The sequence below is a fragment of the Magallana gigas genome, chromosome 7 (assembly GCF_963853765.1).
Source record: "Magallana gigas chromosome 7, xbMagGiga1.1, whole genome shotgun sequence".
Classification (NCBI taxonomy): domain Eukaryota; kingdom Metazoa; phylum Mollusca; class Bivalvia; order Ostreida; family Ostreidae; genus Magallana; species Magallana gigas.
Genome location: NC_088859.1, coordinates 23,904,043 through 23,976,131, shown reverse-complemented (window position 1 = coordinate 23,976,131; position 72,089 = coordinate 23,904,043). Strand labels below are relative to the sequence as shown.

At 34.2% G+C, this 72,089-nt stretch overlaps 2 protein-coding genes across 13 annotated transcripts; one reads left to right on the top strand and one right to left on the bottom strand.

The window, feature by feature from the left end:
• Positions 1 to 523: 523 nt before the first annotated feature.
• Positions 524 to 18,273, bottom strand: LOC105332349 (carbohydrate sulfotransferase 15). Of its 4 annotated transcripts, none has more exons than XM_034456449.2 (8): positions 18,159 to 18,273; positions 12,898 to 13,213; positions 9,758 to 9,989; positions 9,313 to 9,429; positions 9,025 to 9,181; positions 8,790 to 8,946; positions 1,349 to 1,496; positions 524 to 1,275 (listed from the first exon to the last, which is right to left on the bottom strand). In XM_034456449.2, exons 2-8 carry the CDS (start codon positions 13,126 to 13,128, stop codon positions 1,088 to 1,090), a joined length of 1,230 nt encoding a protein of 409 aa, XP_034312340.1. In that variant the 5' UTR covers positions 13,129 to 13,213; positions 18,159 to 18,273; the 3' UTR covers positions 524 to 1,087. The 4 variants fall into 4 exon arrangements, 3 of the variants coding, with proteins under 3 accessions (XP_034312340.1, XP_034312342.1, XP_034312341.1); XM_034456451.2 differs by having other exon boundaries at positions 1,385 to 1,496; XM_034456450.2 differs by lacking the exon at positions 18,159 to 18,273 and adding an exon at positions 16,504 to 16,864.
• Positions 18,274 to 22,965: 4,692 nt separating this feature from the next.
• On the top strand, positions 22,966 to 44,820 carry LOC105321959 (uncharacterized). Of its 9 annotated transcripts, none has more exons than XM_011420446.4 (11): positions 23,014 to 23,273; positions 24,459 to 24,607; positions 25,766 to 27,311; positions 27,513 to 27,697; positions 29,983 to 30,288; positions 30,438 to 30,521; positions 33,510 to 33,583; positions 36,683 to 36,868; positions 39,976 to 40,092; positions 40,539 to 40,724; positions 43,757 to 44,820. In XM_011420446.4, the coding sequence occupies exons 1-11, from the start codon at positions 23,175 to 23,177 to the stop codon at positions 43,897 to 43,899; spliced, it is 3,075 nt and encodes a 1,024-aa protein (XP_011418748.3). In that variant the 5' UTR covers positions 23,014 to 23,174; the 3' UTR covers positions 43,900 to 44,820. The 9 variants fall into 9 exon arrangements, with proteins under 9 accessions (XP_034312339.2, XP_011418750.3, XP_065921519.1 ...); XM_034456443.2 differs by having other exon boundaries at positions 23,048 to 23,273; positions 27,516 to 27,697; XM_011420450.4 differs by lacking the exon at positions 36,683 to 36,868 and having other exon boundaries at positions 22,990 to 23,273.
• Positions 44,821 to 72,089: the final 27,269 nt, after the last annotated feature.

Here is a 72,089-nt window from a genome sequence, read left to right as displayed (position 1 = left end):
CCGTTTGATACCGAGGATATTTAGGAAATGGTTTTGGTGCAAATTAACGTCTTGAATTCTATGCTAAGAAAATTATGGCGATTTGTTTTCCAACCCTGATTTCTGGTTTGTTTCTGTTTACAACAGAACAAATATTGACTCAGCCTGAGTCTGTTTTCTGGCAACATTGATAATATTTGCCCCATTGGGACCCAGTCAGTATTTGTATAATGTAATCTCATCTAAATGCTGCAATAGAATAATACTGTAATTGAATATATGTCAGATATTTTAAAACGAAAATGCTTAAATTTTGTACCGCAAAGAGGGATCCATCTTTTAAAACCCACTAGCGAAAGTAAGACGTTAACAGGTGTGTGTGGTGTGGGTGTGTGTGTGTGTGTGTGTGTGTGGGGGGGGGGGGGGGGGTTGTTGTTCCGTCGTTGTGAATGGTTAATCCTGTTATTTATAAAGTTTCGAATATTTTCAGTCTATACGGGTGAACAAAAGAAAAACCCCAGAAAGACGACTTTTCCATGTTCCATAGTTTAATACGACAGACATTCAATGAAGTATGAGTCAAACAATGGAAACAAAAAAGATAACGAAAGTGTTACATTAAGGGGGTATGAAAGACCTCCATATTATGACAACATAAAGAATATTGTTATAATGTCGTATTTTTCCCAAGCATATGATTGGTCGATTGCTTTCACGTGACTGTGCTAAAAATTCTGTAATAATCCTTACTATAATAAAAATAGCAAACTTATTAACTTCCCTATAAAACACTTGTTTCTGGCATGTGCGACATGTGCATCGCTACATTGATCAACAAGTTCCGAGTTTGAAACCTTCTCTGGCTTTTACATTTCTTACCTTTACAACATTTTTAAATACATTCTATGGTAAATGTTGGAAATTTTAAAACGGTATTTATATTTTGAATGTGATGTGCTTATCTCAAGGTGTCCCATACCACATTAACACAACAACATCCACGGTAGGTAAAGCTTAACATTGACAATGCCCCCATTATTCGTATACTAGTATGTGTTCTTTCTACACGGCTTGCCGGCAACTTGCGTCTGAATTGATAACCAAAAAGTTATTTGTTTTGCCAAAGAAAGCGATCATCGTTTGTTAAAGCATGTAACTTGCGCAAATACGGATAATAAAAATTATCTAATATACGCTTAGTTTCTGAAAGCATTGTTCCGGATTTTTTCTTTCTTTTCGTTTCGTAAACTCTTTTTCCTTTCGAAATATCTTCCATCATTGTCTCTGTTATGTCATCTGTCGAAAGAAAAAATAAATGTTTATTTATAGCATTTAACAAGAGTCGCAAGTACTTGCACGAATTTCTTACCAACTCCAAGGAAGGTGAAGACTTTTTTTAATGTGCCTTTTATATTTTTGGAGTAGTCCTCTGTTCTGAGAAATAAGAAGTTTTCCATATCGAACACCTTCCGCCACTCCTCAAGAAACACAGAGTATACACCGACATGAAGGCGAACCTAAAGACATAACGAATGTTAATAACACCACCGGCAAGATATGATAAATAAAATATCAGTAATATCATGCTATGTAGATCCCAATAGCACCTACATCATGTACATTCAAATCTGGAGATAAAGTAGAGGATAAAGATCCCCACGTTTAAGTTATTTATTTTTATGCAAAGGGTGAAGTTACAGGTTTCAGACTAAGAGGATTGATGCTTTTTATATTATCATTGGCGACTAAACTTTAAAAAATGGCCCAGGGGCCACATCGCTCACATGAGGCTCAACACTGCCAATAACTCTGTTCAGAGCAGCTAACTTTAATCAAAGTAGCTTTATTATATAAAGTCAAATACAAATATTTAAGCCAGTGTTGTTTCTGTGATTGCTGTGTCAACAATAAGAAATCAGGATACTTTAATACATAATGAGATTCCAAACTGAAGTATTGCAGCTTCAGTTGAAAATACTTAAAGGAAGTGAACATGAAAAAATTATCAAGGGCTAAAATTTGTCTGTTTGATGTGTATAATGATATCTGAAAACCGTTTAGACAGAGCTTTCCTGAGTAAAAAGATATACCACTTAGAATAACTAATTCTTGCAATCCATGAGCGCTGCCATATTGTTAAAATCATTACCTCCCTGCTGGGTTATCTCTAAGCATCTAAGAGAGGGCAGCACTGATGCTGCCGTCAGTGAGACACATTGCATTTATACACACGTTTAGTAACAGAGATAAAATGCCATCATCAAAATGTGAATGGAAACTTGAAAGGATTATGTAAAGAGTTGTCATTTTAAACAGTGTTTATGGAGGAAGATTTTGGATCTCAGAATGATGCATTCCTACCAGCAGTTAATGTGACATGTAACTAGAATGGAATGTCCGTGGATCAGTGTTATCGTGACCTATTTTTTCTTGCACTCGGGAATTTCTTGTTTATGAGTTTGAGCATTATGTGTGCTAGATAAATGAGCACACAAGGTGCATGCACAGCATCCTGACTTTTAAAAAGTGTCTTAGTCCTGCTATTCTTCTGACAGCATACACAAAACCGGCGTTCATGTCATCAAGATCTTATGTATAAAAAAAACAAATCAGAAAAATTTCCAGGGCATTTAAATAAAAAGTAACGGTAGGAAACCCCACAAAGAAAATGGAATTACAATTTTATATCATTTTGAATTGAAATCTAAAAACAGCATTTTATTTTTGTAAACACTGACTGCCCCATGCATCTCCGTACAAACATCTGGAATGTGATGGTCTTATATTTCACAAATTAGTTTATCTATATTCATTTTTCTTCACATCAAGGCATATTTTTCTTCTTAACTTTTATCAACTCTGTACATAAACACTGGCCTAGTTCCAACATTGACCCAGTCACCAGCAGCAATGTGGCTTATCTACGTCAGAGAACAGATGCATGCTGGGGAATAATGGATTACCTCCATAAACCTTTCACTGAGAGTGTTAAATTGATAAAATCTCTTGATAGAAATAAACAAAAAGGTAACAGACCTCATTTTTAAGTTTCAAAAGGCTTTTAAAATTTATTAAGCAACAATTATTTTTTTCATGTTCACTTCCTTTAAAAAGATTTTTACCAATGCATTCCAAGCTATATAGATTCTAAATTATATCAGTAAATTTGCATAGTTAAATATCTTCATATATTGTAATATAATTTTGATTAACAATATGTTATAAGCATTGCATATTATATTTCGTAAAAATGTTGACAAACTTATGCATTTTTAAACTATTCGTGGAAATTCATACCCTCATCCACTTAGAAATAAAATAGGTAAAAGGATGTGCATTGCCTCTCTATATGTACTGAAATCTTTTATAATAGTTTACATTCACATGCATACACGTGTAGATAAAAAAACACTATATACCTCAAATTTATTTTAAAAGAAATGCATTTCTCACAATATTTTTAAATTCATGACCTTGGGTAGCTACAGAGCCAATATGGCACATACAATGAAAATATAATGTATCGAATTTTTTTCTGTATTTTCACAGTCTTGAGAATTAAATTAAATATACATGTATTGTTATTTTGTTCATAATAATCTGTTTTTAAATTGTGAAATACGCTGCCCATTCGTTGGGGGTTTTTATTGGGTGGGGGTGTGTGACAAATATGGCCGTATCGTGAACAATGTATTTTTTTTAGGTCACTTAAGTCACCCGGGTAACCTATTGCGTTTTTAGTCTGCAACCGATTGAACATTTTTTATTTCATCTTGAAAACCACAGGGCGAATTGCCACTTGGCTATACTATATAAAAAATGCGTTCTGTTTTATAAAATAAATTTAATTCCCTGTGCTTTGAGAAAGAAACTGTTTGGATGTTGTGTGAACTATAAATGAAATTGAATTTTATTAGAGATTGACGATTAAAGCCCTACAGGACTTTTTTCTTATCAAAAGTTTACAATGTATGGTCCCTGGAACTAAGGTATATGTAGATAATCGAGAATTCTTCCGACTCTTGCATCCCTCCCAATTCTTTATGAATAAATGTTTTTCAAACATCAAATAATAAAAGGTGGGAGTTACACTCAGAGGAGTGTCGGATTTGGGTTTAGACTCCAATATGAAGCTTGAAATGCAAAATTTGTAATTTTTTAAATAAATGATAGAGTGTTTTTTAGCTGATAGAAGAAGCGAGGATGAAATAAATATTAATAAAAACATCATTCCTTTGGAATTTAGAATCGACAGAAGTCACCCCGCCCCTATTTCACATATCTCCGCCAAGAAAACAAAATATCTCATGAAAAAGAAAGTCTCTTCTTTCTTTGAGGGAAAGGACGAATTATTTAGTCGTTGAGTGTTTGCTATTTATTACTGTTTATACCAAAATCAGTGAAAATCAGGCATTATTTGCGCGAGCAACAGCCGGATTGAAACTTGCCCTTGGAATCAGATAATCACAAACAAGAGGTTCATGTGTGACATGGCTCAGCTGAACAACAGTTCTTGAATCATTCTCTTTCGAAATTTTTAATAAAGATATGATTTCTTTAATGTGAAATTCACTAAAATTCTCATATGTCCTAACATTTTACATTGCATTAAAAAGCCTCCGTTTTTGGACATCATATATAAGATCTTTGCTACATTAATCTTATTATCATAGACTTAAAGATAACAAAATAACAAAACAAAGTAAGGAAGGTCACTGCAACCTTGATATGTAGGCATGAAGATACTTGTACATAGTAAATTAACTATACGTAGCACTGTAGTTTTTTGAAAAGAAGATTTTTAAAGGGACTTGGCCACGATTTTAGATCAAAAATTGTATTTTTACTTTTTATGTATAAAATTGTTAACTGGTGCATTTTAAATGATTGACTTAAATATTGGATGTTAAAGTCAAGTTACAAGCGAGATACAGAGGTAAGAATTGGTCGTTATGTAAAGAAAGCTCGAGTCTTATAGTTGTTTACAAAAAATGTTATGTAAAGAGTTACCATTTCTTAGACAAAATGACATGTGAAAAGCAATTTAAACTAATTCAATATCTTCATAGACACTATTATCAATAACGGAAAGATACATTTGATTGAAACTTACACCAATACAACACAAAAAAGGACAATATTCGAGCTTGTTTACAAAACAAAGAATTATGAACTCTGTATCTTGCTTATAACTTGATATTTGACTTTCAAATTTTGTCATAGCATTATATACTTGTTTATCTCATAAGTGTGGTGTATATTACCCGTGTGATAAACCTTTGCTATATCAAACGGGTGATGCTTTATCAAATACTTCCGGTCCGAACTAATTTTGACACAGCCCCTCGCTTCAACGCTTCATAACATAAATTCGTCCTCTTAATTATTATGTCAATCTATGTCGCTTGAAAATCAGAACTAAGATGTTAAAGATTTCCCACGTTTGAATTTATATTAATTCTACGAAAAAAGATAATTGATTTTTCTAAAATCAACGTTAAACGGATGATATAATAATACTAAATATTTTAAGTATTTATTTAAAAATAAATTGTGCTTGTTTTTAATCATTGTTCTTTATAAGAGTTCTTGTATGAATTGATACTATTTATATTGAAGTTTCGCGTTTATTCGCGAAAAAAATTTGAAGTTTAATGGGCTTTCGTACACAAGGTTCCCATCGCCGCCATCTTGGATTTAATTTAAACTGTCATATCAGGGAAAATTTTTTCTTAAAATTCATCGGTGAAATTATTTTGCGATCATCCTCTTTGTCTTCCGATCGGTGCTTCAACACCTTAGATTACAACCACTTCAACCAAAATGGCGCATTACACCTGTCACTGATAAAAACCATCCCTCAATCGGCATTTTCTGCTTTAGATATGCGATAAATGTCTAAAGGGTGGACGGATGTTGTCACCTATATGTAAATGAGATTTCCCTGCACCGTGTGTTTGTTTCAATATACATGTACTAGTATTCAAAATATATGCATTTATAATCATGGTTATATTAACCTTGTGTAATAAAAGTTATAATTGACTGTTAATAGTATCCCTTTTCTTAATTTTAGCTTCTATGTTGATCGAATTCAAATTTATTTTAACTTGTATGTTGATCGAATTCAAAATCGACGCCTTTTGAATATTCGTATCAGTGCTATATTTGGAAGGGATTACCCAGAGTATGGCGAAAATATATCAACTTCTGCCCTTTGTCGCACATCTAAGGCAGTAGATGCAGATTATGGGATATTATTTTACTAATGACGGGTGTAACGCACGTTTAGGTTGAATTGGTTGTATCTTCGATGTTGAATGACCGATCAGGAGACGGAGAGGATGGCTAAATAATTTCACCGATGAGTTTTAAACACATTCCACCGGCTATAAATCCATGATGGCAGCGATGCGTACCTTGTGTAATATTAGGTATGGGGTATTTATTTTATTAGGAGAAAACTTTATAACTTCCGGTGCCTGTGGCCTACAGGCCTTGATGGTCACCTGAGTACCATAACCCTTGGATGGACCAATCAGAGGGTTTTATTTTTGCATTTTAAGCTTTGCTTTAGAGTCTGCACCCTAATCTGAGGCTCTTCTGACTGTTACTTTCGCCTTTGATTGTTTGATGTTAACTTTGAGAAACATTTATTCATAAAAAGAGGGAGGGGGACCATAGTAGAGAAATCTCGGATAATCGATACCTTAGCTTCAGGGGTCAACAATTGTAAACTTTTAGTAAAAAGAGACCTACAGGTATTTATTAGTCAATCTTTAATATTTTCAATTACATAAAATTTTTATAACGCACACAACAAGCATACAGTTTATTTCTACAAGCATACAATGCACAGGGAATTAAATCGATTTCCTAAAATAGATTACATATTTAATTTAATATCAGCGGAAAATTTACCTTGTGGTTTTCAAACGAAGTTAAAATGTAAAACTGTTAATAGACGACAAACGGTTTTAGGTTACCCGAGAGATTCAAGTGAAAGGACGGTAAATTCCACAATGTAAAAAAAAAGGATATTATTTTACAAAATGCATTTAGTTAACGATTATCTCACACGGCATTGAAAGTACAGAAAAAATATTAAAATATTCAGTACATTTTTACAATGAGATCTAATAGGCCCTACTCAAGGGTCCTAAACCCCTGACCCAAGGGTCAAGAATTTCACAAGTTGGATAGAGGGCTTCAGACATATCATAACTATGCATTTAGTATTTTAGTTTATCTTCCCCTGCTGTGGATGTAGAGAAAATTTTCTAAAATTAAAGACGTTTTTACTATATGGCCATATTACCTCAAGGTCTTGGACCCCTGACCCAGGAGCAATATCAAATTTTTGGTAAAAGGATTCATGAACATCAGATTTATGCAGTAAGTTTATCTTGGACTACTGTGGAAATGGTGATTTAATACATTTTCACTCTATGGCCATAATGGTCCAGTCCTAGGGCCTGAACCCCTGACCCAGGGACTACGAATTTCACAATTAAGGTAGAGGGCTTCATGGACATCAGATTTATCCACTAAATTTATCTCAAATATATTCATGGAAGAAGAGAAGAATGTCTTTAAAGGTTTAATACATTTTCATTAAATGTCTGTATACCCTGCCCTACGGCCTGAATCCCTGACAAGGGCCATCAGTTTCCTAATTTTGGTAGAAGGCTTCATGAACATCATTACCTTACATTTAGTTTTTTCCAACATTAGTGGGAGTAGAGACGAAGATTTTCGAAAAATTGACATCTATTGCTTATTTGGCCACACTCAGGATTCCCCGGGGATGATAAGGTCATAAATTTCAAAATTTATATCACCTCCTCCTGAAGATGCCTCAAACCAAAATATTGGCAATTGGCCATGTAGTTTTCTAGAAGAAGTTAAAAAAATAAAATTATTAACGCACGGCAGACAACGAACGGCAGATAACGAACGAAGACCATTTGCAATAGGTCACCTAAGTGACTGAGGTGATCTAAAAAGTTCTTTCTTAAAATATAACATAGTCCTACAGTAAGTATGCTTGAAAATATGTGGCTTTGGAAGTAGGCGAGTTCGCAGCTAGAAAACCTTTTTTTAAAAGATAATGAAAAAGTATCGCAGAACATTGCTATCTTTGTTAATCTTCACCATGAAATATTTTAATTTCCTATAATTATTTTCATGCATGGTATTATATAGCAAAAACAATTAGTGATGTGATAATTACATTGAATATGCATAATCTGGACCGTGGCTACAGATGATTCCCTTGGTCAGTGTTCAAATACAGTAACAAGACTGATGACGCTCCCAGTTTGACAAAGGAACTTGTCATTAAAATTCACTAACTCCACTCCCGGGGGCATCATATTTTGAGTAAAAACTGTAAACATTGATTCTTTTTTAATTTCATGACTTTGGGGTTTAAATTTTAACGGACAAATATAGCCCATTTAAAATGAATTCTATGTCAATTTTCAAACTCGGTCAATATTCTTTGCTACAGCAAAAAGAGCCAAGAAATGCAGGTTGACCAAACAAATATTTTTTAAATACTTCAAATATTTATACGTTTACATTGCATTTACAAATATATAAAAAAAATGTACATTTTTACGTCATGTTAAAAGGTGCCGATTCTTCTGCACGTTGGTGAAAGTTCTTAATTTTTATAGAATTATTTATACATTTAGAGTAAGAAGAGTCCATTTCGTTACTGAAAGACTGTCTAATAGTACTCGAATGAAGATATATTATAATAGTATCCTTTATCATGACTTATAAGAGTTAACTAGTTCACTTACCGGCATTTTGATTTGAAGTTCTCTACTGAACAGGCAAGCCCGCACCGTGTTGTTTGCACAGCAATTGTTGAACATTTTTATTGATTTTAAAACTTTCTCATGAAAAGCTTTCGCTGTAGGCTCTCCAAGCTTCAGAAAAATGTAATCAGAAAACAACCTGAAAGCCAGTAATTGGTCAGAAATATGAGAGTTATTTAACAATAAAAAAAGACAATAAATATTTATAATAGAATACCTTTCAGAGGGCTGTCGAAATATCAAGATGAACTTGACGTAGGGATTCAAATATTTCATCAAATGAGGGGTCAGAATTTTAGGATTCCCGACGTTCACATTTTGTGGAATCTGTGGCCATCCTGTAAAGTCCCAGAAGTCCATGGGTGTTCCATCAACTGAAATGAAAAAAATAAATGGAGACAGACAGACAAAGAAACAGAGAGAGAGAGAGAGAGAGAGAGACAGAGAGAGAGAGAGAGAGAGAGAGAGAGAGATATTTATTTGACAGAAGCATTGAAAAACCAACCTGTTATACTATTATAGCTACTAGAGTCTTTTTCAAGTTTTTCTGAGAGTCCATCAAAGTAATGTAGATAATCAATGAATGATTCCTTGTGATGAGTATCAGTCCGAAGTTTGTGTCCTGTGGAAAATTGATGCATGTATTAAACGGTATTAAAACGTTTTAATATTGTTATATTTTGCCATATTCTGTTCAGTTGGAGTTTAGGTCTTGTAGAATTATTAGTTTCATCATTAAGGTTAATCAACTTGAAAAAACAGAAAGGACGTACTGCACGGACTAGCGACAGATTTGTTGGTCCATCCGTTTACTCGCTTGATGCAAATATTTCAAGAGAATCAAAGAGAAAGGTTATGTATTGATATTTATCAACGCCTTCTACCTTCGTAGAAAGTATTTTAAGTGTTTGATATTGAAGGGCTGGCGATCTGGGTCAACAGTTACTTACCATACCGCCGCCACGACCACCACGAGGTTTCCTTATGAAGGACTCCATTATTTGGGGAGATCTGAGGATGGCGCACTATGCGATAATATAAATCTGTTGAACCACATTTGTCTACGCCCAACACATGAAAAAAAGGGAGACAGCGGAGCTTTCTTTTTGTTCCATTATTAGTCTGATGGCAAGCGTCGTAGAAACATGGATTCTTAAACTTTTGCTCAAAGTCTGGAGGCATCTTTAACGAAAACAAAAGAAATCATATTGACGCAAGCGTGAAAAGCCTAAAAAATATTGTATGAATCACAATTGGTTATTTACATAAACAACACATTACATAAACAACACACCACGAAGAAAAAAAACGAGTTGGGTGTACTAGTTTTCATGGTAAATTTTAAATATTTTTTCAGCACCACGTTTTGAAGTATCCCCCCACTTTTTTTTTGCTAAGTTAGACCTAACCATTAGGCACATAGCAGAATAGAGGGTTCAGCCCCCCCCCCCCCACACACTTTTTTTCGAAACATAATTGTTCCGTAATGTACGTTTGAAAGATTGAGAAGTTGGAGTCAAAGGCATAGTAGCCCCCCCCCCCCCTCTACGGATTAGGATTTTCATGATTTTGGGAATTATGTTTTTTCTTTTAATATTTTTGAGGATCAGTCTACCCCCGCCCCCCCCCCCCCACTTTCAATTTGCTTCCGTTACTCTAAGCATTTCTAACGGTAATTGTATGATCATTGCCATATAATGAAGTAATGGAGAACACATTGATTTGTACACTATTCTATTACAAAGTTCAACTTATCATTATTCTCTTGGAGATTATGTATTTCAAACCATTGTGATTTTTTTTTGCTGCATTGTATTGAATTAAAACTTAATGCATAAGTTTATATAATTTCAAGGGACCATATGATAAAATGGAAATGGATTATTTTAAAGGTACATTTAAGATCATGCTCATCTGGTAGAATCTGCAAATTTTAAAGGTATAAAAAATAAGCCGGATAATAATTTTTTTCCGAAAATGGAATTATAAATCTTATCTACACTTCAGTTTTTAAAGATAATCATGGTTATTTATTTGCATGAGGTTCTCAAAAGAATAATCCAATAATAATTGAAATATTTACTAATAATATTAATATTGAATAATTTCAATAGATATTATAGAATATTACTTTCAACTAGTTGGACCTAAAAATCAAAAGCTGAATTTTGTTCATAGCAATTTGTACTGCTTTTTCGTTTTCTCACTTTATAAGATTTGAAATCTACGAAATTTGTTAAGTCGTACGTGAAAAATATCATCAGAAAATTATTTTCCTTGCGCCGAACAGTAGGCTATTTCAACCAATGAAATAAATGTAAATTTACACATCATGTATTTTCTACCAATCACTAAGGAGAGGAAGTGCACAACCCGGAGACTGTAAATTAGTTTAACTCTTTATACCGTCTTTCTTAGAAGACGGTTATAAATTAAGGCATTTTGCAAATAAGCTACAAAATGCCTGCACCAGAGTTCTTTCTTACACCTTTGGTATTTCAATACATGTGAGATTATGTCCGTAAGGTATAACCTGAATTTTAACTGATAAATTATTATTGTGAAATTAATCAAAAACCTTCTTTCATTTTCGAAAAACAATCCCGAAATAGCAAAAATGAGATAAGGTGGTGGACACGCTTTGGCGGATCCAAGTCAGGGATATTCTTGTTCGAAATATATACTTGCACTGATTAATATTGAATAATTACGTAAAGAGTGAATATATTAACTGTAAACCTATTTAGAGAATGCATAGAAGTTAAGATTTGACAAATGTTGATAAAATGAAATGAGTCAATTCGTTTCTTTAGTGGGCGATTTTAGTTTTGATACTCATTCGCTTGCGCAGCACGACCTCTGGTGAGAAAATGGGATAGAACGAATGAGTTCATCATGCTTCGCGGGCACATACTTTGGATCGGACTTCGATTAATACAAAAAGTTAATAAATAAAATGGAAAAATGAATGAGATTTTAGTATTAATGGAAAGAACTTTCCAGAACGGGGTGCCCAGAAACGTTTTGACTAATTGACACCATGGTGGAAAGTGTAGGGCGAGTTAACCATCGGGCAGATACTTTGAATCTGACAACTTTGGTTTAATATGTTTAATATGCATGAAAATGGATAATAATGCATAAACTAACGTGTTTTAGGTTAATACTTTTTCATACTACGACAAATTAGTTGTAAACTTTAGACATAATTTGTACACATTAATGAGCAGATTGTTGTATCCTACGTCTCTATGGATAAATGATGAATGTTAAAAAAAGGGGAAGTTTAATTGGGATGCCACCCCCCTCCCCTCCAGATTGTTTTTCAAAACAGTCTTTTATCTGAAATTCTTATTTGGAACAGTAATAGAAATTATATTTAAAATTGACCTAAAGAACCAAATGTATATATATAGAGAGATATACACTAAATACCCATTCACTGGTTTGAAATAAATACAATGAAAAAGTTTTCTTGTAACAAACAGGATTAAAGCCACGTACAAAAAATGTACATGTATATATTATCCATTTCAGTTTAGATTTTTATCTCTGCCCGCTCATCTAAATATCTAACAATGCAGTTTGATTTTTATTTCAATTCTAAAGAATACGATAGGGAAAAAGTCGGCAAAGTATATAATACAAAAATGACATTTCATCATAATAATGTGTAAAGTGTTAATTCCCGCGCTTGCGCAGGGTATCATCTAGTTGTTTTGAATATAATGAAGAACTCCGACATTCTCCGAAAAGATAAAACGTGCCAAACACGACAGTCAGTGTACAAAGTATGACCTACTTTACATTTACGAGAACAACAAAAAATATGTAATATTGTTTAAAAGGCATTATCATAAAGCCCTTCGGGCTGTATTAGATTTGATCACGCCCCGACCAAAATTATCACCTCAAAGCATGATTCCTTATTCCTTCAATATTGTCATTGTACCTTCCCGCTTAATAAATATAAGGGTAAAACATTAAGCAATCTGTATATCATGTAAATATTTCATTTCCGTTAAAAAATACATTTTTATATTCTTTATGATATCCATCAAAATATAGCTCTGAAAAATGAAATACATACCAGGGCAAAGAGATCTTCCACTGTGCTGCTGTCTGAATCAGCGTGGCCCAGCAGAACGGCGGAACACCACTCAGCCTCGGTCTGTCTCGGCCGTGGCACTCCGATCCGTGTAAGCTGGTCCGATTTTTCAAACTGAATCAAGTTAAACCCAGTTAATAGACTGGTAAAAATGGCGAACATGGTCAGATTGCTCAGATAAAACAGCATCCGTCTGTGAACGTTTGGGCTCATTCCAATGGGATTAATTCCTTCCGAAAATGAAGTGTTGCACGAACCTCGGACAGGTCAAAGAATGTGAATTCTACCATTTGTGGCACTATGATAAATAGGATTATTGATCATTTCACAAATGTATATGATATTAAATAAATTAGACTTACACAAATGTCTGCGTAAGCTTACAACCTGCAGTCATTTATGGCAAACGGGTTCAAAGAAGGTAAACAACATTAGTCAACAACATTAAGAAGGCAAATTAAACTTTGGATTTTTTAAAGTTACATATGAGCGCATTGATATACAGTTTTCTTCTTTCACATAATATAAATTTGGACAAAAAACACGGACAGAGAAAAATGTACCAAACTGCGCTCGTGTATTTTAAGTTCTTTTATTTGTGGGTTGGAGCTAAAAGTCTACGAGGATTTAATGTATACAGTTTACATGTACCATAAATAATGATGTATATTTTTCATGTGATTGTTTTTTTTCTCGGTTAAAAAGGATCATTTAAACAATAAAATGATTTCTTTATTGTTGCATGCGGGGTATGAAAGTTGCGACATATATATAGCAGGAAAAAATAAACATTGAAACTTTCATTTTTCTGGAATGATTGCTACCTTCATGGCCTGCATAAATCATCAAACAAACCATTATATTGTTTATATTTACATCTTTCTTTTAACACATTAATGCATTGGGCATAAAGAGTAAGTAAACTGAACAAATTATTGTTAATGTACATCAGTGCGTTAGGTTAAAGAAAAAGCCGAGTCGTCTTAGATGCGAATTTGAGTATGACATTATTATTATGATTATTTCGTGCAGTCCGTGATTTTTCCAAGTTGAAAGTTTCAACCGATCGATAAACTTCCTGTTCTTTAAGTTTCTATAGAGCTGTGAATCACAAACGGTTTTCTAAAGAAATAGTGTAGAAATTACTCGGTTGATGTAGATATACACATCTCATAATCATAATTTCACGATTCGGGCCAATTTTTTTTTTTATAACTTTTAGATAAATGACACATGGGTCAATTTTCAACCGCGGTGAAAATCCTTAATAATATCGACAGAGATTTTTCCTTTATCAGAAAGACCCGAGTAGTTGCAATTGGCGGTCGCCTATGTTTCTGTATTATTAAACAACAACTTGGTGCCTAAAACATTTTTTATACAATTGTGTTTCATTTTTATATAAGAATTTTTAAACTTTAACATTTTTGGAAAATGCGTCCTTGACCAACTTTTTGAGTTGAGGTGGCACAAAATCACACCGGTGGCCACATTAAACCACTGTGTTAAATCTTAACAAGGTACTTGGGATGAATTAAAGTTAAAACAGAGTTAACACATGGTTAAACTCGAACACACTTTTGAAATTGTGTAACAATGTGATTAACTTTAACACCGAATTAAACACAGAGTTAACACTGTGTTAGAGTTGATCACCTTTCGAAAAACCGGGCCAATAATTTAACCACTTTGTTAGCTAATCACTTAATTAGGATTAAACAAGTCATTATCCTTAAATTTAACAACCTTTCGAAAAACCGTGCCCAAACGTCGACAGTCAATTACTAACCTTATGTTATGGCTTTCTAAATATTTAAAACATAATTTCGGTGCAAAACATAATCTTTTTGTTTACTTTCTTGGGATATATAGTCATGATTTGGTGCAATTTAGAAACCAGGAAAACAAATGTTGATATTTGATCATGGATATAAAAAAACAATTATCATTTTTTTCCGGGATCATTTCATTATTTGCGCAAGCTCCCAATCGAAATCAGCTGTTCCGATAAGCGGAGAGTATCTTAATCTTTCAGTTTAAGATAAGCTTGTTAACCGTACGATAATGTAAAATATGTCCAGATATGCCGAATTTTATTACAATTTTAATTTTTAATTCGGCTTTCTTTAGATTTGCCGACTGACTATTATTTCTTTAAGGTAGTAGGCGCATAGTTTTACTTACATATATTGTACATTCATTTCTGAAAAAAAAATCATGATTTTTGTATATGTATGTTTTATCAGTTTCTGTGCATAATTGTTGTCGGTAAATACGTTTTCAAGACCACAATGTAAAATAGTTTCTGTAAACTAATTGTGTCATGCTGTATAAATAAAGGGCATGATTATTGTTATTATTACTATTATTAAGATAATTCATGAAAATAAGTCTATGAATTTGTAGAGAGTATGAGACGCTGTTACTCCGTGAAGGGGTCTATATAAAGCCTCTTTCACAATTGGAGCACGAGCAATTTACAACACTTTAGAATCGGAATTTTTTGCTTTGCACGAGTTATCGTATATGTTGAACGAGCTCCAGCATTCGTTGCATGCGTTTTTTGGTCGCATCAAGTCTCCTCAAAATAGTGGACATACACACTTTTCAGACAAGACCGAATGCGATTCAAATTATTGAAATGCAACGCACGGACATTAGTACGAACGTTTTACAATTATGTTTTGTGTACTCACAAGAGCGATGCACGATTTTTAAAGATCGTAAGATAAATTGCAGATGTTTACGTGTCTGTTGTGCGACCATAAGACTGTTGTTCAACGTCTCCCCAATAAATCTTGCAACTTTCCACTATCATCGCTAAATTTATCGGTTTCAGTTTCCATGCTTTGCCACTAGTATATACTGGATACAGGGTTATTTTCGCCACGTGACATTTTCGCTTCTACTTACGATTTTGGTTCGCCTTGAATACCCCTGCGAATGTTATTGTCATATAAATTTTAGATCACGTGGTTTTATTTGACCCTTTCAGTTTCCCAGTATAAATAGTGCCTCGTGTTTATAGTCTATTTTAGAGAATCTAGGTATTTGTAGTCAAATATAAATTCTAGAGGTTTATTGATTTAAAACTTTATCTTCATTAATTGGAGGATAAAATGTGTTCTAGAAATAAATGTGACAATACAAAAAAACAGTTTTTTTCTGCTGTTGCGACAATTAACATGCGTAATAGAGATCCCCCTAAGAATTAATTTTCGATCTGCGCCTGACCTAGTAATAACATCAATAGTGAAACAGACTGTACTATTTTATGCAGAACGTTCCTTGAAAATGGCTCGATATACTAGGATTTTATGCAAAACATTCACCCATTATTTTTTGAAAAAAAACATGGTATTGCACACCACAAGCATAAAACATGGCTATGATTTTCTTAAGCAACCCAATGTTTATATCATCAACCACTCTACACGTGGTTAAACACGAACGATAACTCTGTTCTGAGTAATATCGTTTAATTTTTAAAAACCGCTAGCTGGTGAAATAAGACATACATCTTAAAAGATGTTGATGTGTTAACATAAATCAAAGAAGGATATGATATGAAAATCGACCAGTACTTACTTATTTTGAGAATATTATCCGAACACTTATACTTCCGCTCGAAATTTCACAGGAACTGAACAAATCTCGGTGAAGTCTAGTGAACTTTCATTCGAGCACCTCTGGATTTGTTACATACTTAGCAACGATAAAGAAAACATTCCGAACACATTCGCAGGGGTGTTGAATTCGCCCTAACAATGTTGTGGTAAAAGAGAGATAATATGAGACATAGGAATTCGCCAAGTCTTAATCTGTTAACTGACAAAAAGAACGAAATGAGCAAAAATAAAACGGGGCGAATAGTTCCCTTATATAGTATACACTGTATAAGCGTATCTGTTTCAGGCCACAATTGACCTTGATTTTGGCTGTTGCTTTTGTCATCTTCTTCTCTTGCATTCAACTATTTCTACTGAAGAGAGTCGGAAATGGGCGATATATATATATATATATATATATATATATATATATATATATATATATATATATATATATATATATATACCTTCTCTAAATCCCACGAGCATTCGGACGATAAAACGTATTATCGGACGTGCGCCGTTCGTCCTATCGCATTGGCGCATTCAGTCGCCCGATCATATGGTCATTCGTTCGATCCTATCGCATTATCTTACAACATTCACATTCTTTGTACAACAGACGCATACGGACGCAAGATAAATAACACGATTCAATGCATTTACATCGCACAACAGTCGCCCTGAATCGTGCAAGTTTAGTACGAGTACTTTTTCATTTGCGATTATTTTAGCAACATATTTACGAACCATATCGAATTTTTTCGATCCCGCAAATATTTTTAGCTTCTGCTCGTGCGCCACTTGTGAAAGGGGCTTAATAAATAACATTACGTTCACAATTATTGTATACACTAGCGGTAAGAACATGCAAATGATTAAAAAAGAATCAATTTATTTCGGATAAAGCATATTTGTTTGACTTTGTAAAAGGAACATTCCAAAATATTCGTAACTCTTTATTGATTCTATTAATTTTTTAAATTATTAATTAATTTTCTAAAGTTATTTTTCCTTACTGAATTAATTGAACAGACAGTTTAAAAATGCATTTTAATTAAAATTGTGTTCTTTCTGCTCGGCAAATTGTTTAAGATGTTTAATTATTATAGTCATAATTTCATTATGTAGTAATGTATATTTGTTTGTACGTACTGAAACAAGATAAAATTAAATGTTTGTTTTTTGTTAGACCTTTGCAATTGCTAGTTCATTCAAAATTGATTCATGTTTTCACATGCTACATAAATCCGCACTAAACAGTTTAATGGTTCTAACGTCCCTATGCATGATCATCGCTGCATTGTCGAGGACCTTTGCCATAACCTTACGCCTGCAGTTAAATACATCCGACTAAGTCTCGGCACAAGTCCTCGGACTAGACTACACTAAGCAAAATACACTTCTTTTTTAACGAAAATGGGACAGAATCGTTACATAATAGTAAGAAACTGCGTGCTGGTATATGTACTGTTGTGGTGTTTCAGCAGGGCTATAGAGGTAGGGCTATAGATGTAGGGCTCGTTTAAGAAATATACTTTTCTGTCGTGTCCGTTACTTTCTTTTTCCATATAAACAACTGCATTTTATTGTTTAAATAATAGACCGTATCAGAACATTTAAATAGGAACTTACCAGTTTGCATCAAGTACATGTATTAAGTTGGTCCATATTTTGACCTGCAATCTTAAGAGATAACAATCTGTCGCTTTCTCGAATGTTCACAAAGTGCCTTTGACTTGAACATCAGACCAGAGAGAGAGAGAGAGAGAGAGAGAGGGGGGGAGAGAGGGGGATCTTCAAATATGCAAGATATTTTTCCATTTTCAAATTCGATCATTTTGTTTTTAAGAGCTTCAATTAAATCAAAATTCGATAAAACAGATTGTTAACATATAAATTATTAGTATACTATTAATACTAATGATCTTTGTTCATATACAGTTTTAAGATGCTTCACTCTGTGAATTCTCCTTATGAACTTGAGTTATATGCATCACTATATGATATTTAAGCAGTATGGAATCCAAGCTCTTGAAAACTGTATTTATGTCACCTTTTTACATAAATTGAAGGGCTACGGATTGAAAAAATCACTTTTGAAAAAAAGGGTTTTTTTTGTTATTTTCTATGGTAAATATTTCTAATTTTTTTCGAATTTGCATTTTGAACCTATCATATTGCTCTTGCAATTTTATCATTAGTCTTTAAAGTTGCTTAAATAGCATTCTTCCAGTAAAATGGTATATTTCTGCATGGTTTTTTGCCTAGATATTCTTCAGCAACGGGTTGACCCTAAAAAAATCCTAGATATTTTGATAAGTTTTGTTCAAAGAAAATATTATATTTAGATGGAATTTTTTGGGGGCACCCCGGCCCTGGGGTTGAATTTTGCAAAAATCGACAAAATTTTCGGAAACTGATTTTTATTAAAGTGGTCTATATTTACATCACTATGAGTAACTTCTGGATAGCTCAGTAGGTTAAACCCGCTGGCTACGTTACACAGGATGTTTTTGTGTCCTGGTTCGATTCCATCTATGGGCATACTTTTTCTCTTTAAAAATTATCAGTTTGTATAAACACCTTTTTATTTTTATTTTTATTCTTTTATACAGGATAGTGTATTTTGTATTTCACTCATATTTTCTTCCTTTAATGCACGTTTGCTCTTCCAATTGAAGACATTTATGACAAAGTATGTACTGAAATGAAAGCACTCAACCGTAACTATACCTTAGTGTAAGCACGCTTTGTTTGAGGACAAGAATCATAATTACACTCTGTGTTACTCGAAGCAGATGCCACGTAAAAAATCATGTCCACTTAAGATTTGGCGTTTGCCTTTCCAGAAAGAACATCTGTAGGAAATTGTACAATTGCGGGAGAAGTACTGCAATGTAGATGCAGTTCGTTCTTTGCAAAGAACGTGTGTATTGGTAGCGTTTTATGTCAAAAATGCAGTAGGGAGGTTTACAGATAGACAATTGGCAATAATGGCAACAACATTGCTAATTAATGAATAACTTGACAATGTTCTAAAATCTGATCCTGTTTAAGCTGTAGAAATAGATTTCATTTTCGACACAACTTCTAAAATTTCTTTTTCTTTTTTTTTAAATTTGCATTTCTTACACCAGTGACATTTTTCGAAATTAAATGTATCATCCCCGAAGAAATTAGCTGTAAAAAGACGTATGTACACTAACGGGATTAGCAACGTCTTTATCGCCATGTTTACATTTATTTATTTCAGAAAATATCATGCACGTTTTTAAAAAGATTGCAAATTTTACGTTATCATCCCACGTTAAGGACCAACGAGAAACATTAAAATAAGAACTTATTTGTCAATTGTTGTGGAATAATAAGCTCAAATACCAAAAAAAAAAAAATCTTGTAAAACATTGCTACTGATTAAAGCAAACGAATGTGTTCTTCTTGCTGATACGGATCTGTTTCATAAATTTTGAATTATTATGTTTAAAACTGAATGAGATATAAGGAAAATAAATATCCGATTTAACCATCATTGTGGATACATGTATATGTTAGAATTACATCATCGTAATAATGATCCTATACGGGAATGAAGTAAAATAAAACATTTCTTATCTTTTAAAGGATATTGTGTTAATTTTACAACAGAATAAGGAAAAATTGATGCATTAAACGATCTTTAAAATCGCGTCTTGCGAGACTTTCGATAGTTGCTAATATGTCCCTGGTTGTAAATAAACGTATATAAAGTACATGTATCGTATTTTAGAAAGTAAACTGAAAATAAATTTAAAGATAGTAAAGTTAAAAAAACCGGCTACCACTTATACTGCTCGGACAACGATTATGAAACTTTTTCTCAATCACTATATACATTTTGAGAACTAGAACCCAAGAGTTTACTGTGTAAGGCCTAAATTTAAGTAGTGGAACGAAAATCGATATGCTATTTGTAAAGACAGAAACCAATACTGACCCTATAGGTTAATTTAACTGTAATAGACAATTTCATTATATGTGTAAGTCCAAAATATTTATTTAAAAGGGCATGGTCACGATTTTAGTCGAAAAATATTTTTCTGATTTTAGTGTTTACAATGCTTGAGAAAGGCATTCTAAATAGGCAACCAAAATTTGAGTGTCACTCGTTGAGTTATATGCAAGTTACGGAGCTTACAATTCTTTGCTATGTAAACAAAGCCTTTGTTTACATTTTGAATGTTAAAGTTTTCCAATTTTTGACCTAAAATGAATGTGCTAAACGTTGGGAACTGTTTATTTATGCTGAAAGTGAACAAGAATATAGACAAAGCAGCTTGAATATTTTTTACTGGTATATTGAACCGATGTAAACAAAAACAGGACACGGGCCTTGATTACATGACAAAGAATTGTGAGCAGTGTACCTTGCTTATAGCTTTACGACTGACTCTCAAATTTCATTTGATCATTAAAAATGCATTCCTAAAGCATTGTAAGTAACAAAAACAGAAAAACAGTATTTGACCAAAATCGTGACCATGCCCCTTTAAATGAATAATTCATATCAAATATTTGATATAAACAAAGAATATTTCTTGTCCACTCTGTTTACACCATTTCATAAATGTCAATTTTTTTTATCTACTTGGAGGGTATATACATGTCCTTTAGAATATTGTACCATAGCTAAGTGCATTTTCCATTGTAAAATGATGTGGTATATCCCTAAATACACCATAGCATATGGACCAATCTAATACCGGTATTAAGGGATTAAGGTACATGGAGTTATGTTTCTTCTATTCAAACTGAAGCCATATAGATACACCATAGCCACATACACCACGACCTAATCACCATGTCACACTGTAAAAATAAATGCATGATGAAATCAATTAATTATTTTATTTCAGTTCAATACAACTGTATGCAAGAAATGATCTCATTTCATCAAATTAAAAGTACAATTATAAAAAGTACCATTCGGTAGAATACCATAAGAATTGAAAATAGCAGAAAGCTAAATATGGTACAATTGAATTACACAATACAATTGCATTGGTTATGTTGAGATACACTATGGACAAGTGCATTATACACTCGGGGCTGTGTCCCTCGTGAATTATACACTCGTCCAAAGTGTATCTCAACATAACCAATGCAATTGTATTGGGTAACTACTACATGTCAGTCATCTTTTCTCGATGAAAATTTGTAAAGGTCTTAACACACTTTTACGTCATCATGAGCAATCATTCAGTCCTTCTTAAGATTTTTTAAAACAGAAGTGTAGTCTGTACAAAATTACACAAACAGACAGACGGACTGATAGATTTATTAAACAATTCTCAAAACATTTTTTATTTGCAAATTCAGAACACAGAGTTATGCATAGAAGTCAAACCAGGTAATTTATGAAATTATTACCTTAATTAAGTTCTACAAGACGATACCCTGCGCAAGCACGGGAATTTAACACTTAACACATTAATATCATAAAAGGCGTAATATGTTGAACCATGTTTTTTGTTCGTTGTTCGCATGTACTGTGCCCGAATTTATTCTTCATTGTTTTCTTAACATATTCTTTAAAACTAAAAACGATAAATACATTGAAATGAATGATATAACCATGTAAGTGGCCTCAATTCTTTTTGCTGTAAATGGCTGAAAATAAAATAACAATTTAACTTTTTTTTTATTTCAAACCAGTGGGTTGGTAATTAGTGCGTCTTATCTCTAAAAAATAAAGAGTTATGCTATTGTAGTTTTTCCGCAAAAAAACCCAAATCGGCCTCCTTAAGTCCGGATTTACGCCAAGCGTAAGGTTACGCCGGGCTTACGCCTTTTAGTGAAACGGCCCCCGGTCCCTTGACCACTCTCGTTTTCGATAATGAAAAATTAAGTCTTTTACAAATACTATAAATCAAACAGACGAGTATTTTGTCAAAACAAAAATTATCTCCCATTTCCCGATGCGCACTGCCTGACAAAATTACAAATATATCAGTCACTCCTGCAGCCGATAATGAAAGGTTTGGACATTTTCTTAAGGGTGGAAATCGTCGCAAGAATGACGAAAATTTCTTCTCGCTTCGACGAATAATTAGATAAAACTTAATTACTCATATGAGTGAGAGGAAATGGCGGAATTTTTAATTTGCAATGACGTCGATTAGCTAAAATTGTTTTCATCAAATCTATAGACCTGGAAACGAATAAAAATGCATTAAATAAAATATTATGACCTGGATTATGATGATATAATAATAAAGCACATTTAAAAAATACATGTATTATCAAGAGGTCCTTCACTTTACTTTGTTTTAAAAATAAAAAGTCGACAAAAAAGCAAATATCGGCACGTGGTAACAATGAAACAAAGGCCAGTGAACCTCGCTATACTTTGTAGAGTTGACTCACATCAAATTCGACTGACTTCTACTTAATCTGGATCTTATCAAACTCTGTATTTCTCTTTCCTTCATAAAACTTTGCAAGATAGTCATCAACTTAAAACTGATTGATGGATTCGTTTCTATAGCAACACACTTATCTATTTTTGCCGTCCGTACGTGGAATCATGTTTTGGAGTTCTTTCTCTGATAAATTTTCTTCTTCTGCTCACTTACATCTACAGAGAGCCAAGTGAACGAGCGAATAAAAAGAATGGAAATAATTTGGCTTCAGCGTCCTCACGAAAATATCCCTTGGGGATTTCGCCTACAAGGGGGACGGGAGTTTGGTCAGCCCCTTGCAGTACAAAGAGTGAGTATATTTCATATTTCATATGTTACTATAGGGGCATCTCTTTACCATTGATAGTACACTCATGGAAAACAATTTAAAACCTGTAAAATGAAATTTAAGTATTAATCTATAAGTTCATGTTTAAATTTGAAAGTTCTTTTTTTTAACAAATTTAATACAAATACATTGTTAAAGGTGAATTGTATTTTTAATGGAACTAAAATAGAAATATTTCGGCAAAAGCAATAAACGTTAATTTCCATTAAAACTATCCAGAAAAATCAATCTGAAATTGCACGGTATGTATATGATTCACAGCGAAGGTATTTCTGTATCGTCTGAGATTAAACAAAACTGGTGGGGCGGTTGATCCTGCTGCGATCTGTTCGCAAGCTGATTAGGGGCCTGCTGCATGTGGCGTTTGGTTTTTTTCTTATCTCATTTGATGCTATGACGTAATGCTGCGGTTCATTTCGCTTTGAATTATAAGTCTGGAACATATGCTTTTTTTCTGATTCGTTACTTGATGTCTGTCATGTAAACCACTGCACGGACATGTAATGGTTTATAATGCAATTAAAGTACCTACCATTACATTTGTAATCTGTAACCACAGAATACAACTATGATGAATCGGTTATATGGTCTCTGATACTTTTATCACGTGAAACTATGGGGATGTTGGTTCTATTTGTACATATCCAACTATGACAATGAGGACCGGCTCCACGCTTTGTTTTACTCCTCCCGCATTGAAGTAAATCAAAAATTTGAACATTTCTCAAATATTTTTTCTCAATTCATACTATTAAGCCACAAAACATCAGTACCTTCATTAATAGCAAATACACAAGTTATCAATGCTTAAATATAAAACAACTGCAATTTTATTTGAATTCAGGCAATGAGATTTTGTAATTCATTTTTTTTTTTACATTAACAGCATATGTTTTTTTCTTATGAAAAAAATACCAGACCAGTAGTGGTGTTACATGTTTGTTTACCATTACCTTTCTAATCTAATCTAAATCTTGCTGATTAGAAGTGACAAGACAAGAAGATATGTATAATCAAGGAATTAAACGACAGAATGCGCTTGGTATTCTAATTGTACCTGTAGTAGATGTTTTACGAAACAACAAGCATTGTTGTAGGTCCGGTATTTTTAATTTACGAAATTATCATCAGAATTCTTTAATGCAGGTGGTACCCGGAAGTGTGGCAGACGGGTCGCTGTCATCTGGGGATCTCATCCTCAAAATTGGGAACCATAACGTAACAAATGCCTACCATTCTGAGGGTCAAGATCACATCAAGAATGCCGGCAACACGCTTCAACTAACTATTAAAAAGTAGGTCTAAAATGTCTCATATATGCAAGAAGTTATCTTGTTTGCAATAAAAAAATGCAATATTTTGAAGCTACATACATGTATATAAATCTAGTTTGTTTCGTAGAAACACGATACCAAAATGAAAAAAATATATATATTGTGGTTTCATCAATATTTGTTGAATACCAATTTTCGTGGATTTCGTTTTTAAGTTGATCCATGAAATTAAATGTTCATTGAAATGCAATTTATATTAACATTTTGTATTGATGGGGTCATTGGCCTCGAATTTACATATCCTTGAAACTGTGATTTTCACTTTATACACGAAAATTGATACCCTTGAATATGAATGAAATCACAGTATATATAATTCCACAATAAAGTTTTAAGATAAGTTGCGATCACCAAACATATTTTCAATTAAATTCTTAAATAAAGAATCATGATAAATATAAAACATGCCAAATCTCTGAATATAGAATATACAAAATCTATGTAGAAATGCATTATGTGCATCGCAGTTTGAGAAACACAAACCTTCATGTACATTATTCTACTGAATAAACCACTTTTTCAATTAGTAACAAATGTTCTTAATGACATCCAGCAGTAACTATTATCTGGAAGGTTACGGCACGTGTTGCGAGATTAACGGCGGTTTTCTTCTTCATAATATATAATTTTTGATTATTCAAATATCATTATATATTCCCTACAAAAACATTTTTTCAGAGAGCCAAATGAATATTTCATATGTTTGGTTTGTTAATGTTTTTAAATAAAATCCAGATCTTTAGGCAAGTAATTAATGTTACAACATGTATAATATACAAAAACAGTTTTAAACACGTTCTGATAGATAAACCGCACTTGGTTGTGGTAGATAGAATTTCAGAAATACTTTTGTTCTTATTTCCATCCATTCATGCGTGTAAAACACAATTCAAGCAAGCACAGACAATGCTTATTGAAAACACGTGTTGCTCTAAATAGTTAAGTGATAGCAAACATATGTAGGCTAACACTTACAAAACGACTAATTGACTCTCAGTTTACCGCTGACCGATCTCCACTGTGGATATGCACCATGGATTTAGCAATGAACAGTCGACCTCGTCCATTTTATCACACATCGTCAGTAAGTGAACAAATTTTCCAATTTTCTAATTACAGGGTTCCTAGAGTGGCCGCTAGTTGTCCTGTTAGTCCTACTTCATCTCATAGTTTTAAATTCCCACACCCCATTAACCCGTCTGCTTACCGTACATTTTCTTCTGACGACGGTTTTCATTCGTATCAACGTCCACTTCGTAGTCAGTACTCGACAGACGATGACAGTCTACGTCAGTTTCAGTCTTTACCGCGGCAAAAGGTAACATCTGGTGGAATTCATTCAACTAGCATGGATATTTATGATCCGTACTCAGCTAGAAAACATGACAGCAATAGTTCTGTTGATCCTGGGTGTTTCACTATGCCAAAGCCGTCGCCTTACCGTCCAAGTAATGTTCAAGCATCATCAGCAGATTTTCGAAGCGGCGGCAGTGACAGTAGTGGCTACCAGACATCTTACAGTCCCACAGCAGTAGACCTGACCACTGGAAATCAGCTTCAGGGATCTCGGTTTCCTGCTAATCATCCATCTAGGGGATTTTATGGTCCAGGACCAGGTATTTCTCCCCCATCATACGAGAAAAGTCTTTCTGAGCGGAATAGACCATTTTCTCCTTTGTATAATCGACAAGATTCTTCTTATGGAAGCAACGGAAGCCACAGCGATCAAAAACGTATTTATGAATCGCCACATTTTGCAGGAAAAGAGAATGTCGTTAGGCCCCCGCATCAGCTGGTCAGACAAACATCTAGGGAACAACCACAATACAACGATTATCAATCCGACTTATCTAGCGTCAGATCAAATGTGATATCCCCCTCTAGTGAATACAGTCGATCACCTAATGAAATTCGACATTTATCATATGAATCAAATGTACAAAGCCCAACCCTTGGACGTGCAGATTCCTCCATGTTTTTGATAGGTAATTCGCAACCACGCGTATTTCAGAGAAACCAGATTTATGATGAGAAAAGAGTAGAGGAGAGACCAGTAATACAATATCAGAGACAGACATCGTCAGGAACATTACCTAAGTACGAGTCAACAATTTCATCACCACCACTTGGCCACCATCCAAAACAAGATGGCGAAAAACCAGAGCCGCCGGTGAGGTCGCACAGTTTTGATCACCGTGTAAGAAAACCAAGCCACAACAGTTCTACTGGAATAAATTCAATAGAGGATATTTTGTCTCCCTTTGAAAAATTTCAAAGCTCTAGCTATTTCAAGGAATTTTACGACCAAGATCAACCAATTTCGCCTTCAACCAGTGTAAAATCGAATAGTTTTGATACATCAAGCTTCCGCTCACCACCTACGAATGATTCTCCGAGTGTTCGCGAACGAGAGGGAAACGTCACACCGTATTACAACCAAGGCGTTCCGAAAGCTATTAACTCCAAAAGTCAGTTGGAGAAGTCTGTGTTTTTTAACTCTAACAAGGAAGATAAAGAAGAGCAGAATATGACATCACATAATCAGTTTGCACCACCCCCTTGTATGGCACCCCCACCGCCGCCTCCTCCTCCTCCTCCTCCCCCTCCTCCAGGACCCACAGGATCGTATGGGCCCGGGTGGAAGGCGACTAAGAAATCAGTTCAGGTAGGTTATGTCAACTTCTGATACCATACTAGTATGCATTAAACGGAGAGAGTTTGGGTTGTCATACCATACCATTTTGGTCATCCCGGGTCACTTTTTTCATGTAGGAACTTATTGTGTGTGTAAATTAATTTCACACTTCATGATATGTTTAGTGTCAAATAAGTAGCTTTCCATTGAGATGCAAAACATTATTTTAAGCAGACAATCAGCGATGAACAGCGGACGCCAGGAGACGGCAGCCCTGTCCCCCAGGGACAATTCTCGGATAAAATGCCCGACGCAGTGTTGAACACGATGTTAAAGACTCAGGGAAGCGGAACACCAAAACCATTTGCATATATTACAGGAGGAATAGACCTCAAAGAATTCAAACAGAAGAAAAGGTATTTTTTTTTATTTATACCATGAATAATGATGTTTGTAAATAACTAACCAACCAAAATAAGAATTACTAGTAGAAGGAATTTATAGAATGTTTCGTGATTTATCCGAAAAACATGCAGCTTTGCTGGCTAAAAAGCGTTCCTCATGAAACAAACATTACACTTCAAGTCGCCCACCAATTCACTCATTGCTGCAATGTGAAAACTCTCAAATAGCTGTCTGTGTAAAGTATGGCAACTTACCAACATCATGTACGTGTGTAACTAGGCATCTGAGATAGCAGAAATACATGCGATGTTTCTGACACTATTTGGTGGGAGGAATTCTGGTTAAATAATTAGAATACTGTATATTATCAAGTAATCATATTAAACATTAGACAAACATGAAGCACAATAACTGTCTTTTAATAATATCTTCATTGAATACGAAACATGAAAAAATGAGATTATCTGCAATGCTGTGCATCTTAGGATTTACACGTGTTTTTAAGCTTTTAATAAAATGTATTACCTTCTTCTCTAACCATTAGATTGAATTATAATATGCCTTTTATACAAAATGAATCTAATCTATTAAAAAAGATAGGCACCTTTTGTGTCTTAGCTCACCTAAACCGAATGTTCAAGTGAGCTTTTCTGATCACCTGTTATCCGTCCTCCGTCCATCTGTCAGTCTGTCCGTCTGTCTGTAAACTTTTCACGTTTTTGACATACATTGTATTCTCTGAAACCACTGGGCCAGATTTAACCAAGCTTGGTACAACGCGTCCTAATTGGAAGGGAATTCTAAATTGTTAAAATAAAGGGCGAAACCCTTTTTAAAAGGGGGATTTTTACGAAACAGTGAAAAGAGGGTTTGTGTCTTTAAAAATATTCTCAAAAACCATTGCACCAGAAAAGCTTATTTACATCAAAGCTTGTATATGAAGTAAATTGTTAAAATACTGACTCACGAAACAATACTGGGGCCCCCCGGGGGGGGGGGGGTCAAGTTTTAGCATAGAAATATATAAAGAAAATGTTAAAAAATCTTTTTCTCAAAAACTACATTGCTACAATTAGTGAGATTTATTAATTCTTTTTGAAAGATAAACTTGTATAGATGCTAAATTGTTCAAACCGTTACCCTCAGACTGGGGCCCTAGGACGGATTCAGAGATTAACATTGAAATATATAGAGAAAATGTTTTAAAATCATCAAATTTATGATATTACTATGCAAACAACCTTATATAGTGAAAATTCTAAATTGTTAAAACAATAACCTAGTTCAACATTTTAGAATTATATAGGGAAAATGTTTTAAAACTTCTTCTAAAAAACTACAACACTACAATTTGTTGGATTATTATGCAATCACCCTCAGATTGTGAAGATTCCAAATTGTGACTCCCGGGGCCAATACTAGGGTCCTTAAAATGAGTTCAAAGTTCAACATAGAAATATATAGGTAACATGTTTTTAAATCTCCTATTTAAGAACTACAATGCTACAATGTGAGGAATTATTTTGCAAGCATTCTCAGATAATGTTGACGATTGCTAAAGCCGTGAACCCCATACCAATACTGGGGTCCAAAGATGGGTTCAAAGTTCGGCAATGTTTAAACATTTTCTTCTCAAGAAATAAAATACTACGTTAAGTTATTTACTGTGTAAGCATCTACATATCATCTAATCCCCATATCAAAGTCACAGTGACCATCTTTCACTTTATTTCTATCATTATTTATAGTTCTTTTTACAATATTCTTATCTTTGATACGTTGAGGCCAAGGATAATAAGGTTGGTCAGTTGAGCATCTTAGATCTTAGGATATGATGTCCAAAAAAGTAAGCTACTATTTTATGCATCGTTTAATGTGTTGCCAATACATGAATACATGAAAGATTTACAATATTTTTAAAGAGTTTCATATTTAAACATTTCGAAATAGAATGGTACAAGAATTAATTTTTCAGGTGAGCAATGTGGCCCATGAGCCTCTTGTATGATTTTGTGGTTTGTGTCATTCAACGCTTCTTTGTCAACTTGACCCGCTTATTCAATGGCATATAAAGATCTCTATATATTTGGGGCTTTGAAGACATTTAACATGCCTTTTTGTTGTCATATTCGTATCTACATGAAATAATCTATATGTGTAGATACTACATGTAGTGCGTTAACGTTTCTTAAAATGTTTTTCACTTTAATTTACCAAGTATTATTGCTTTACATGTTCTCATTACAATTAGTTCACTTAAAGATTAATCGCACATATATTTCTTTTTCAACAAAAGCCGACCGCCACCTCCTGTGATGCCGAAATCTTACCGCGGTCCAGATTTAAATTCTTCGGAGCCGTGCAACTACCAAAGTCAGCCGTCACCCCCAGTCCGCTCCCAGCAGTTCCAGCCCCAGTATCAGCAGGCTCCGGTGCCGGCCCTGCAATACTCTAATAATCAACCGAACCATCAACACCAGCAGAGGTCACCCGGAGCCTACAGACATGCGCAATATAATTCCCCTATACAAATGTACTCTCACAACAATGCCGAGGATGCCTTACGAACTCAAAGTGGTGGCGCTCTTACTGGGATTTCTGGGTGAGCTCTTTTTCAAGATTATATGAACATTACGATATGTATCATAATGCAATTATCCTGTCTGATAAAGTAAAATTTCTTTATCTAAATGCAAAAAAGCTATTCTCTGGGTGAGCTAATTTTTCAGCTATCGTATCATGTGGTTTCAGCGCTCGGTCACGCCAAAGAAGATGTTCAGAGCCAGCGGCTCAGCTCTCGCGATCTAATTTCTCTCTGCCAAACAAGACGATTCGGTGAGAGGGAAGCATTCTGATCTTTAGAAAGTACCACAAGTAGTCCATGATATGCTCTTTTAGTATCAACAATTAAAGCACTTACTCAATGAATGAGAATTTACAAGGAAATGAAGAAAATCGCATGCCTGCTTCAGAGGTGCTGGAGGACAGGACTGACCACCCCCTCCTCCATTCGCCCATCCCCAAGACTAGTGTCTAGACCCGGAGACTTTATCTTTTTATGACATATTTATAATCTAATGTATACATTCATTGCACAATATTACATAAAATAAACATTTTGAAAAAAAAATCATATCCCATCAATATAGAATCTTCAGTAATTTTGTGCACAATTATTGTATACATTAGATTATATGTATGTCATAAAAAACAATTTAAACAAAAATAAAGTATAATAGTCCCGGGGTCTAAATACTCGGCCCGGTGTGTGTGTGTGGTGGTGTGGGGGGGGGGTGGGGGTCGGCCCTGTCCTGTCCTCAAGCACCTGTGGTCTGCTTCACTCGTTCAACACTTAATGATAGAAAATAAAAATAAAAGACACCTTTTCATCCTTTATACCATATATGGCTATTTTCCCATCGTCAAAATTATTTAACCTTCGATCAATAAAATGTATTGCTGGAAATTGACGGGTAGAATTGCATCATTAGCATTTTATTTGGTTTATTTATCACTTTATATCGTAGTTATTTATACACAGTATAGATTTTTTCCCACCATTTTACTACTGTAAAAACCATTTCTATATACTGTAGTCTTCCATTAATAAGTTCAGCTACACTGTACAACGCACATGCATAGATATGCATTGTGGCAACGCACTTTGAAAAAATTACGCACTTTGAAAAAAAAATTCAAAGTGCGTTATATTTTGATCAACGCACTTTGAAAATAAAAAATTCTCAATTTTTTTAAACATTGAGATGTAAAGCTATGTTTATATGTGAAATATTTATTGATATTTCGTTTTCTTTCGATGATTGGATACGGCGATCCTTTCTTTCAGCAAGGGATATACATGTAATAGCGTCAGATGGTATTGACAAGAACGTTTCTGATCCATACCGAATGAGCTTCCTACATAGAACATTAATCCTACCACTGGATTCAGTTCCTCCCAGAGGCCTGAATTGTGTTTGCCAATTTTTTTTAGAGATTAGATACAAATGTATAGATTTATGGAACAATTCTTTGAAGGGGATAGATGCACCTGCCGCGGCCATTGAAAAGAAAAACAAAAAAAATTGAATATTCCCCTTCCCAACTTCGCCGGTTATAAAGCAATGATTGTTTAAATCAATTTAACACCACATAAAAGTAAAAAACGATACTACAAATACGTGTACATTTTCATTGAAAAGTTGTCATCTATTCTGTTCATCAAAGGAAATACGGGAGATAACTCTAACTCAGTGCATTTAATGTGAAAAATCCCGAGAGTTCATGGTGTGTAAATTCGAAGCGAGTAAAAACGTTGGTGAAAAAGTGTTTAATTCTTCATTTATATGAATTAAAGTTACAGCCTCAAAATTGTTTGTTATGAATAATTTAACTGCTATTTTCAATGCAGCTTCATTAATTTTTTTCCAAAATCGTTTCGGAGGGATTCTGTTATTCTTTGCTACATATGTGATCAGGGAGGCATTTTTACAGTTGTGAAGGCCTGTTCCGAGACACAGTTAGATTATTCTAACTAAGCAGAGTGTAGTGAAATTGATAGCATTATTGTAGGCTGAAAGCTTGGTTATGTCAAAGTCTAGTATATATATATATATATATATATATATATATATATATATATATATATATATATATATATATATATATATATATATATATATATATATATATATATATGTGTGTGTGTGGGGGGGGGGGGGGGTGGGGTGGGGTGGGGTGGGGTGGATGGACGTATTTGTGTATGACTCAGACGTTATAACAGGAATAAATTTTACCATATACCAATTTTATCTGAAAGTTCAATAAATCGACAATTTTTTTTTCAAAGTGCGTTGATATCGTCGATATTTACGCACTATTATTCATATCCATTGCAAAGAGTGATTGGCTTTAAAGCGACGACACAAAATATATATCCTTCTTTGAATATTAATGATCCATAGAATAAAATTTTGGTGTAGCATTCTACCTTAAAGCGAATTATTGGCTTGCCTGCGACTGCCCAAGCGGCACACTGCTAGAAGAATTGATTCCGCACGTAGGTCTCGCGCTCAAACCCCGGCTGGGGCGGAGATAAAACTCCAATATTGTGAATCCTACCCGCTTCAATATCTTATTTTTTTACAATTGGTAGCGTTTATGTTAACGGCGATTTAAGAGTTACCCTCTATTTAACATTCTTCTTATTTCTAGAACAATGCGTGTGCAGGGAGAATTTTTTTAAATTTTGCAAAGGGCAGACAATTACACTGGTAAATACAATATTCACCAGTGTAATTGTCTGCCCCTTGCCAAAAAAAAATCAGTTATTAAGAATATGTACATTAAATAATGATTTTTAGCATTGTCAAGGAAAATTAAAGCTTTTGCAACTTTTTACCGAGAGATTTCTGTGAAAATAATTTGTATTGTAAAGATATATTTAAAAAAGCTTTTTTTTCCCATAGACTTTAATGTTAACTTCAAAATGAGATAAATTTGTTAATATTCAATTTTTTTTTTAATTTTAAAGATGAATCTTTATTATTAAATAAACCCCTTAAAATCACACTAATATTTTAGTAATCAAACTTGCAATCTATCAGATATGAAATAAGATAGTTATAGATGGAATACCTTAATGCATGTACGTAGTTCATGCACATTCCATATATCTATAATAAGGGCATGATGCAATATACAATTATTATATTTGGATTCGCATTTGATGTTAAAACATTTTCCAAATGGACCAAAAACCCATTCTTTAACATCTTTAATATCTGCCATTACAACATAAGTGCACAGAAGTCTTTTTTCCAGATACCCAGAGAAACCCCAGCAAGATATCCAGCAATCAGAAGTTTACAAAATGGTGCAAGAAGCTGACGGTCAAGGTAAGCCGGCTATACAGATGCCATTGAAATCCTCTAACGGCCAGGCTTTTAGTCCGGAAGTGGCGTCACCGTCAGCTGATGTTGAACATCCAAGGTTTCTTAAATCGAAAAAAACAGGCTTGTCATTTCGTGTCTTACAATGGTTGACCGAGACAGACGACTTGGATGATGACGAAATTGTCATGGAAGATATAGATAGTAGGCATACAGTGGATATCCTTTTTACTAAACCGATATTCATGGATGATCCCGATGCCCAGGCTTTCTTGCATTCTGTTTTATATTTTAATCGCTCTTTTTTTTCCTTTTTCGTGGTCTGAATATATTTCTGTTTGATTCCCACCCTATCAAGATCGCCAGAATGCCACTCCTTTTAATTACTTTAGCACAGGATTCCAGTATACGTTTTGGTTAGTCATCATCGGATTCCATATGTTAAAGCTATCAAGACAGGTTGACAGGACAAGGTACTCAGTTTACATAACGACTTCAGTTCTTCACAGGCACGTTGGAATCAGGGGCGGGGGCTACCCCCTCCCCCCACATTTTTCGCAGCAAATTTTTTTCTTAAATTTACAGAAAAAATTGAATTACTTTAGTATCATGGAGTTGGTCCCACTTTTTTGGTAGCAGGTAAAAAATTGAAGTGAAAATAAGGAAATAAACAGTGAAATTAAAGAGTTACAAGTAAACTTCCCCATTCCACGGATTAGGATATTTTTTGTAAATTTAGGAAGTATCTTTTTTTATTTATTTTGTTTGTTGAATTTTTTTGATGAGTCTGCCCTCTCGCGCTACTTTCAAAAACGATGCTACGTGCATGCTTTACAAGGATATAAAATGTAAAACCAGCTCATCTAATCCTGAACCTACATCAAACTAGAGGTTCTGATTTCAATTCACGATGTTTGTATATTCCACCATGTTTAGGGAATAAGTTGTTAATGTTAAGTTGTTTAAATTTTTAAGGATAAACAATTCTTTATATATAACTTTCATCAACGAATTGTGGATCTTTGTTTTGCCAATGGTTGAACGTATTCTAAGGGTCAGTCATCCCCAAATTACCATCCAAGGAATTTATCGGATCCTCATTTACAATTTATTGATTCGTGCGTCTGAATTAATCCTGTAGAAGATGAAGCTTGAACAGATTGGATCTTAAAAAATTCTTTTCCAATATATATCCTCGGTGATTGATTGCTGAACATAACCTTTTGTAAAGTGTTTGAGCTATCATACAAAGCTGACTATTAAAAAGTATTGCCACACTACACTGCTGTATGCTCCCTTCTAAGATGTTGATCTATTTCTGTATTCTTTGTTCATCCGAATTTTTTGCATTATTTTTGTTTTTGCATGTGAGGCACATGATGCATAACTCGTTCTTCAAATATCTGAACATTATTGTTTTATTAAATAAATAAAAAATATGCCGATATATCTCTCATGTACCTAAATGTATGAAATGCATGTATATTTATCTCATACGTATGTTGTATACTATCCTTGATAAATCTTTGCTTTATTAACGGGGGATGCTTTATCAAATACTTCCAGCCAGAACGTAATAGTTTTATCTTCAGCAACAGGTTTCTAAGATTTACCTATGTATTCCAACACTATTTCTATAAATTGATTTTATATACGTTTTGGTGAGTATTTACATTTACAAAATGAAGACATTGATATGTACAGATATAGCTGTATTTATACACAAACTGCAAATCACTCAAGCTATCAAGAACGACCAAAAACAGAACGCAATCCGGTAGATAGTGTCTCTAGCCAAAACTTACCCAAAAGAATGCTTCATAAGACTTTTTTCTCAACCGTTCAGCATCTCTGTTTCATATTTATTTCATATTATGTTATTGATTTTATGAAACATTTCTTATTCGAATCAATTCAAACTAACGAGCATTCGCTTTGTGCATGTCAACAATGTATACCTATTTCTTGGCTCTGAGGACGATAGCAATTTTATTATCTCCCAAGACGGTAGACAATAAACTTGTTAGTAGTTAGTACATAGATATTTTATTATACCGAAGAAAACTTCATTTGTCGGCAATGCAGATTTTTTTTATGGTTGACAAATTAGAGTTATCAGACTTTGAATTTAACTTGGGGATTACAGCTGAGATGTTCCGAGTTTTAAAATGTAGTGAATACTCACCATTGGCAGATATACGGAGAGTACATGTATTTCATGATTATATAGTATACATAGAGCATCCTTATTTCATGTGCGGATCGTGGGGTGGGGGGCTCGGATCCACTAACCTGGAAAATTTTAATTTCTTAAATTTACATGGTAAAATCCCCCTCCCCTCGGACAACTCAAATGTCTCTCGGAATTTTTTTTTTGGATCCGTGCATGTATTCTTTGTAATTTTACATAGGAAATATGCACAGAGGTACATATATTATTAACTAGACTGTTAATGTCTTCAAAATTTTCATTTAAGTGATTTAGCTCAAAGGAAAAAAGTCATGACATAAGCAATATTAATTTCCGAGAATGCGTAATGAAATTTATTGCTCAATGTCACAATAATCAGATAGTATTTTATTTTCATCATCGATTAGGTTAAAACAAAAACCCAAATTCCTATCTTTCTTAGGGACTGTCTCAAAAAGCTTTAAATAAGTCAAACCGTATGAGATAAATAAAACATATATAATTGAATGATTTTATATTTGCTTAATCAAATAATGTTTATATTCACTCGGCAAGCCTCGCAAATATTCAAACCATTTTATATTGTTGGATATGCAAATATAAAATCAAACAATATAGATATCTGGTTTTGCATGTCTATATGTTTACTTCTTTAAGTCAAAGGGTAATTAAAATAATCTAAACTTTAATTTGCTCAGTATCATCGGTTATCAATATCGTAATAGATGTCTGCTTAATTGGAACACAATCACGTCAGAGAGCAACACTTATCTTATTTGGTCAAGCTATTACGTTTGCAAATCTTAAGATAGACAGTCTACGTTACAAACGTGGGATTTTTCAGTCTTAAGAAAACTAATGGCTCTAAGTGTCTTTGTTGACATACTGAAAGCTTAATATTTGCATATTGTCAGGTCGCAAACCAAAGCAACCGAGGGATCCATTGCTACGTCACAATTCAATAGATGATGAGATGAGATTTTCTGGATTAAACAAGAAAACAGACATACCATCTAAAGCCTTTATGAAATTGAATCAGATATCTATCAACGATTCACAAAACTCTTCAGATTTTCCGCAAAGCAAGCAAGAAAATCAAGGTAAACACGAAAACGCCTTAGAAGCATGTGATTCATATAGTAATTATATTTTTGAAAGTTCTTTAAATAATTACATTTTGATTTGATATGCAGACTCTGATTAAAACTATCCCCCTTCTCTTTACACTTATCGTGGTCTAAACATACCCCGACCGATTACAGACATGCTTTCACCTGTTTTATAAAAGATGCATATCTTCAATACTGGAAATATAAAAAAATAAAATAAAATAAAGGGGGCCATTTTAGGCCCATATATAAATGTAGTCTTTTTAAAAAAAATTCTTAATATTTTTCTTTATAAAAAATCGACTCCCCCATCAAGGCCCAACCTAATCCCCGGAGATGATAATTTGAAGAAAAAAACTCTTGAATCTATACTTCAATACAAGTTACAGCTTTTCTGGCCAATTGACCTTTTAAGAAGAAGATTTTTGGGAGTTGATTTTAATCATCTCTCCTATGCAGTTACTCGGACAAACCGAAAGTGAAACAGTGTTTGGACCTCAGCACAAATCATCGCTGATGACAAGACTTAGTTCTTGAAAATAATTGATAAATTCGATGTATTGTATGTATGCTAAAGCATTGTTTTTCAAGGAAACTTATTTATAAATACCTTAAGAATAGTCAGATTTTAAATGGTACGAACAACTTAGATATTTTTGTAGTCGTATGTATTCCTACGCCAGAGTTCAATATAGTCTCCTTCAACTCGACGCTCGGCTGTCTCCGTAAATCTCCGACAAGCAGAGTCTCTCTGGCTTCTCGGAGATTTAAGGTGTCAGCCGAGCGTTTGGTTGAACGAGCCTAGAGTTTAAAATTGCTTGGATCCATACAATTTTCGAGAAATATTTCTATTACTGATACATAGTTTGATTGAATTGATTTTATCTTTAAATATTATTTAACATGATTCATATGGGGTTTCTCGACATTCTTGTCGAAAAAGTCCAAAAATTCATATTATAAAGATGTGCGTAATTCAAATACAAATTAGAAACTACATGTACTTGTCATGCAACATAACATATCTTTGATTTTAAAATAAATAAACATCGACAAAATCAACTCCCGTCAGCTCTTCAGTACTTTGATTGAAAAATACCAGCAAATTTTGATTAATGCTCAATTATCTTCGATTGAAAGGGAGCATGGTCCTTCGTTTTTACAAAATTGAACTCCCTTTACCCAATAATCTTTATGCAAAGTTTGGTTAAAGTAGTTCTGGAGAAGAAGTCGAAAATGTAAAAAGTTTACAGACGGACATTCAGACGCCGGACAAAACGTGATCAGAAAAGCTCACTTGAGCTTTTAGGCCAACATTTTTTGAAATTTCGATTTACAAACCCGCCGACCCTATTTTTTTTAAAATTCAAATAAAAATAAAAGGACCTGAACTAGCTATTAATTTTATTTCTTCCTCCGACCCAAAATTTTCTTTCTGGTAAAAATAAAAATAAATGTTGATGCAATCACGTATGTGTAGTCTGAATTATTGTTGTGCATGCATTGATTAAAAAGACAAAGTTATTTCCGATCAAGTCACAGGCACTAGAAGTCACAAAAAACCACCATAGGGCCTACTTCTGTTTGCTTTCGCCCAACCCTACAATTTACGACTCTATTAAGTTTTGTGATCGGCAACTTAGCCAGAATTTCCTCAAGAAAGAGAAGTTTAAGTCTTTTTCTATCACAATTCCGTAAATTAAAAAAAAAAAAACCAAGAAAATGATAAGTTACTTTTTTAAAAAACATTTTTGCAAAATAAATTCTAAAATAATCATAATTTAACCGTTTGGAAATAGATCCTCTACATAACGGTTGTAAGTGGGTCATAGGGTTGGACTAATAACCCTAAACACACTGAACACAGTAGTCTTATGACTGAAGGAAAGAGAATGATTTTATTTGTCATTAAGCTAACAAAATAACGAAACATTTCTTCATTAAAGGTATAATTACATAAATAAATAAAATTTTAAAAGTTAGTTAGTCTTTTTTAAATAAAAAAACTTTTTTGATTTTTTACTGACATTTATGGACATGCTTCTAATCCAATTTATTTTCAGTAACAATATTTTAAATTTTGAATTTGTGAATAGCATTGTTAATTTAATCAAATAAATGATTTCTCAAACTTCTTCCTTTTTTTCTGCAAGGAAGAAGTGAAAACTCCCTTAATTTTTTTTTGTCTTAATGTACCGGTATATGTATAGTATGTACTTGTATATATATAAAAAAAAAAAAAAAAAACCTTCGTTTTTATACATGCATGTACAATATATCAAGACAAATTTTCAGTGTCCATGGATAAAATATGTTATGATAAAAACATCACCAACCAAAATTACTTATACATTTAAAAAATGGCAGCTCCTGGACACGTGTTCTTATTTTAAAAATAAAAAAAATATTGTTGAAAAATTGTTTTATTTTTATTTTTTTTTCTCGACGGACAAATTTTTCAATTTTATTTTTATTTTTTTTCCCTCCTCCTCACCAAATAATTCGAAAAATATTTCGTAAATCTAAAAATAAAAAAATGCTGGCCTTAGCTTTGGTAAGCTAAAATCTGAATGTGATCAGAGACCATTTTGTTAGTTAATCTCTTTAAAAGTTGCATGTTTTTTGTTGTTGTCTGCTTATCTTCGCTTAGAAGGAGTTATACTGATTTTTTTTCCAGTATTTATTGAATAATTGAATAACATAAGGCGTATCTCCTCGAATTAGATTTTTGATATTGACTTGAGAACAGATACGTTTCATGAATATAAAATTCACAATATTACAAATACTTGCATTTTTTAACAAGGCATGGTTTTGACTCTTGCCGCGCATGAGCGCGGGAGAAACAGCAATTGAAGACATATTTTAACATTTCAAAACCATTTTAAAAATCTCATAACCTTTGGGTTTTTTTTGTTAACGGTGGGTGAAAGTCATCGCCGTTGACAGTGAGAAACGCATATTTCATTGGTCGACAGGAATGATGAAAACCGATCGTAGCAATGTAGAAAAAAGTCAAATGTCAAATTCACATCGTAGGTCGCGTACAGATGAATATTATACGTGTATATTAATATTAAGAATGTTATCTTTTTTAGATGAGAATGAACGGGTAGGAAACTACGAACAAACATCAATTCGTTATACCGGCAAACACATCCCCTCGCCGTCTTTCAGAGTTTTACAGAGGTTTGCCGACGAGGCACAGGAATATGGTAGGTTCAAGGTCGATCAGTTAAATTCCACTTATAAATTATATGTCAAGAGGCAAAGAAATGTATATGTCAAATTGTTGTGTAAAGTATAAAAAAAGTGTTCTAAAAAAATCCAGTTTAAATTTATAGGTAATCCTGAAACTTAATCTAAGTTAATCTTTAAACAATTGTACAGCTGTCCAAATATTATATCAAAATAGTTTGGAAAACTGCTAGATTTGATTGAATTTTGAGCTGGATATCTTACATCTGATAATGAAACAGAGATAAACAAAGTAAATGGGAAGTATAGGGAGAAACAAAAATGCCAGAAATCCTTCAACTAATAAATTGGTATTGTTTTTCAACAACCATTTGTTTGATTTACTATCCCGTATTTTTGCACTTACTTACCGTGACTGTTAACACGTTTCCTTTAACACCTTCCGTGATTCCCTAAATAACAGATCCCCTCGTTACCAAAAAGGGAGCCCCGCCCGAGAGTGACGACCTAGAGGACACGGATGATGGATTACCCGATAATTTAAGTGGAGAGGAACTGATTGACAAAAGATACACCGGAGGTGCGATCCCGTCACGCTCCTTCCGCATGCTACAGATGTCTGTGGGAAATGGCGACACAAATGAAACCGGTATCACACTTAACACCGAATCTTGCAAAACAAGCATGTCAACAACCTCCTTGTTTTGTCTGAGTTTTACAATGGGTTGTCTCAAAAAAGCGTAGACAGATCACATAACTTAAAATCTGTTCACTGCAATTTCATTAGAGACTTCTAATGTTCTCCTAAATGACCCTTTGGCAAACAATACTGAAAAATTCAAACAAGTTTTGCCAGGCAGCACAAATGTTCTTTGAACATGTACACTGAGGCACATTAAATATACATTTATATTTTTACTTAGAAAATATTTTCTGAGTACAAATGATCTGTCGACTCCAAACTTGTCCTGTGTTACTTGTTGTCTAATGTATGTCTTACCGAAATGTGTCATTCAGCATTTTGACGTCCATTAATTTCTATCGGCCGGAGTTTCTTTTTTCACTTATTGTCATCATACTAGTCCGAGTATTTTCAATGCTGCATTTCTAAGCGATTTTGTGAATTTTATTTACTTCATGCGCCGCTTAGGATGTGCTTCAAGGTCTTTACAAAGTTTTATCACTTACCGCTGTGCCGCCCTAAACGCTGATGTCGCCATTTTGTTATAAGTTAACACTTCAAATTATCACAAAATGCGCTGTAAAATCTTTAAAAGTTGTGTTATAGCCAAAACATTTTCTAGGTAAACAAAGAACTTTTAACAAATTTGAATATAATTATATCTTATTTTATTTTTTTTCATTCGAAGGTACTTTACCTTGCATTTTCATCTCAATAGTTCGTTTTTGACATTGCGCCGCATGACGAATTTGTGATCTAGCATGCTTTCATACTATATTACGATATTACCCCCCCCCCCCCCCCATTTTAAAGAAAATTGAGATTGAGAGATTGAGTTAAACATTTGTCTTTACTGCCATAATCAAAAAACAAGAAAATACCACAGATTAATGATAAGCTAAACTATAGTATTTTTCAATCGTCATATAATCAATTTGAAAATTGTTTTATTTAAATATTTTTATCGAGTTAAAAACCCTTTTTTCATTAAAAATAAACAATGGTTAATGCATAATAAGTTATTCTGCATCAAACACATGTAAATATTCAAGCTTCAATTTAAAATCCTATATAGTTATCAAGTTTTTTAAACCTTCTAAAATAAGTTTTGCATATAAAAATACAATTAATTGTCTTTACAGGTAGGTCCATAATACTTGTCTCTGTAGGACTACAGACTACAGCTTACCTGTAATTAAAATTGATTATTCTCAATCTCAACCCCATTCCCATCAGCAAAATGAATACCTGTTTTCTATATACTTTTTTAAAGTAGTGGCAGTGGTAAGACAGTGGATATTTTCTCCTTTTTCGACAGCTTTTCATCACAGCTCAACCACTGCAAATAGTATTTCTTCTTCGCTAATCAACGGTTTCTTATCCGCACCGCACTTCAAAAGGGATGACTGCACTAAAAGCCGTATTTTTGGGTCCTTTGTCATGTTGTAAATTTTGAAATAACCAGTTGTCATGTTGTAAATTTTTTATTTACTGCCACCCGGTAAAATCAAAATTTACAACATGACACCTTTTTCGGTCACTAATGTTACGTTTATTCCCTGCTAAATTTCACTTCGTCACTTGTTACAGAGTTCGGTCAATTTCCAATAGAAATTAAAAGTCATAATGGTTTAAAACTGCGTTGCGATAAAAGGATTCGTTGTTTTCTCTTACCCTTACTGCTCTGCAAATATCTGGAATTTAGACTTGTCTGCCTTTGATTGAAAATAAGATTCATAAATATTCATGGTGGGTGTAACTAATATTGAAATGAGAGGTCTAGAATTAGAATAGGGTACTGTAATCTCTCAATCTCTCTCTCTCTCTCTTGAATGTTAATTTTTTTAAACCAAATGGTATTTCGTTGTTTGACCCCTCTGTTATCATCTTTAGATGCAAAAATGTTGTCTTCAGTTAAGACTGCTTGGTCCGATTTTATATCAATTTTTGTGAGCGCTTTTAATTGATGGTTATGCTAAGTATGTGCATAATAAAAGATATTGCAGTAGTTTTCCCTGTCAATTCAGCCATATTTTATGAAGAAAAAAAATGATGAACAAACTTTGTTAACAAAACAAACGACATAAAGAGGTACCGCGTTATTTCGCCTCATATCAAGATTCGCCCCCGATGTCGAGGCGGCTATGATTGTATTACGACTTAGACATCGCTATATTTAAAGGTTAAAATAATTTGCCAAATTAAAAATTAACATGCGAACATTTTCACTGATATTTATAAAGTTTGTTTTGTTCGCAGTCGATGTATATCATACAGCTTGAATAAAACATAGCATCGGGAAGAGGAATCTTCCTTTTAACGCAACAGACGCTTTTAGTCCTTTTCTGAAGTAATACCGATAGCGGCGAAGTTACTGAAGTAATACCGCGGCATAGTTACACCAGGCCATTGAAAAGTGTTTGGAACACATTATAGTTTTAAAAAATGTGTCTTGAAATGTGACGGAAAGCGATAAAGGAATTTTCAATAAACACACAACATTACTATTTTAAAGCATATGAACAGAATTTCCGGGGATGGGGTGGGTGTGAAGACCACCCAACCCAAGCCATGCTCTTTGCCCATAAACTCTTATGAAAAATTCCATTTAATGGGTGGTAAGAAAGCGTATGGCTGTGGCAAAACTTTTATTTACTTTTTCAAATTCTTTTCATTTAACTCGTTTAACCCATATAGGCACGGGCTAAATCTAGTTCTAATGAAGCAAACAGTAAGAAGTAAAGTTATTTTAAGTTGAAGTACATGTAAGACTAAATCGATATCGAGTATCGATAATTTTTTAAATCTACTTTAACTAGAATTCGCTGCTTTAATTAGATGTTACTCGAGCGATGTGACCCCTTGGTTCGTGTAAATTCTAAACTGTGAAGTAACCACAAAATACATGTAGCAGACGACTATATCTATTGACAACAATTTCACTCTGATGTACTTACATGATAACGCAGTTTGCTTTTTTTTTTGTTCACACTCCTTAGCGGCTCCATCGCAGAGCACTTCTTCACCATCCTTTCAACAACAACAGATTCAGGCCCAGCCCAGGATAACGATCATCACCAGAAGTCACGCGGTTCCGACACAAATTCAGCCTCCGGATGACGTGCCTAGTACGGACTTCTGAAAAGTCCCATTGAATTACAAATCTTTTAAAGGAAAAAAGAAGATATTATTTATTTTATTCTTTCCCAGTTAAAACAAAGGGATTTGGTTTTTCGAAGAAAAAGTGTTTAAAAACTTTTCGTGGCTGGTGAAAGTCACCCAAGTAGTGATTTGTTGTAACAATAGATATGAGTTCAGTATATAAAGCATAGTGCTTGATATGTAACGTTATTGTCATTTGCTTTTCGGCATTGACAAAGTATTTTGTGAATCACTGTATATTGTAATTTTTCATGTGTAGCCATGTAACTCTCATTATTAAGTGTAATATAGTTGCGCTAAATGAAACATATGTTTTGTAACTAAATGACACACTGATTTACCCTGTGTTCATCCGTATGTCTGTTTGTATTTTGCGAATACTTCTATTCCTGTGTTTAACAAATCAATGAACTCCGTAAGATAGGCATAAACAAATTCTACCAGTCCATCGAGAAATAATTCGCATGTTGGAAAGTTTGATATAATAAGTAGAGTTTAAAAAGATAAAAAAGGGAAATCAAGCAAGATAATCTTGCAATGCTTTTCTATATGATGCGAATTGCAATTTTAAAATTTAGATATACGAAGTTTAAATATCCATGCTAAAATCAGTTCTATAAGAAAGCAAGAAAAATTATGTTTCAAGCAACGCATAGGTTCGCCTTTGTATGTATATTATTACAGATTAGAGAGAAAACTTACCAAAAGCCTGTGTGTTTTTCTAGATTTATAAATAGTGTTTTACCAAATAAGCAATGGACAATATTCCAGTATTTGATTGTTGACTTCATAGATAAACAAATAAGTATCATTATGCTGTACTGACCCTTATTTATGCATTTCTACTTGGATTGTTAATGCAAAACTCAGCTGTAGAAATAAACATTTTAGAAAAATGAAACACAGTTATTCATCTTGATTTGTAGACGTAATATATCCGTCTGTCGCCTTTTTAGCTCACCTGAGCTGAAAGCTCAAGTGAGCTATTCTGATCACATTTTGTCTGTCGTCCGTCTGTCTGTCTGTCCGTCTGTCCGTCCGTCTGTCTGTAAACTTTTCACATTTTCAACATCTTCTCAAGAACCACTGGGCCAATTTCAACCAAACTTGGCACAAAGCATCCTTAGCCTAAGGGGATTAAAATTTGTGAAAATTAAGGATCACGCCCTTTTGCAAAGGGAGATAATTGGGAATTTTCGAGAAATTTTCAAAAATCTTCTTCTCATGAACCATAAGACCAGGAAAGCTGAAACTTGTGTGGAAGCATCCTCAGGTAGTGTAGATTCTAATTTGTGAAAATCATGACCCCCGGGGGTAGGATGGGGCCACAATGGGGGGGGGGTCGAAGTTTTACATAGGAATATATAGAGTAAATCTTTAAAAATCTTCTTTTCATGAACCATAAGACCAGGAAAGCTGAAACTTGTGTGGAAGCATCCTCAGGTAGTGTAGATTCTAATTTGTGAAAATCATGACCCCCTGGGGTAGGGTGGGGCCACAATGGGGGGTCGAAATTTAACATAGGAATATACAAAGTAAATCTTTAAAAAGCTTCTTCTCATGAACCATAAGACCAGGAAAGCTGAAACTTGTGTGGAAGCATCCTCAGGTAGTGTAGATTCATAGTTGTGAAAATCATGACCCCCGAGGGTAGGGTGGGGCCCTAATGGGTGGTCGAAGTTTAACATATGAATATATAGAGTAAATCTTTAAAAATCTTCTTCTCAGAAACTCATCAGCCAGGAAAGCTGACACTTGTGTGAAAGCATCCTCAGTTAGTGTAAATTCAAAGTTGTGAAAATCATGATCCCCAGGGGTAGGGTGGGGCCACAATGGGTGGTCGAAGTTTTACATAGGAATATATAGAGTAAATCTTTAAAAATCTTCTTCTCAGAAACTAATCAGCCAGGAAAGCTGACACTTGTGTGAAAGCATCCTCAGGTAGTGTAGATTCAAAGTTGTGAAAATCATGACCCCCGGGGGCAGGGTGGGGCCACAATGGGGGATCGAAGTTTTACATAGGAATATAAAGAGTAAATCTTTAAAAATCTTCTTCTCATGAACCATAAGACCAGGAAAGCTGAAACTTGTGTGGAAGCATCCTCAGGTAGTGTAGATTCTAATTTGTGAAAATCATGACCCCCTCGAGGTAGGGTGGGGCCACAATGGGGGGGGGTCGAAATTTAACATAGGAATATACAGAGTAAATCTTTAAAAATCTTCTTCTCATGAACCATAAGACCAGGAAAGCTGAAACTTGTGTGGAAGCATCCTCAGGTAGTGTAGATTCATAGTTGTGAAAATCATGACCCCCGAGGGTAGGGTGGGGCCTTAATGGGTAGTCGAAGTTTTACATAGGAATATATAGAGTAAATCTTTAAAAATCTTCTTCCCAGAAACTAATCAGCCAGAAAAGCTGAAACTTAAGTGGAAGCATCCTCAGGTAGAGTAGATTCAAAGTTGTGAAAATCATGACCCCCTGGGGGTTGGGCCACAATGGGTGGTCGAAGTTTAACATATGAATATATAGAGTACATCTTTAAAAATCTTCTTCTCAGAAACTAATCAGCCAGGAAAGCTGACACTTGTGTGAAAGCATTCTCAGGTAGTGTAGATACAAAATTGTGAACATCATGACCCCCGGGGGTAGGGTGGGGCCACAATGGGGTGTCGAAGTATTACATAGGAATATACAGAGTAAATCTTTAAAAATCTTCTTCTCAGAAACTAATCAGCCAGGAAAGCTGAAACTTGTGTGAAAGCATTCTCAGGTAGTGTAGATTCAAAGTTGTGAAAATCATGACCCCCGGGGGCAGGGTGGGGCCACAATGGGGGATCGAAGTTTTACATAGGAATATATAGAGTAAATCTTTAAAAATCTTCTTCTCAGAAACTAATCAGTCAGGAAAGCTGAAACTTGTGTGGAAGCATCCTCAGGTAGTGTAAATTCAAAGTTGTGAAAATCATGACCCCCGGGGGTAGGGTGGGGCCACAATGGGGTGTCGAAGTATTACATAGGAATATATAAAGTAAATCTTTAAAAATCTTCTTCTCAGAAACTAATCAGCCAGGAAAGCTGAAACTTGTGTGGAAGCATCCTCAGGTAGTGTAGATTCATAGTTGTGAAAATCATGATCCTCGGGGGTAGGGTGGGGCCACAATGGGGGATCGAAGTTTTACATAGGAATATATAGAGTAAATCTTTAAAAATCTTCTTCTCAGAAACTCATCAGCCAGTAAAGCTGACACTTGTGTGGAAGCATCCTCAGGTAGTGAAGATTCATAGTTGTGAAAATCATGACCCCCGAGGGTAGGGTGGGGCCACAACGGAAGGTCAAAGTTTTACATAGGAATATATAGAGTAAATCTTTAAAAATGTTCTTCTCAGAAACTAATCAGCCAGGAAAGCTTAAACTTGTGTGGAAGCGTCCTCAGGTAGTGTAAATTCAAAGTTGTGAAAATCATGATCCCCAGGGGTAGGGTGGGGCCACAATAGGGGGTCAAAGTTTAACAAAGGAATATATATGGTAAATCTTTAAAAATCTTCTTCTCAGAAACTAATCAGCCAGATGATTCTTTATAATTGTTAAAACTTTGGCCCCAGGACAATTCTTTGGCCTCACAAGAAGGTTCAGAGTTTATGTACGTTTATATCCCATATATAAACAATTGTTAAGGATCTTTTTGAGAACTGCAATACTCAACATATGATATGACTATAAAATCATCCTGTTAGAAAAGATTATTATAAACATAAGAATATCCAGGGGAAAATGGATTTTATTTATACAGGATCAACATGTAGTATTGTACATTGTCCAGATAGTTTGTATTATGACTCCATTAAGCTGATTTTATCATACCTATTGTTCCTCAGGTGAGCGATGTGGCCCATGGGCCTCTTGTTTTCTGAATACTTGGGCTAAAATCTGTTTGTCAATATATGCCAATGAGTCAGTAAATATGAGCTGATGATTTTTGTTTTAATGTCTTGAGCTGATAACCTGCCCGTCAATGTTTGTGTTGACGTTTGGTGATGATTTGTCTGTAAAATTGTTTGTGTAGGTATTTGGTGATGATTTGTCTGTCAATATCTGTGTAGACATTTGGTGATGATTTGTCAGTGTTTGTGTCAGCATTTAGCGATGATTTGTCTGTCAATATATGTGTAGACATTTGGTGATGATTTCTCTGACAGTGTTTCTGTAAGCATTTGATGATGATTTGTCTGTCAATGTTTGTGTAGACATCGGTGGTGAAATGTCCTTCAATATCTGTGTAGACATTTAGTTATGATTTGTCTGTCAGTGTTTGTGTAGACCTTTGGTGAATATTTATCTGTCAATGTCTGTGTAGACCTTTGGTGATTATTTGTCTGTCAGTTTTATTGTAGGCATTTGGTGATGATTTGTCTGTCAGCGTTTGTTTAGGCATTTGGCGATGATTTGTCTGTCAATATCTGTGTAGACATTTGGTGATGATTTGTTTTTCAGTGTTCTGTGTAGACCTTTTGTGATAAATTATGTCAATATATGTGTAGACATTTGGTGATGATTTGTCTGTCAGTGTTTATGTACACCTTTTGTGATAATCTTTCTGTTAGTGTCTGTGTAGACATTTGGTGATAATTTGTTTGTCAATATCTGTGTACACATTTGGTGATGATTTGTCTGTCAATGTCTGTGTAGACATTTGGTGATGATTTGTCCATCAATATCTGTGTAGACATTTAGTTATGATTTGTCTGTCAGTGTTTGTATAGGCATTTGGCGATGATTTGTCTGTCAATATCTGTGTAGACATTTCAGGTGATGATTTGTTTTTCAGTGTTTTGTGTAAACTTTTGGTGATAATTTGTTTGTCAATATCTGTGTACACATTTGGTGATGATTTGTCTGTCAATGTCTGTGTAGACATTTGGTGATGATTTGTCCATCAATATCTGTGTAGACATTTAGTTATGATTTGTCTGTCAGTGTTTGTGTAGGCATTGGCGATGATTTATCTGTTAGTGTTTGTAGAGGCATTTGATGATGATTTGTCTGTCAATATTGGTGAGGACATTTGATGAGCATCTGTCTGTCAGTGTTTGTGTAGATGACCTGTCTGTCAATTTTTGTACAGGATGCCGATTGAGGGTTGGTAGATATTAATGACAGGTGCAATGCATCTTTTTGGGTAAATCGGTTGTAAAGCCGATGGTTACCATTTATGGTGCGAAGGATCTCTATGGTAAGAAAAATCTAAATTGTGATGTTCATGGCTCTACCACCATAGGGGCGCCATGCCTAGGCCAAATCTGCAAAAAGACCAGATTCTCAAAAAGTTTTTTTCTCTTCAGACAAAACAAAGTGGGCTTTTTAAATATTATGTGTGACTAAGCCACGAACTACCGGACTTGTATTATTTTTTCAAAATGTTCAATTGTTGGGATAAAAAATGATATTTTTAATGTATAGTGGGTCATCTCTCAACGTTTTTGTTGATTGAAATCGGTTTGTTTTCCAATAGAGACTATGAAAAAAATATGGAGCACAGACCCACTCTATAAAAGAATATGCCCTGAAGTTCTAAAAAATGACAGTATTTGCAGGTTTTGATACGTACACGCCTGTTTGAGTCAACATATTCCAAGTATTGAACATACCTATAGGTTAAAAATCAATGATTCGTTAAATATATATTGTTTTCAATGATTTAAATAAAAACCCATCAGATTTATTGATACTTTAATTTTTCAGTAGCCTGTCCGACCGCGTATGGGCATTTTACACGCCTTATCCACCCATCTTCTTTCATGTAACCTAAATGTAAGGCAAGGGTTGTGGCTAGGGGGGGGGGGGTAAATATTTGTCTTATTCTTTTATTCTGCTCAGGAATTTCAATGAAAAGAAATGAGAAAATTCACTTATTTAGAAAAGAGAAAGAATGAAGCTGTCAGTCAAAGTTAAGATATTGTGAAAGCATTTGGAAAAAGTTGCTGCAGTTGATGGAGTTATCTTCCTTTTCTTCTTCGTTATGGAGCTATCTTCCTTTGTTTGTTCATATTTAGTAATTAATCAATGAATACAATGTAATTAAGAAGTTTTATGATCAAGTATTTTATCACTGTTTATCAGCAGTTTTTGAACTCTCATAAACAAATTCACATGTTAATAGTACCCAGGTAAAGTTATAATTGGATAACCAAAGTTACATGTAAAATAATTTTGGTATAAATGCCAGGTGGTGATCACTTGTCATAGGAAGTTGACTAATTAAAGCTGGAACAGGCGAAGTGAAGCTTTTAAAGCTGTTTTGTTGTTGTTGTTGTAGTTGTATAAGTGCCCACAGAGTGAGTTTCTGTCTACCCTTGAGGGTGGGGGTGGGAGGTTGTTTTTATATAAACATAAGCCACCTTGGTTTGGTTTTTTTTATGAAAACATATACATACACATAAAACCTATCTCCTATCTTGAAAGTTAACAAATATGGTGTGTAATTATATTATATCAGAGTCTATCACCTTTTCAATCATGTCATGCACTCCATTATGATCTTTAAAATTTTCGCTAAAATTATAGGTTTCATAGTCCTTTTTGAAAGATTTCAGGCAGGGAGGTGGTCATCATTACAATATTATAATTATTGTATTAATACGAGACTCCTTGACAAGTATGTGTATGGGCTTTGGTACATGTACTGAGGTGTAGAATGTGTTTGGGCTATGGTACTGAGGTGTGGAATGTGTTTGGGCTATGGTACTGAGGTGTAGTATGTGTATGGGCTATGGTACTGAGGTGTAGTATGTGTATGGGCTATGGTACTGAGGTGTAGTATGTGTATGGGCTATGGTACTGAGGTGTAGTATGTGTATGGGCTTTGGTACTGAGGTGTAGAATGTGTTTGGGCTATGGTACTGAGGTGTGGAATGTGTTTGGGCTATGGTACTGAGGTGTAGTATGTGTATGGGCTATGGTTCTGAGGTGTAGTATGTGTATGGGCTATGGTACTGAGGTGTAGTATGTGTATGGGCTATGGTACTGAGGTGTAGTATGTGTATGGGCTTTGGTACTGAGGTGTAGAAGGTGTTTGGGCTATGGTACTGAGGTGTTGTATGTGTTTGGGCTATGGTACTGAGATGCAGTATGTGTATGGGCTATGGTACTGAGGTGTAGTATGTGTATGGGCTATGGTACTGAGGTGTAGTATGTGTATGGGCTTTGGTACTGAGGTGTGGAATGTGTTTGGGCTATGGTACTGAGGTGTAGTATGTGTATGGGCTATGGTACTGAGGTGTAGTAAGTGTATGGACTATGGTACTGAGGTGTAGTATGTGTATGGGCTATGGTACTGAGGTGTAGTATGTGTATGGGCTATGGTACTGAGGTGTTGTATGTGTTTGGGCTATGGTACTGAGATGCAGTATGTGTATGGGCTATGGTACTAAGTGTAGTATGTGTATGGGCTATGGTACTGAGGTGTAGTATGTGTATGGGCTATGGTACTGAGGTGTAGTATGTGTATGGGCTATGGTACTGAGGTGTTGTATGTGTTTGGGCTATGGTACTGAGATGCAGTATGTGTATGGGCTATGGTACTAAGGTGTAGTATGTGTATGGGCTATGGTACTGAGGTGTAGTATGTGTATGGGCTTTGGTACTGAGGTGTGGAATGTGTTTGGGCTATGGTACTGAGGTGTAGAATGTGTATGGGCTATGGTACTGAGGTGTGGAATGTGTTTTGGTTATGGTACTGAGGTGTAGTATGTGTATGGGCTATGGTACTGAGGTGTAGTAAGTGTATGGGCTATGGTACTGAGGTGTAGTATGTGTATGGGCTATGGTACTGAGGTGTAGAATGTGTATGGGCTATGGTACTGAGGTGTGGAATGTGTTTGGGCTATGGTACTGAGGTGTGGAATGTGTTTGGGCTATGGTACTGAGGTGTAGTAAGTGTATGGGCTATGGTACTGAGGTGTAGTATGTGTATGGGCTATGGTACTGAGGTGTAGTATGTGTATGGGCTATGGTACTGAGGTGTAGTATGTGTATGGGCTTTGGTACTGAGGTGTAGAATGTGTTTTGGCTATGGTACTGAGGTGTAGTATGTGTATGGACTATGGTACTGAGGTGTAGTATGTGTATGGGCTATGGTACTGAGGTGTAGTATGTGTATGGGCTATGGTACTAAGGTGTAGTATGTGTATGGGCTATGGTACTGAGGTGTAGTATGTGTATGGGCTATGGTACTGAGGTGTAGTATGTGTATGGGCTATGGTACTGAGATGCAGTATGTGTATGGGCTATGGTACTAAGGTCTAGTATGTGTATGGGCTATGATACTGAGGTGTCCGTTCAGGCCTAATGGCCTCTTGTTAAGGTACATGTACACTTCAGAAAAATACAAAACCGGCAAAAGTAGGTTATGTATTTTTTTTTAAATTACAGTCAACTCGTAACCAAACCGACTCGTACCCAAACAGACTTGTAATCAAATAATCTGAGTATAAAGACTTGAATAATAATATTATGCATGTCTTCAGAGAGGGAGAAGAATTCATAGATTTGTCAATATATTTAAGATTGCATGTACAATTTAAACAGAGATTTTCTATCAAATGTTGATATAAAAAACCTCGATCTTTGGCAAACTTATAGGAGATGACATCATATTATCAAAAATCTACATTCATTTAACTCATAATTTCTTAATTATTGTAATTATATCAAAACATAACCTAAACAGCTTATCTTTATATTTACAATCTAATAAGTATCATTGTTTACCGCCGGACAATTGGATTATGAGTCTGTTTGGGTACGAGTCGGTTTTATCACTTTCTCTGAATTTGTTTTGTTATATTTCTGTGACTACATATATTGTAGTTATTGACGATCAACATGTTTTAAAAATATTAGCTTTTCCATTAATGTTAAAGTTTGGTACGAATACTTTTAAGCCTGACGTCAGAACGTTCCTTTCTTGTAGTGATTTCAATGTAGTTAAAATTTGTGAGCTTGTGATCTGTGAGTAGACGCAAATTGATGGTTTGTTAGTATAATGAGCTGATGATGTTGGTATACATGTACGTGAGTTGATGATCTGAGTAAACTTGAGATTATTATCTGTTAGTACATGTGAGCTGTTAGTATACCTGAGATAATGATCTGTTAGTATATGTGAGATGATGATCTGTTAGTATACCTGAGATAATGACCTTTTGGTATACCTGAGATGATGATATGTTAGTATACGTGAGATGATGATCTGTTAGTATACGTGAGCTGATGATCTAGTATACCTTAGATAACGATTTGTTAGTATATGTGAGATAATGATCTGTTAGAATATTCAAGATTATGATCTATTAGTATACATGATATGTTAGTATACGTGAGCTAGCGATTTGTTAGTATAGGTGAGTTGATGGACTGTTAGTGTACGTGAGATGATGATCTGTTAGAATAATTGCGATAATGATCTAAGTGTATATGTGGATGTTAGCATTCGAAAAATAATGGTTTGTTAGTATACGTTAGCTAAAGCTCTATTAATGTACGTTGGGTATTGATCTGTTAGTATACGTGAGCTGATGATCTGTAAGTATACGTGAGATGATGATCTGTTGGTATACGTGAGATGATGATCAGTAAGTATTCGTGAGATAATAATTTGTTATACTCTGTCCCAAGATATCCTGGATTTACATTTTGCTTAATTGCATGATATTTACATGTATAAATACTTCAGGGTTCAAACGATGTTCATTCAAAAGGATGAACATTTTTCAAGATTTTTAAGTCGAAACGCCTCTGTTAGCTTATCAGGTTTCAATACAATGCCTAAAAATGTGATGTCTACGGGGATTTTGTATTGCAGCAAGCCCGGATGATAACGTTGTAAAATTGCGCGGTGTTTTCCGAGTGTATTCCAAATGGAAAAAAGATGTTAACATTCCCCATTATAAATCTCCGTAAGGAATCTTTTCTCGTTCCTGTGAATTTTTCCGAGTGAAAGATGATAATGTGTCAATAAAATTACCTTGTAAATTATCCCTTTCAACTATTTCAATTGCACTTCTTTCACAGGTATGCGTATTTTTATTAAAAAATCGTCTAAATGTTGTGCATAAATGTGTTGGGACAGACTTTAGTATACCCGAGATGATGGTTTGCTATTATTCATGAGATGATGATATGTTAGTATACGTGAGATAATAATCTGTTAGTATACGTTAGATGATGATTTGTAAGTATATTTGTGATTATGATCCATTAGTATACGCAAGATAATGATTTGTTAGTACACGTGGGATGTTGATCTATAAGCATACGTGAGCTGGTGATATGTTAGTGTAAGTGAGATGATAAACTGTTGGTAAATGTGAATTGATGCCCGTTAGTATATATGAGATTGTGATATATTAGTATACGTGAGCTGTTAGTATACGTAAGATAATGATCTGTTTGCAGTATGCATGAGATAATGATCTGTTAGCATACCTGAGATGATTACCTGTTAGCATACCTGAGATGATTATCTGTTAGTATACGTGAGATGATGATTTGTTAGTATACGTGGATTGATGATCTGTTAGTATACGTGAGATTATGATCTATTAGTATACGTGAGATGATGATTTGTTAGTATACGCGGGATGATGATCTATTAGCATACATGAGCTGATGATATGTTAGTGTAAGTGAGATGATGAACTGTTGGTTTACACGAGATGATGCCCGTTAGTTTATTTGATATAATGATCTATTAGTAAACGTGAGATGATGATATGCTAGCAGACGTGAGTTGATAATCTGCTATCAGACATGAGTTGGTGAATGGATATGTTTGTAAACGTGAGGTGATGATATAACGATTAATTTGTCCATATCGCTGCTTTAAGGACACCAAGATAAATAAGAAGATATACCGTCATCTTGTCTCCTTATCGCACGCTGTTTCTATTCGATGTAAAATACTTTGTTATACTTTCATGTTAAATACTGAAATCTGATTGGTTAAGACGCAGTTAATAATATTTACTATTACCCTCAGCGTTAGCAACGCACTTGGCAACGGGTAACATTAAAAAATGTTACATGCGCGAAAATTATGCGCGTACGGTTCGCTGTAGAATTCACGTTATTCCTATATAAAAGCAGTAAAATTTTCTTAACAATTTTAAAAAAGACATTCAGTATAACAAAATAAATAGTGCCTGTTTGGGAGGATAACAGTTGAAATTGACACCCCTCGAAAACCATTGTCAACCTCCGCTTCGCGTCGGTTGACAATGGTTTTCTCGGGGTGTCAATTTCAACTGTTACCCTCCCAAACAGGCACTATTTATATATTATTTACGTGCTTTATTTTACTGTTATATGTATACAAAGCTGACGAGAGGTACTGGACGTTTAAGATTTTTGTACACAAATTGATTTAAATCATAGTGATCTTTTCGCAATAACTGATATGCGAAGTGAATGTTTGTCTTTTGCTATTTTACGTCAAACAAACAGTAATGCATCATTTTTCTAAGTGAATACTTAAAAATACAGTTGTGATTGCTGTTGATTTATGGTTGAGCTTATAATGATTCACATCAGGCAATTGCTGTGCCATTTCAAGGAGTCTTGTATGGCATTGAGATCATGACAGAAACGTCCCTTTACATTACAACAGACTGTGTTCTTATTGTCTGTTCTACAAAGTACTCTCTCTCTCCATCTCTCTCTCTCTCTCTCTCTATCATTAAATGTAAGTAATGTAGAATAAATTTTTTAAAAATTCTGTATTGAATTTAAATACATTCAATAAGCGAAGTAAGGGATGCTTTTGGGCAAGTATGTAGGGTATTGACTGCTGTCTCATCAAGTTTAATTCAAACACTCCATCTTCTGTCTGACTTTTGGGATCATTCATCAATAATCTTAAGTTTTCGCACTATCGAACCTAGTTGAGAATTATTGTCAATAATTTTCTGTTTTATGCTCTGAAACAAATTTACAGTAGCGCTTTAAGATTGCCTGGATGTATGATCAGATCAGTTCAGTGTGGCAGGGCCCGCTTCTTTGTAGTGAAGTCTTTAATCGAATCAGTAGATCTAATTAGCGAGTGTTCACCGACCGACCATCTGTAGAAACCCAAACATGGCGATCAATACTGGGGGTACCCAAACTAATTAAAATAGCATTTCTTCCGATATTGTATTTACCTTGTAAACAATGTTATTAATTAAACGTCTTGCTCAAAAGTGAAATTATTATTGATCAGATAAAAAAGGTGCATTTAATTGATCATACTAAGCTATAAATAACAATGCGTCGTCATTCAGGCTTATGATATAATTAATTATAAGAACTTGGCGACCCTCTTAGCGCTGTGAAATGTTGGTTTGGTCTTTGAAGATGTTTGAGCAGTTTTCAGAGAACTCTTAAATCGGAATTCATCATCAGACCATCTAATCACGCGGTGCGTGTAATGCCGTCCTTTTGGTCAAGAGAATGAGAAACTTGACGATCTGTCAGAAAATGAATCTCTCCGATATGAAAAACTGTCCATATAAAGAGCATTGTGTTAATGGCTAGCGGTCATAAACTTCGGTAGACGGGAGACCTGATCTCTCAGCACACATTAGATAAAGCAATGTGGAAATAAAAGTTGAGCATACAGTATATCATGTGAACTTCACTAGTACTGTTAACGTTGCATTTATTATTGAATTTTATCTAACTTTAAGTGATCTCAAGATATTTACACATGCAGAAACATGTAATATACAAGATCCTCAAAAATGAAATACGATGATATTGTATATAAACGAATTAACAAACGAAATAATCGAAGATAACAGTAATAACGAAATCATTTTAAATTAAAAATAAAAACGGAGGAAAAATCAACAAAATAATGGAGTCTGAAGTGCTAATCACCATATAGCGTGATCATCGGATTTGGCAGTCCTGTTAAGGAGAATTTGAATATGTGGCCAAATATTCAAAGCTTCTCTTGATGGATCTATAATGTATGGGAAATGTAAAACTTTTCAACTCAAATAATTTGTTCTTATACACCATTCAGAAGTTGTACAGCTATGTAAAGTGTAAGTTTGAGGTGCACATTGCTATATTTTCTTTATTATACGTAATTATTATGATGTTATGAATAAAGGTCGATAATTTGTCTTCTTTATTTTAGCTAAAATATAGGAAAGTTGTTAGGAATTTGTAAAGTATAGATATGTTAAGAATTAAACGTTCGTGCTAAATGTACACATACTTTCTTTTCATCATCCAAAAAAGCTAGTTACTATTTATTTAGGAATAAAACATCTCTACAAGAACAGGTTCGAGTCTTACACTCCCGACTCCCGCCCGTCACTTATGCTCATGGCACGAGAGAATAACAGATTGTCTTAAAATGATTGTCGAACTAGTCTTCACTTAGGTCAATGTTTGCAATTTTTCATATTTTAATCATTTTCACAGGAATGTAAACTATTTATTAAGGCTTCAGACTTTGATCTTAATATGTACCGTGAGGTCCCTGGGCAATATTGCTCACCTGAGCAACAATAGGCATGATAAAAATCAGCTTAATGGAGTCATTATACAAAATATCAATATACAATGCAGTATAATGCTTGTAGATCCTGTATAAATAAAAATCCACCCTCTTAGATATTCTAATGGTTATAATTAAGTCCCTTTTCTCACAGGATGATTTAAAAGTCGTATCACATGTTGAGCATTGCAGTTATCAAAAATTCCTAAACAGTTTATATATGGGATTTAAACCTACATCAAACTCCTTGTGAGGCCTAAGAATCATCCAGGAGTCAAAGTCTTAACAATTTTAAAGAATCAGCAATATGTCAAAATGCTAACATATTAAGTTAAGCCACATAATATAACATATAAGTTTTTGTGAATAATAAAAATATTTACCTTTGTAAAATTGGATCCCGAATGTGGCTCCATCCTACTCCTTAAGATTTTGATTTAAGCAAATTTCACTCTACACTATCTGATATTGCTTGAACTTTTCTGGGCAAGTGGTTTTTCAGAAGTGCTTTTTTTAAAGCTGCATGGTTTATTTTTTTCGGTATAACAATATCGAAAATATTTACGTATAAAACAATTGCCAGTATCTTAGAAAGTTATATACTTTGGCGTATTAACACTAGCAGAATCGGTCTCCTTTCAAAGTTAGATATATACGAAGTAAATAAAATGATTTATTTATGGACAAACAAGAAAACAAATCAAACTGCATCATGGGAATGTATAGAAAAGGGAATCGTTTGCTTTCGTCCCCCGAATAAATAGTTTATTAAACGAATCAATATTTTATTTTTAATTTAATATTTTGTATTACTTTGATTTAGTAATATTTATGCTCTTTAACTGTTAAAAAATTCTGTAAAATCAAGCCATGAAAGATTTACTCTGTTGTTTTAGTACAGGGAATTGTTACCGGAAGTATGTTTTTTAAAATGGCCGCCGCTGTTAAATGAAGAATTGCTACAAATTATGTATCTAAAACTTTCAACTCATCTTTCACTTCAATATTTTGTATTCCACTCTATATAATTATCTTTGTATTGGTAATTCTTAATCAATGATTACTTATTGCATAATATTCTTATGTCACGCCCTGGGCATTAGAGAATAAACAGAATTGTCATTGAGGTCGATAAGGTTTTTACCACTGGACCCGAGATCATTCCCCATCGAAGCCAAATCCTCGGGCGGACGTTTATGCGCCGTAACATATACATAGTAAACAATTTAACTGAATAATGTTACATTTTTATTTATAGCTTAGCGCGATTTATTTTTACACTTTTTATTTTTCATTGGAAAATTCACTTCTTTTGAATAAGATGTTTAATTGATATTATTTTTATCGTAAAAATGTTATTAGACGCGGTCAATCGACAATGGCAAAGAAAAGGTTCAAATTATCCACAAATTAATATTTATTTTTAATAATCTGTTAACCTTTAAAACGTGTACATATAAACAGTATAAAATTTTCCTTTACAATTTGTTTTCTTATACTCTATTTTGTCACGAAGGTCCGATCGATCCCTTTTCGCTTGACGCCACTCATATACTAGGCCAGCCCCCCCCCCCCCCCCCCGGGATTAGGAATTTTTTTTAGCTTGTCAAGATTTTTTGGATGTCTGCCCCCCCCCCCCCCCACTTTCCAAAACGATGCCACGTGCCTGTTTTTATTAATTAATTAAACTCTGGTTTTAATGTGGTCATAACATTTTTAACGTGTGGGCTTTCAAATGCATGTATATGGCATCAGAAATAGAAATTGAATGAAACACGCTGTTGTACTCAAGCAAAAGTATCTTTATTCAATGTACCTTATATACCATACTATATAATGTGGTCTGAATGAATAAATGTACTTGAATAAAAATGCACGTGATATTCAATTGGCTCTCTGACCGAGCAATCCTCCCCGGCCGATGGTCAGCGGTTCTATCAATTAACTGACCTTTTCCAACGATCACGTTACGTTTACTAATTACTTAATGACATCTCAGCGACAGGCCATTAGGGGAATCTGTCTTCACACTTTATTTTAAACATAATCGCGTACAAGTACTTGTTGTATCTTCTTGGAAAATTCAGAAATTATCGATGGAAACTAAATTAAGCTAGTGACAAAACCTGGACTTGGTCATTTCAATCGCTGGAGGAAGTTAATTGTACGACTCCGAGGTTAGTAACATACAGTGTATATAAAGGCAATTCGTGTGTAAAACATATATCAACATGTAATCTTTTGGAACTATCAGCTGTTGCACTACACATTGTTTTAAATTGCTTGTTTTAAGTTATATATATATATATAGATGATATCTACATTGTGTGATTTTATATTTGCTTTATCCAACGAGTTGAAATAATGTAAATATTCGCGAGGCCTGCCAAGCGAACATAAACATTTCGACGAGTTTGATATAGCAAATAAAAAATCACTCAATTATAGATGTTTTATTTATTTCATACAATTTGATTTATATTATGAAGCTTTTGAGACGGTGCCTTATATGACCCGAATTGATTTTTTTTTTAAGATTAAAAACGATGATGCAGCGTTGTACATGTGTTACGCGGTTACTGTGAACTTGCGTAATACAATTTAGTACCTCATTTCTGAGATAATTTTAACTGTTTTAGTGTAAAGTTTTACTAAAATAAATCTTGAAATATTTTTTAGCTCTAAATAATTTTTCTTGGAGCTTATTGATTTGATTAAATGGAAATACTGGTCAGAAGACTTGAATAATCAAGTTTGTTGACATACAAAAAGTTGTTAATGCTCGATAGTTTGAATTGACTCGAACGAGGAACGGTTGCTTGTTTTATAAAACAAACACTAGCCTTATGATTAAAGATGCTTACTGTTTGTGGTATAAAAGTGTTTAGAAAATTATTTCGGTAAGTTCTTGTATATAAACACAACCAGAGCGTTCTGTTTTCATCGCGTCGTCCCATTGAACTCCTTGATAGCTAACGTGATTTGCAGTTTTATAAACTACACGAAAGTTGGAAGGGGGATTAAACTTATCAAAAATCTTGACAAACAAAAAAAATGTCTTTGGTTACGGTTATGTATAACTTTGCAAAAGCCCCTCCCCCATCCCCCCGGTTCCGACACCTATACTACGCAGTTATGTGCTTTCTTTTATATTTGTAATTTAAATCTTTGACAAAATCCATTTTATATCAATTTTTTGCAGTAGATATAGTTATGTTGAGAGTACTAGCAAATCTTTGGAAATAGGTCACTGAAGTGTTGAAGCGAGGGGCTGTGTCAAAAATAGTTCGGACCGAGATTATCTGATAAAGCATCACCCGTTTGATAAAGCAAAGGTTGTATACACCACACGTATGAGATTCTATATATCATCACAATGTGGTGAACATATATCATAAATATTCCTTCTTTTTATATCATAACGATTGTTCTGTCTGTGTATAGTTTGAGACACATTACAAGATATTTTTATACTAAATTGATGTTTGAAAAATATAACTTAAGAGAGTTCTAGAAGTATTGAATTAACGAGACAAGTACTACTGATTGACATTTTAAAATTGTAAAAATAATACATATATTTTTTAAATATCTATCACTGCGGGTAACTGATCAGTATTTCTGAATGTTCAATTCGAGAATGGTTCAGCAAAATCGAGGTGGCATTAATACAGAATTTCGAAGCAATATGCTAGTTTCGAAACATAGTTTTGAATGTGTCTACATGTATAATTATGTGCTTTTTTATGAAAAGTGATTTAAAATGTGATAATATTGCAAGTATGCAGATAATGTGACGCACTTTCAGAAGAAGCCTTTGCATCATGTTGTAAGGGTTCTTCGCAAGGGACTAGTTTCCATACTACTATATTAAAATAATAGACTCGAATTTTTGGGCTTTAATACCGAGAAATCGGAAGAGTACTGTCTTTTGTTTTATATATTTAAAACATTATTTGTACTTGATTGATTACCAATTTGTTTATTTTTTTCTGTACAAGCTTCGCTAATTAATAATCAACGAACATTCCTTTTAAAAATCCGGAAATCATCTGGATTTTTTGGATTTTACAATCTTGCGCATGCACAATACATTTACGCTAAATCACGGGAGGCTCTTTAAGTTATGTTTCCACAATATCACATTTGCATGGATAAACTCAGAAACGATAAAACAAATACGTGTAAATTTTCATTAAAAATTTGCTTTATAATTTGTTCATCAAAGAAAATACTGGAAATAACTCTCAGTGCATTATAATATGAAAAATCCCGAGAGTTCCGAAAGTCAACATGACGTGTATATTTGAAGCGAGTAAAAAAGTTGGTGAAAAAGTGTCGAGTTCTTCATTAATATGATTTAATTTTTAGACGAAAGGTATTTACAGCCGCAAAATGGTTTGTTATAAATAATTTGTCTGTTATTTTCAATGCAGCTTCATTATTTTTCTCCAAAATCGTTTTGGAGCGATTCTGCAATTTTTGCTACATTAGGGGTACATGGGAGGCATTTTAACTGTAGTGAAGGCCTGTCCCGAGACACATTATTCTAACTAAGCAGAGTGTAGTGAAATAAATAGCATTATTGTAGGCTTAATGCTTGGTTATGTAAATGTCAACAATACGGTGTGTCGATGTATCCATTTTGTAAATGTCCGATATCATTTGCAATGTCTACCCGTGCACGCACGGGTCAAAGTCTAGTATTTAATCAATAAAATGCTTTCTTTGATGATTCATGCGAGATATAAAGGTAGCAACATTGCAGAAAAATACATTCGCGGGTTTTGTGCATTTTTTCTGCAATTAATGATCGCTACCCTCATAACCCGAATAAATCATCAAAGAAAGCATTTAATTGAGGTCTTCCGTTTGGTTTCTTTTCCCCTATTATTATTGTTAAGATCTTACGTTCCACACGGAAGACTTGAAGTCTATCTATAACTGTTACATGTATAAAATTAGAGACCCAGAGGGGTCTAAAGTCTTCTACATGTCACCGGGTTCGTGGTTCTTTACTGAGAGATATTTTGTAATAGGTTATAGAAGGAAAGATGTTTATCATGCAATTATATACCTATTCAATATATTGATTTTTCTCATTTGTTAGGTATATAGGGTTTTTTTTTGGGAGGGGGTCAGAAGTCCAATACTTTGATCACCTATATCTCGTAAAGAAAAAATATTTTGATAAGCAGTATAGAAGAAAAGATGCTCAGAATGATTATATAAACAACATTCAACGATCACGTTAGACGCCCGTAATAAAGAGACAAGGGATCGGTCCCTAAAACGTTATTTATTAGATATCTCAATTTCTAAACACATGTTGGAGAAATTGTGTTTAGATTGATATGACCTTTCATTTGACGGACATTATGGGGATTTTAATCTATAGCCTTTTACTGAGGGAAATTTTAATAGGTTACAGAAGCAAAAATATTTTTCATAGAATAATGTACCAATACAATGTAATGGTTTCCTCATTTGTTACGTAATTATGGTTTTTGAGGGGTCAAAGTCCATAACTTTTCTCACCTATATCTCGTAAAAGATAATTATTTTGATGAGCAGTATAGAACAAAAGATGTTCATAATGATAAACTGAACAATATCAACCATCAAATTTTCGTTTCACATCCCCATTAAGGAGATAAGGGTCGGCCTTTAGAACGTTCTTTGTCAGATATGTCAAGAACGATAACGCGTTTTCAAACACTTGTTAAACAAAATTATTACCCTTTACTGAGTGGTATATTGAAATAGGTTTTTGGAACATAACTATTTATCGTAGAGTTAAGTACATTTACAATACTTGTATAATGGTTTCCTCAAGTGTAACATAATAAGAGGATTTAAGGGACCAGAGATAAAAATCTTTATTTTTTTTAATTTAAAAAAGAGAAATACAAGTGTTTAAAAAAGAATGTAGAAAAAAATATTCTCATAAGTATGTACTTTATAATGTGCAACTACCAATATTTCGTAAAATGAGTGAGGGTCAGCTCCTAAAACGTTTTTTACCAAAAAAACTCAATATGTAACAAATTTATGGACACTTGTTTAACAATATATGTTAAAACTCATAAGGCTTCTCATTTAATATGAAACAAGGGACTGGACTCTCAAATAAGAAACTAAGAGGCGTCTAAAGTCTATTCCTTTTTACTTCTCTCATGTATTATATGATTAGGAGTTTAAAGGGCTGGAAGTCCATGAATTAAATCCCTTTTTCTCTCCAAAGGAAAGCAACACAGGAAAGCCTTACGACTCGGTCCCTTTTCCACATCATGTTTCGTCGTCGGAAATCATAGTCGAAGTCATATTACCTCCGAAAATCGGACGGAAGATCTCCTCGTTGCTCGCAACGAGATAAAGTCTTAGTTATCGTTTACATTTACGTCTTTCGTTTATCAAATTAATTAATTGATCGTAAAGAGTAAGTAAAATTAACTAAATTATTGTTAATATACATCATAACGTTAGATAAAAGAAATACCCACGTCGTCTTATATAGGAATTTGAGTCTGACATCATCATGATTGTTTCGTGAAAGCACGTGATTTTTCTTAGGTTGCTAAAGGTTTCGACCAATAGAGCTTGATTGTGTAGGTTTCAGGCAACCCAGTAAGTTTCTAGAGAGCTATGAATTTCAGTCAGGTTTTATTTCTCCTTAGCTGAAAAAGCTTTTCTGATCTAAATTTTTCCGTTGTCTGTCGTCGTTGTAAACTTTTTACATTTTCTTCCCCAGAACCGCTGGATCGATTTCAACAAAACTTGGCAAAAGCATCACTGGGTGAAGGAGATTCAAGTTTGTTCAAATGAAGGGCCACACCCTCTTTAAAGGGGAAATAACATAGAATTATTAAAAATTTGTTGGTATTTTTGTAAAAATCTTCTTCTCAAACACTATTAGGGCAGAAAAGGTGGAAAGGTGAAAGCATCCTCAGGTAGTGTAGATTCAAGTTTGTTCAAATCATGGACCCCAGGGGTAGGGTGGGACCACAACGGTAATCAACCTTTACATAAGAATATTTATAGAAAATCTTTAAAAATTTTCTTCTAAAAAATTATTGGGCCAGAGAAGCGAAAACTTGTGTGGACGCATCCTCAGGAAATGTAGATTCTAATTTGTTCAAATCATGGCCCCCAGGGGTAGGGTGGGGCCACAACGGTAATCAACTTTTACATAAGAATATTTAGAGAAAATCTTTAAAAATTTTCTTCTCAACAATTATTAGCCCAGAGAAGCTTAAACTTGTGTGAACGCATCCTCAAGAAGTGTAGATTCTAGTTTCAAATTGTTCAAATCATGGTCACCAGGGCTGGGTGGGCTACAATGTTGGAATCAAGTTTTAAATGGAAATATATAAACAAAATGTTAAAAATCTTCTTTTCAAAAACTGTTTGGCCAGAAAAGCTTCAACTTGTGTGAAAGTATCCTTAAGTAGTGAAAATTCAAGTTTGTTTAAATCATGGTCCCCGAAAGTAGGGTTTGGAAACAATGGAGGGGGAGATTTTACATAAGAATATTAAGAGAAAATCTTTAAAAATCTTCTTTTAGAAAAATGATAGATCGGAAAAGCTCAAATATGAGTGAAAGCATACTCAGGTAGTGTAGATTCCAGTTTCTTCAAATCATGGCCCTCGGGGTTAGGGTGGGGCCACAATGGGGGATCAACTTTTACATAAGAATATAGAGATAAAATTCTCAGACACTGTTTCGCCAGAAATCCTTAAACTTGTGTAAAAGCATCCTCATGTTGCGTAGATTCAACTTTGTTCAGATCATAGTCCCCTAGGGTATGATGGGGCCACAATGTGGGTCGAGGTTTTACATATGAAGATATCGAGAAAATCTTTAAAATTCTTCTCTAAAACAATTTGGCCAGAAAAACTTAAACTTATATGTAAACACCCTCAGATAGTCTAAATATAAGTTTGTACAAATCGTGATCCCCAAAGTATGACGGGGGCACATAAGGGGGGGGGGGCAAATTTTTACATAGGAAGTTATAGATAAAAATCTTTAAAACTTTACTTGTCAAAAGCCATTTGGCCAGAAAAGCTTAAACTTGCGATGAAACACTCACTCAAAAAAGCAGTAAAAATATGTGGATAAAAATCGGCAGAGCTATAAAAAAAATTGAGCAAGATCTACTGTACTTAGTTGTCAAGATATTTTGATACTGTAAATTAAATGCTGATTTAATGAGAGTTTTGGCTAGTGTTGCTCACGTGAGTGATGTGGCCCCTAGGCCTCTTGTTTAAGAAAATATTAATATAGGAGAAAATAATCCGTTGATTAAATATTTAAACAATAAAATGCTTTCCTTGAAGCTTTATGCGGGTATGAAGGTAGCTAACACTACAGAAGCAGTGTTATGTAATGTTTGTTGTTGTAAGTTAAACAAATATACATGTACAATACTTAAAAGCAGTTTAGACGTCATATTCTTAAGCCGACATCAAGGTCATTTCACTGGATCGGGTAGATTTCGGTCCTGTCTTGCATGTATAAATGACAATCGATTATCTTACGCATGAGAGAAAAACAATAAGTGTGTATATACATGTATAGTGCGAGTAGACTCATCAGTGGATTTTTAATTGTTAATAGTTATATATAATGAATTATTTCCTATTATGAGGCGACGTGTAGGGCACCCTCCACCATTTTTCTAACTGGAGTTCCTAGACCAAAGTACCAATTATTTTGCCCTTATTTAGGAGTACACACCACAATCCAGACAATTTTTTACCACTGGTGTAAATTTTTACCCTTGCTATTTCAAACTTTTTTGTCGGTTTATTACTCGCCACAAGCTGCCGAAAGTACTTTACTTATATATTCTAATGAGCCATTATACTTATTCAAGTTGTGAACAGCTCTTTTGGAGAATATATTTATAGACTTTTTGGTTAAATCACATGCTCAATATTTTACCATTATAGTATTTATTTTTGCCACTTAACCAAAAGCGGGTCAAAATTCTTACCAACAAAAAATTAAATTTTTCTTGACCTTTTTTTCAATACAATTATTTAGAACAAAAATATTGCTTAAGAAAGAAGATTCCATCTTTATTTTGTACGATTTTCGTCTTTGTTTAGTATTAAATGTACTAAGGATGTAAACTTAATTCCACCAATTGGAATAAAAAGTCATCTATTGTACATTTAGACCTCCAATGACTGCATTTATTTTCATTTTACATGCATGCAAGAGACCTTTGTATAATTAATAAAAAAACTGTCATTCAAAACTTGACTTTAGGACTTAAATTTTCATCACTGTAAAATATTATTCGTCAATATTTGAAAAATAAAGTAGATTGAAAGAAGGACGACCGTATTGCTTAAATCGACTTTTCAGTCCGAATTTTCTCTAACAATTTTTTGATAGCTATCTTTAATTTCAAGCTTTCAAAATTAATTGAATGATGAAAACACGAGTCATTTATGACCAGGAATCAGTTTTCCATGTTTTTGTATTTAACATGCATGTCAAATAATTATCTGAATGAACAATCAGGATTAACAAAGAAAATATTTTTAATAATGTTTCTGCCAAAAAAAAATCTTAAAGATAAAGTCATAGAAAAATCAGCCTTTGCAAAGTGTCGGAGCATATTATAATCGCTTGAAATGTTTTCCTTAGACAAGACAACTTCTTCCCTGTCATTGCCGTTGAGTGAATTTGATTATTCTCTATTGTTAAAACCAAGGTTTTTTTTATATCTATATGTAATTGTTGGCAATAATAGTAAATTCTGCAGTTAGAGAGCGACGGTCAAGGCGCTCGTACCATCCAACGCGAAGTTTCCGAAGATTTAATACAGTTTGTAAAACAGATACTGACTTGGGCTTTTTTCGTTGGTCACAATATTTTCTGTAAAGAGTGAAAAATATTAAAGGTCAAGTTCAAGGTGATATCAATCACTTTTACTTATTGACAGCGATCTTTACAATAATTTGATTTTGACAACTCAAACTCAGAGTTAGCGTTATCCTAATGAAAAGATGAGAAAAGTACATGTACAACACTTAAAACTAAATATTATCATGTTAGCAACGCACTGGGTAATTTTTAAGCAACACATTAATCAGATAGTCTTCATCCCGCAATCTAATCGATATAACAAAACAAGTTCTATAATCAGTGGTCCTGCTTAAAGAAAATTACATTGTTTTAAATATGGAGAATAAATCATAAATCTATGAAATCCTATAGAACAAACCCAATACACGTACTTGGATCGACTTCCGTTGTGTGCTGGCATATGAAATGTGAATTATGAAGTGTGATTTGTAACAAACTTACAGAAAATTTCTTTCTTCAAAAGTTAATTAGTGACTTTCAGTTGCAATGAAATTTAAGTATACACAACTTCTCATGAATAAAAGAAGACAAAGAGTTTATTTTCACTAAATCCGCAGGTTTGATGGATGACAATGTCACTGATGATGTGGTTTATGGGTCATAAAGAAAACTAAATTACCATGTTTATCATCGTTGACGTGTTCTTAAATTCTCTTTGATAATACCGATAATGATGATGAACTCTCTCTCTCTCTCTCTCTCTCTCTCTCTCTCTCTCTCTCTCTCTCTCTCTCTCTTGTAAATCCTATGTTATATCTTGGTGTATAGAAATGTTTATTGTGCAGTTAATGACCCCGTTTTGTAATGTCTGGTCGATGTCATCCTATAAGATAGAGGTGTGGAGATAATGAGAAAATCTATAAAATCAATGTTTAATACCTCAGTTGGAAGGGTGGACTGCATCACATGAATTCACAACCATTGAGTGTTCTGACTATCCGGCTTCAGCTATGGTGCCAAAGCATTTGAGTTTTCAGTAAGATGACCACATCTCAACAAGTTACATGCATTAGTTTCTGTGTTTGGATCTTGACGCTTTGACAAGTGACTATTATATCTAATATATGCGTGGCGCTTGCTACCGGTGTTACTTTATTAAAACACGCAGTAGGGATGAACCCATAAGGTTTATATGAGAAATAAACAAGATATTTAGAAGTAGATACCAATAGCAAGGAATATATCAATTTAATGAGAATAACATGCAATAACTAATTTTCACGTAAAACTGATCTAAATGACAGAGCATGTTCGTCATATATAAGAATGTAACGTTACATGAAACGGCGTGCGTCTAAAGTCCCTTTCACAATCGGCGCACGAGCAGAAGCGACTGAATATTCGTGCGACCGATTAAATTAGATATGAATCGTAAAATGTTTCCTTAATAATCGCATTTGAAAAAAGTATTCGTACGAAATTCGCACGATCTAAGCGAGCGTTGTGCGATGTACACGCATTAAATCTTGCTATATCTCTGATTTGAAATTATGAAAGAAAAGTGAGAGTATTTGAGGAAATTAAACAATCAAACAATTTTAAAAAATCAACGTATTTTGAATAATCATATGTTGTTCGTTTATGGCATCAATGTTCAGGGAATATGAAGATTTATTCCCCCAGAAAAACAAATTTCCCGCGGGCGATGCCCAGTGGAAATATGATTTTCTTGGAGAAATAAATCTTCAATTTTCCCTCACCATCATGCAAAAAATGTATATTGTTGAATTGTGGTCTGAAACAGAGATGCTTTACAGGGTATATATACTAGTGGCAAAGCATGTTATATTACTGATAAGTCGTGCAATGATAGTAACACGTTGCAAGATAACGCGAGACATGTTAAGCAACAGTCTCATGGTCGCACAATACGCGCATTAACAACTGCGATTCATCTTACGGCCTTTAAAAATCGTGCATCACTCTTGCGAGTACACAAACGTTGTAAAACGTTCGTACTAATGTTCGTGCGTTGCACTGCGATGATTTGGATCGCATTCGGTCGCGTCTGAATAATGTGCATGTCCACTATTTTGAGGAGACTTGATGCAAGCACTAAAACGCATGCAACGTCTGAGAGAGCTCGTGCGAATCTAAAAAATCCGGTCGCAAAGTGTCGTAAAGTGCTCGTGCGCCACTTGTGAAAGTGGCTTTATAAACAGAATGATCAAACGATCATTTTTGCACCAACCAGCTTGAAATTTGATTTATAATTTTGACATCTGTATGCAATAATGACGCCATAATAAATTCAAATGTTCGTTTGATTATATTGATTGCGTGGCCTTGTAAATGGCGAAGACTGGGTTGTCCCGGTTGTAGACAGGCGAGACAAATTATTTATATGTAAAGCCCCTTTCACTTTTGGCGCACGAGCAGAAGCGACAAAATATTCGTGCGACCAAAAAAATTAGACATGAATCGTAACTGTTGCCGAAAAAACCGCGTTTGAAAAAGTATTCGTACGAAATTCGCACTATCTAAGCGAGCGTTGTGCGATGTAAACGCATTAAATCTTGCGATATATCTTGCGTCTATATTCGACTGTTTTACAATGAAAGCGACTATTGAAAGATAATGCGATAGGATTGCGCGAGAGACCAGGTGATTGGACGATTGAACGTGCGCCACTGCGATTGGACGTGCAATCATGCGTTCAATGGTAAGAATGCTCGTGCAAGTCAGAGGGAGTATATATACCGCCCATTTTCGACGCTCTTCAGTAGGCATAGTTGAAAGCGGGTGAACATGCCGCCAAAGAAGAAAAAGAAAGAGATGCAGCAGCATTTACTATAATTATACCTTGTATGATTATTCTATTATTTCTGATTGGTCTAGAGAGTCACGTGGCAGGGCGATTTCAGATGTAGACAAATATTTAATCATTATGATTCTCTTTATATCACAAAACCACCTTTACTATCTATGATTCGAAATTATGAAAGAAAAATGAGACAGTAACATAGGAAATCAAACAATCACGACGTTATTGCTTTTGAAAAGTCAAACAATTTTTAGAAATCAACGTATTTTGTATAATCGTATGTTGTTCGGTATAATAATAAATCGTTTATTGCATTAATGTTCAGGGAATATGAAGATTTATTCCCCCAGAAAAAACAAATTTAAGATTTTTCTTGGAGAAATAAATCTTCATATTTCCCTCACCATCATGCTATAAATGTATATTGTCAATTGTGGTCTGAAACAAAGATTAGGGTTATATTTAAAGCAATATGAGCTGCAATTTTCAAGGTGAATTTGTTTTTCACAATATGTTATTTTCGACTAAAATGATAAAAAATATCATGGTTTTTAAATTTCTATAGCCATATTTTTGTGGAAAAAGCCGTGAAGAAGCCTTAATTGGAGCAAACTTGAATTATTGTCGTTCTGTACAAAAATTGATTTGCTATATATTCCTAAGAAGAGAAATCTTTCTTTTGACAAAAATTAATGATGTTTTCAAATCTTATTTATCATAAAAGTTTAAGTTACTTGCAGGTTTTTTCAGCAAAACATGATTTATTTTTAAAAATCTCTGCCTTATTCAACGAGTTATATGCAATTAACGGAAGAGCCATTGGAACAGCCGAATCATGCTGAAAAAATAGTGCAGAGATTTGATAACTTATGAGAGAATTTCATTTTTCATTCTGTAATTTGATGAATTTACTTTTGGTATACTAAGAAATTAATCAATTGAATTCATTTTACTGTTCAAATATGTTTACATCGGGAAATATTTATCAGCGTAAGTATAATATAAGGTCGTGATGTGGCTTGAAGTCGCGAGGAGAGATAGTTACATTGTAACTATGTTCTTCGAGAAATACTAAAAGAAGATTGAATTTATACGCACCAGATTTGGTGATTGGGTCGTGTTATGCGTAAATATTACTCAAATAAATCAATGCAATTTGATAGTGGGAAAGTATATACTAGTGGCAAAGCATGGCATATTTAGGCTGATAAGTCGTGCAATGATAGTAAAACGTTGCAAGATTACATGAGACATGTTGAGCAACATCATGGTCGCAAAACACACCCATATACAGCAGCGATTCATCTTACGACCTTTAAAAATCGTGCAAGTACACGAAACGTTGTAAAACGTTCGTACTAATGTTCGTGTGTTGCACTCGATGATTTGGATCGCATTCGGTCACGTCTGAATAGTGTGCATGTCCACTATTTTGAGGAGACGTGATGCGAGCACTAAAACGCATGCAACGAATGCGAGAGCTCGTGCAACGTATGCAAGAGCTCGTGCAACGTATGAGAGAGCTCGTGCGAATCTAATAAAAATCCGATCGCAAAGTGTTTTAAAGGGCTCGTGCGCCAATTGTGAAAGGGGCTTAAACGGTGTGACCGTTGGGCCGAGCCCCAATTTTTTGGGGGGTTTGAAACTTCTGCCCTCTGCCAAAGTTAAACTAAACGTCGCATGCTTAGTCTCAATCCTGATGTCATGTTTCATACGTAAAAGTTGCGTCTTTCGGAAATAGTCGAAGAAAAGTACGTGATTCGAGAGTGATTTAATTTCTTTCAACTAGAAACTAATTTTATCCCCTAATTAAAGCAGTGTTGATAACTTATTTGTTTTGTATAGTAAATTATTTTCATTTAAGTTAAACGTACTTTCCATTAAGAACTTGGAATGTTTAAATAGAGTTAATGGACAAAAAGGTAAACAAGTGAAAAACTGTCAATGTGACAGCAAACCGGGTTTTCTTTTATGTGAA

Bases quoted from the DNA above. Each gene is read 5' to 3' on its own strand.
- LOC105332349 (XM_034456449.2), bottom strand. From the start codon at position 13,128: ATGAGCCCAAACGTTCACAGACGGATGCTGTTTTATCTGAGCAATCTG. The intron at 9,990-12,897 runs GTATGTATTTCA...TTTTCGTTAAAG, and splicing joins TGGAAGATCTCTTTGCCCTG to ATGCCTCCAGACTTTGAGCA. The intron at 1,276-1,348 runs GTAAGAAATTCG...TTCTTTCGACAG, and splicing joins CTTCACCTTCCTTGGAGTTG to ATGACATAACAGAGACAATG.
- LOC105321959 (XM_011420446.4), top strand. From the start codon at position 23,175: ATGGAAATAATTTGGCTTCAGCGTCCTCACGAAAATATCCCTTGGGGA. The intron at 27,312-27,512 runs GTAGGTTATGTC...CATTATTTTAAG, and splicing joins CGACTAAGAAATCAGTTCAG to CAGACAATCAGCGATGAACA. The intron at 36,869-39,975 runs GTAAACACGAAA...TATCTTTTTTAG, and splicing joins AAGCAAGCAAGAAAATCAAG to ATGAGAATGAACGGGTAGGA.